Source organism: Balaenoptera borealis, assembly GCF_965194805.1.
Source record: "Balaenoptera borealis genome assembly, chromosome: 18".
Classification (NCBI taxonomy): domain Eukaryota; kingdom Metazoa; phylum Chordata; class Mammalia; order Artiodactyla; family Balaenopteridae; genus Balaenoptera; species Balaenoptera borealis.
Genome location: NC_138877.1, coordinates 51,867,242 through 51,939,330, shown reverse-complemented (window position 1 = coordinate 51,939,330; position 72,089 = coordinate 51,867,242). Strand labels below are relative to the sequence as shown.

Sequence of the window (72,089 nt, the reverse complement as noted above, 5' to 3'; positions counted from 1 at the left end):
TTCTTAGCTTTGACTTTCTATCCTCTTGAAGTAAGTAAATAAGTAAACAAATAAATAAATAAGACAAAAAGCAACCTTGTTGCCTCTGAAGTGTTTGGGTATGACAAAAATGTAGCAGGAATAGTCAATACTTTAAAGTCACTTGAGGTGTCCTTTAAGGAAATCTATCAGCACAAGTCACAGGCTCAGAATCAAACCTTTCCTTCTCACATAAATCATATTTTTCAAGGGATGCAAGGGACTCTGAGAAGACACTTGTCAAGGAATCTGCTTTCATTGAAAAGAAGAGAAACTCCTTCGAAATCCTTTCAGTGGATTGAATGCCAGTTGTGGCTGGACTTAAGATCTGTTGATAGTTCCCCAAAAACCCACACCTCACCTGATCCTTTACTCTCTCTCTCTATTCTTTGCCACAGTAACTATGCAATCATAATTAGATAGAAAGAGGACCGCCTGGACTAAAGTTGGGAACGATATTTGACATGGCCCTGCTCAAACAGCAGCCAAGGTGGGCCAGAAGACACTGCCCTCTCTCCTGGGCTTGAAAGAATCAAAGAGATGGGGGAAAGAGAAAGCAAAACCTTTATCAAAATTAAAAACTTTTGCAAAAAAAAAAAACTTTTGCTATTAAAAGATACTCTTAAGGAAATAAAAAGAGAAGCCAAAAACTGGGAAAAAATATTTGCAAAGCATGTATCTGACCACAGGTTTGTATCTAGAATATATAAAGAATTCTTACAACTAAAAAAGAAGACAAGCATCCAATTTCAAAAATAGGCCAAAGATTTGAGCAAAGAAGAAAAATGATGGCAAAAAAGCACATGAAAATATCCTTTAGGGAAATGTGAATTAATACCATAAGAGACACCACTGCACACCTATTAGAATGACTAAACTTATAAAAGCCTAACCATGCCAACTGTTGGAGAAGATGTGGAGCAACTGGAATTCCCATGGACTGCCGAGGGGAGTGTAAAATGATGAACGACCTTGGACAACATTTTGCCAATTTCTGAAACACAAACACACAATCTAAAGTCTGACAATTACAGGAGAGTTTCTATGTAGATTGCAATGGCGTATAAGACCTAAGAAACTCCAGATGGAGCCTCCTGATCTCCATCTGAAGCAAGGATAATCTGCTGGCATTTTTCCTCCCTGGGCAAGGGAAACACAGTAAGTCAACCAGCAGAAAGAGGCCTGCCTTCGAATGTGTGTCTCAGGTCTGGCCTGCGAGTTCTACTGCCCCAGTGCTTAGCCTTGCATATTTCATGTCACTTCTGGTACTGAGCACACCTGTCTCTAGCAGCAGCATGTCAGCGGGGGCTGTCAGTGGCAGCTGTTTCCCAGCTGTTTACAGCAGAGCTACATTGCTTCAGGCTGAGCTTCTGTGCTTTGTCCAGCCACCTGGTCTGATTTCTTCCACCTATCCTCTATAAATCTAATGATGATTGTTTAAGTTTTGATGCTATTGGATATAACATAAAGGTTGATATTCCCTTTAAGAGCTGAACTACAGTTTTGTGACCCCAAAGTGGTACTAAGCATTCCTCTTGGCCTAAACTTGTCATAAGATTAGGTCACGCAGCCCAGGAGGCATATCTGGCCCCTAACTCTGCATTTCTGGATCGATTTCAGAGCTTTCTGAACCCTTGGATTCACTCTGGGGGCACTCCTGTTTAGCATTCACTTTGCTGTTCAAAGAGCATATGGCTTTTTATTCCCCAAAGAACAGCGAGCGCCCGGATGACAGTGAATGCTATAATCTCACTCATTTTCATCCTCATCTACCAAGGGTTCCCTTAGCAAATTCGGCCATTCTTCTAAGTCCAGACCAAGTCATTCCTGCTCCAGGAACTCTTTCAATATTCTAGCCCATAGAGAGTCATCTCTCTCATTCCTGGCTGCATTCAGAACATATAATATTTTGCCTTTTTATTCCACAATCCAATCCATTTTATACACTGTTGATAGGTTGGATTTTCTGAAGCATATCTCTGATCACACACTCCCTTGCTCAGAAATTTCCATTGGCTCCCAAGAGCTTACAAAGCAAAGTCCAAAGTCCTGGGACCCTCGACCACTGGCCTCAACCCATCTGACTGGTCTCTCTACGGCTGCCCTTACCCAGTTTGTTTATGCTCCAGCTAAACCGAACTGTCGGCTATTCCTTAATGCTTTTCTATTTCCATAACTTAGTTTATGTTATCACTTCCACCTAGAACACCCTTTCCCCTACTCCATATGTCTATATATGACAAGCCCAAATGATGTTTTTCTAGGAAGTCTTCTTTTTAACCCACTTAAAATAATCTTTCCCACCACCCAATTCCTATTATTGCATAGTTGAATCTCTCTTAAGACTCTTGCCATTTTATTCATTTTTAAGAGTTATTTGTGTATAAGTATTCTCCCCCCACTGAACTACAAGTGCTTTAAGAATATGCAGGGTCCATATTCCATTTATCGTTGCTCATAGTGTCTTGAGTACAGTAAGAGGTTAATAAACAATTCTTTCCAAAACAAGCTCAGTCTTGTCCTCCAAAGACAGCTGGGCCAGATTTTGTGAGAAGAGAGGAATTTGAATGTTTGCCCCCATATTTGCTAGTTCTGTGTCCTAGGGTAAGGCACTTAGCCTCAGTTTCCACAAATGTAAAACTGAAGTGATAACATCTTTCCAATCTGCTCACTGGGCCATTATGATGAGCTAATCAGATGATGCATTCGAAAACCGCAAAATCCTGCACAAGGCTTACAGTCCCCAAAGTCAGCATCTGGCATATGCTTTCGGAACGCATACATTTTTATACACTGCATCAAAAAGTTTTAGACACACAGAACCATTAAAAATTACAGTAACTCAGTGACATCTCAACTAGTACCTGTAAGGCCCAAGAAGCTTGGGACTTTGCCCCTACATAGTGTCAGAGACATAGTATGAGTGTGTTTCGTGTTTGGTAACTGCAATCATTGTTGCTTTTGTTGTGGTCATCCATTTACAATGCTTGGTGTCAGTCTATTTATCTCTTGTAAAAATAAAATACTGTGTGTGTGTGTGTGTGTGTGTGTGTGTGTGTGTGTGTGTGAAATAAATAAATAAATAAATAAAAAGACAAAAAAAAAAATAGTGTCAGAGACACAACTCTGCGTCTTGTGCTATTTCCATTAAGCCATGTATAGCAGGCACTCAGAAATATTTGCTGAACCAAATAGATTCTATGACATTTTTATTTAAAGTTCAAAAGTCACCATAGATTGAGGTTCCCTGTGGAATGTACATGGCTGAGAAAACAATACTGAAGCAGTGGTTAAAGCTTCATTCACACGCTACATCCTACCCCACAGTTACTGTCTTACTTTGAGCAAGGTCTCCAAACCTCCCTGAGCCTCCGCCAGAGGGTAATCTCTAAGAGGGTGGGGACTTTGTGTCTATTTTATTCATTGCTGTGGACCTAAACCTAGATGAGTGCCTGGCACGTAGTATGAGTTCAATGTGCGTTTGTTAAATGAATGAATGCACCTCAGTTTTCTCAAAAGTGAAATAGTAACAATCTCATAGGGTTGTCCTGAGAATTAAATGAACGGAAGCACTTAAAGCTCTTGACAGTGACTGGAATCCAGTAAGTGGAATCCAGTAAGCTGGCCGTTATTACCATCCTGAAAACAAATCTCTCATCATCCCTACCATTTGGGGCTGGGGTTGAGGAGAGGGCTCCAAAAGGATGGGTGCTCTAACCTGAACACCCAATCTCTGTTACCATGGATTGCAAATCTAAAACAAATTAGGAAGCGCATTCTGGTAAATGTTAGTTGCCTAGAGAGGCCTGTATCAAACCAAGCATTATCACTGAAGGTCAGAACTTGTAACAACTACAGACAAAAAGAGCTAGAGAACAAAAACTTGAGAACTAAGCCCTAAACTAGAGAACAAAAAGGGTTTGCTGACGCCGAACAATAACATCATATGTCAACTTTTTCATAAACCAAAGAAACACCCTTTTCCAACCAAATGCCTCAAAAATTTAATGTAGAAGCAAAATAAGGCAGTAGTAGGGCATCTAGGTTATATTCTTTTTATATTAAAGGGATGTTTTATTAAATGCCACATTTGCAGCCACTGTTGAAGACTGGTTATGAAATTAAACATGTTAACACCCTTTTTCACAAATACACCTAAGCAAATTAAAGGGCAGTTAATTAACTATTTAGGTCAAATGAGAGCAACAGTATATAACACAGAAGGATAACCAATATTTAAATAATATAATAAAATATAATTAACAAGAATATTGACCTAGGCATAATTTAACATACCCTTGAGGATCCCAGAGGCATCTCAGTATTCTTCAGAGTCACAGAATCATCATTAAGAATTTCAATTATAACTGTGTAGTAGTGATACTGATTACCTGAGCTTTCTGTTTGTTTGAATTCAGTATGGGAGTTGTTAGTTATCTAGGTGTATGAAGGGGAGTGTGTATGGGGGTGGAGGTGTGTACATACATACAGCATACACACAATGTTAATAGAGAATGTGTATATTTCCTTCCTGCCTTGCTTTCCTCCATGTTCCCCTAAAAAGCACACAGTATTCTAATAAAACATTCTCACCAGTTTAAAAAAGGGCTTTAGGCAGTAATTTCAAATTTTTCCACTTAGCACGTGCTTTGACTCCTAAAGGCTTGTGCTTTTGTACTTTTAAAAGTTTATTTTTAAAACAATTATGTTTCATCCTTTGTGGATCTTCCAAATAATGGTTAAAATGCCACAAGAATGACAGATCCGTTCAAACATCAACGAATTTAAAATTTATTTTTAACTGTATCCTGTTATCATTCAACAAGACTGACTCTTCTGGTGATTACCTGTTCACTATCCACTGACTACATTGGTCTCTCGTATCTATGTGAATGTTCTGAAACAGACTTTTCTTAGTTCATTAATCTTTTACATACAGATTTTAAATCAAAAGAGTCCTTCATGGAGAGGTTTGCATATTGAAGTGCACCAAGATATATTCTGTTTTTCCAAAATAAATTCGTGCAACAACAATTTTTTAAAAACCTGATTTGAATTACGTCATCTTTTCCCACGACTAATTTATTTCTGACAAATATAAACCTAAGGGTTTGGAAAGTGTTCATTCTGCCAGGCAGAGAGTACCTATGCTAAGACCACAATGCTGAATCTTGAGCGAAATTACAAAATTCAGTAACTGCCCGTATTCCACTCCTTACCTTGTTGTCTAAGCTAGAAATCCTGGTATAACCCTTGTTACGGAAGACAAGTTCATGTGCCTGATGCACAGTGAGACCAAACAAACCGAAACGTTGGAGTTTGGAGCAGGGAAAGGTTTATCGCTGGGCCATGCAAGGAGAACGAGAATGGGGGCTCATGCTCAGAAAACCCTGAAACTCCTCCAAAGGTTTCAGCAAAGCATCTTTATAGGTCAGGTGAGGGAAGGGCGTCGCAGGGTAGGTGATCAGCTCGTGCCCAATTCTCTGATCGGTTGATGGTGAGGTAACAGGGCAGTCAACATTATACCAGTCTTTGGGTGCCAAAAGGTCGTGGGAGGGGGGGCAGAGGACAGGGGCGGCTACGTGCTCATGATCATCATGTAGTTAACTTCTTCCATTTGGTGGTGGTTTTTAGCATCTGAAAAACTCAGGAGATATGCATGAGATACTATTATCTGGGTACTTCAGAAAGGAGATTTAAAAAAAAAAAAAAGAATCGTTATTTAAAAAAAAAAGAGGAGCTACAGCAGAGGATATGGGGGCGGGGTCTGTCCCGGGATGTCCCCTGAGGGTCCTGCTCGGTTACACTCTGATGTCCCTTTCCCCACCCAACAGCCAAACTTTTGCACACATCCAGAAGGCTCTCTCTCGCCCAGCCAGTTCCGCTGTACTTAGGGTTCCCACTGTTCTGAGGGGCCTTGCTGTCCCCTCTGATTGCTAGGTATTCTAACCGTCCTTTCCTGGGGATGGAAAAACTTCCTTGATCTCTACGCTGAAAAGAGATCCCCTCAACGTCCCCACAGCACTGTGCAGACCTCACACCAGGCCCAGAATAAGTGCTCCATGAGTGGTGGTTATTATGGCTATATTATCCAACTATATTTGATCAAGTTTTTTTTTTAATTAATTAATTTATTTATATATTTTTGGTTGTGTTGGGTCTTTGTTGCTGCGCGCAGGCTTTCTCTAGTTGCGGCAAGCGGGGGCTACTCTTTGTTGTGGTGCGCAGGCTTCTCTTGTTGCGGAGCATGGGCTCTAGGGGCGAGAGCTTCAGTAGTTGTGGCTCGCGGGCTCAGTAGTTGTGGCTCTCGGGCTCTAGAGCGCAGGCTCAGTAGTTGTGGCACACGGGCTTAGTTGCTCTGCAGCATGTGGGATCTTCCCGGACCAGGGCTCCAACCTGTGTCCGCTGCACTGGCAGGCGGATTTCTAACCACTGCACCACCAGGGAAGTCTGATCAAGTCTTAAATGTATCTATAACCCCAGAGTGATTCAAGCTCCTTGAGGGCAGACACCGTGTCTCACCCAATTTAATACCTTCCAGGTATAATACATGTTTTCTGGAACACAGTGCATCCTTGACAAGTGATCATTAAATGAACAGCCACTGAAACACAAGACAGAAAATCTATTTACGGCATGAAGTAGCTATGTAGTTTTGCTACCTCTCTGAACCTCAATTTTCTAACTATAAAAAAGGAAGAAAGGTAGGCTGTCTATCAGGGTTGTTGTAAGGAACACATTGGACACATTCCAGAAATCTCTGCTGGGCTGCACCACTATTCTCATTGGGTTACCTTTTGCAGCTCTGCCAAAGTTATGTGATGGAGAAGGAAATTTTGGTGAAAGTCGGACCCTTTTCTTTTGCTACTCCTCATTTTTTGCAAAGCTAGAGCAATGCAACTGAAGCGATTTCTTATTTATTTAGAGATTATTTCTTGAAAACATATAGTGTTTAATGATACTTTAGTGGAGGGGTAAGAAGAGGACTGAATGGGAACAGGGAGGGAAAGTGTCCATCAAAGCCCCTTTGAGTTGCTAAATTACCTTCTTGCTTAGGGTGTGGCCGGGGGAGGATGACAAGGTTCATTTATCAGATGACTCACATTTTGACTTTTAACGTTATCTCAAAGAGAATCTAAAGACTTCATTGTAGACACACTGATGATATTAAAAGGAGGCATCCATCATTCAGCCTAAGCTTGTATATCAAGATAATAGTTCTCAAATTTTTAGTGTAAACCATAGTTAGAAATCTATTTTGTATCACAAGTCTGCACAGAATAATACCACTATCACATACAAAGCATTGTGTATTTGTGTTCTGTTCTCTTCTATTAAAAGTTTCTTAACGTGTTAGCTGCAACCAGGACAGATGATGAAGGTAAAGGTGATGGGATGGGAAAAGTGGAAAAAATCAGTATAAATTACTGAGGGCTTGCAGTCTAGAAGTGGAGCAAACACAAATCCCAGGTAAAAATTTTCAGCCAATTCATCCTGGTTTGGGGGGAGAGAGGGTGAAGGAGATTTTTACACCTTGGTTTCCCTGCTTTTCACTCACTAAATGATTTCATGACCCACTAATGGGGATGTGACCCATGGATTGAAAACAAAGACAAACCAAACTTTTACAAGCTAACACTGCCTTTAATGCCAAGAATTAAAATTCTAGGATAAATCCTATTTTGAGCAACGTGAAAGTAATTATATTTCATGGTATTTCGCCCTGAAATATTTTGTGTATTTTGTGCTAAAGGAATTAATCTGTTAAATATCAATATTCAAAATATAATACATTATTTGTGATAACTGTGTTGACACTTTTTCATTTTTTAACATACTGAGGAGTCTTAAAAATAAATAAAAGACAAAAAGTTAAGTGTCCCAGGCTCTTGACCTCCTAAAGGTATTTCTTATACCTGTAGGTGATAAAGTATTTCCCCCAATGACCTTAAACAAAGAAAGTCACCCTCTGAAAGTTAAACGTGCACATCTGACGTATCTACTTTCAGTAGGTAGACAGCATCTGAGGCCCACAGGAGCAGACGTTGGCTGCAGCTAATCAGTAGGAATGGCACATCAACAGAACAAATAAGTCACCAAAGGAGGACAGTGGGGAGACACCGAGGCACGGAGACCCATTGGCAGTATCTATGTGTCCAATCCTCTCCAGTAAAGAGAGGCTCTGATTCCAAAGATCAGAGAGAACTTTTCTGGGAGATTATCTCCCCAGGATTCCATAGGTGGGAACCTTGTCCCTCCAGACCCTCCACGTTCCTTTGTTCTGAAGCAACGATCACTAAATGAAAGATACAAGTCATCGGAAAGGGATTTGCCTCTTCGTAATGTCATGACTTTGCATTCTTCTTTATGTATCAGTGTCCATGAATTTGATTAAGGTGAGTCTGATAAGTACTGACTGACCAGATATATCCTAGTTTCTGGACTTTTCAAGGCTGAGACCAGAACCCTGAGGCAAGTTGAGTTTAGCAAGATCGTGCCACCTGTAAAGCCTCGTGACAGACTGATCACGGTGTTCCCCATCCATTCCACAGATCTCTCGGGTGTCCTACTGGCCCCTTGGCATTCCTCAGCCATTTAAGTCCTCCCTAGAACCATATAGAGGAATTTCTATAATTGATAGTTATTTTTATGTTATAATTATGTTAAAAAAGTAGATCCAATATTTCAGACTTTTTTAAAGACCTGAAAGATTCTTCAGAGGTTATTTAGCCCAACTGTTTTCGGATGCAGATGAGAGAACCAAGGCCCACAGAGGTGTGCGTCTTCCCCTGCGTCACACAGGCGGGTGAGGGCAGTGCCAGGGTTAGCATCCAACCCTTGATGCCAGGCGTCTCTGAATCATCTTGAGGGCAGTTGTCTCTGAATTACTGTGAATTAAATGTGTAGGCAATAATCTTCTGATAAAATGTGTTTAGGTTAGTCCCAAGGTGGGGGCGAGAAAGAGAATATATCAAGAGAGGTAGGATATTTCATTGAAAACAAGAAAAAGCCCCACATCTAACACAACCATATAGAACCTGGGACAGGGAGAGAGGGATGAACTTCAGGTTGAAAAAAGCCCCTCAGTTCTCTCTTAATCTCCCCCTTCTCTTTCTTTCCCCTCCTCTCCCCTCCCCTTCCCTCCCTCCCTCCTTCCTTCCTATTGCTGTTACTTAAATCCAGTGGTTTCTTCATAGAGTAATTAGGAGTTTGTTCACGAAGCCAGGAATAGATACACAGATAAGTAAACAGATGTGTCCATGTATGCATACAAGCATGCACACGCACACACACACCCCTCTCTTATTTTCTTTAAAGATAGACATATTGTCGCAGATTGGGTTTTCTGGGCAGAAGACACTAAGACAGAGTTGAATGTGCAGGAGTTTTGTCAGCAAGCGCCCCTATGATCAACACCCACGGAAGGAGGGGAAGGAAATAGGATTGGGCAAAGGAAGAAATGAGGCTGGGATGCAGGCCAATGGACACCTCAGCAGGTTGCACAGGGAGCTCCAGAGCTCAACTGGCTTGAAATGGTCAGGCTTTTATACCCCTACCTCCATCAGTTACCAGATGTGGGTGAGCCTAGGAAGGATACGACCCAGCCAAGGCAAACCCCAAAGGGGCTGAGGGCCGAAGGATATCTGCTGACAATACTCCCAACAGCTGGGGCCCCAAGCTCCCCTTGAAAGGGAGGACTGCATGGTTTAGCTCTGTGTCCAGCATGCATGTATTCCCAAGAAAGGGCCAGCCTGAGCTGTATGTACAGACACAGGTACCACATGGAGTCTCACACAGCGTGAGCACTTAGCGGGCAAGGCTGTTGTGTTAGCGAGGATAGGCTAGGATCTGCAGCTACGAAAAAAAAACCAGTCCGAAGTCTCAGTGGCTTATAACCACAAAGACTCATTTCTACCTCATGTTTCAAGTCTGTTGCATGTGGTCTGAGGCTGTGATCTACGTTGTCTTCACTGCAGTACCCAGGCTGAGAGAGCAGCTGCCACCTAAAGGTTCCCAGTCCCCACGGTAGAGGAAAGAGAGGCATGAGGAAGTGAGCGTGAGCCCTTTCAGCTGCAGATTGCAAGAGAGCTATGTTACTTCTGCTCATGTTTCATTGACCAATGAAAGCACCTGATCATACCCAACTTCAATGGGATTCTAATATAACACTCTTCCAGGAAGGGGAGGGCAAGCTGATGTTGGTGAACGGTAATACGACTTACCACAGTTACATTAATCTCAAGGAACACTCTAGCGAGACTAAGAACAATTTTACAAATCACCATTTAAGTTCAAGAAGTACAGAAATGGTGTGTGTGATCATTAAAAGTCTGTAACTGCAGAGAGGGAGGTAAGAGATTTGTGTGAGGCTCCTGAGAATGGCAGCCATGAGAGCTGGATCTGGACACAATAGGCTTTCAGTATATTTCTATGAAATTGAATTGAATTTAGGTTTTCATGTGGGCTTCTTTTGAATTTAGTTCATCCTCAAGATAACCTAGGTAGCACATCCACTAAAATACATGGCATAATGATGCACGCTTTGAAGAATTTTTTTAACGTTAAAACTTTCGTGGTTATAAAAGTAATATTTTTTACAATTAAAAAAAGCATAAATAAGAAAAAATCATAAATAAGAAAACAATCTAAATCAGTATAAGTAAGAAAAACATATAAATAAATACGAGTAAGAAAAAAAATGTGTCTTAGTTAAGGTTGCCATAACAAAATATTATAGACAGGGTCGCTTAAACAACAGAAATTTATTTTCTCAGAGTTCTGAGACTGGAAGTCCCAGATCAGGGTGCCACCCTAGTTGGGTTCTAGTGAGAGTTCTCTTCCTGGCTTGCAGACAGCCTCTGTTTTGCTGTGTCTCCACTTGGGGGCTGTGAGTGGTAAGAGAGAGTTGGTGGCAGGGGGTAGATCTTCCTATTCTTACAAGGCCACCGTCCTATTGGATTAAGGCCCTACCTTTATGACCTCATTTAACCTTAATTACCTCCGAAAGACCCCATCTCCAGGTACAGTCATATTAAGGGTTAGGGTTATAATATATGCATTTTGGGGAGATACAATTCAGTCCAGAGCAAAAATTATAAATAAAAATCATCTCCCAAGGTTATTATATCAGGAGAGACTAGGTTATGCTCTGGTAACACATCTTAGAGTCACTTATGATAATAAAGGTTCTCTTTCAGGCTATTTGCCTGAAATCTGACTCTATCAAGAGTCAGCCAGGGACTATTTTCTTTGCTTCACTCTGGAACTGAAACTAATGGAGCAGAAACCATTTTAAATGTTCCTGGTTACCGGGGTAGAAAGAAAGAGAGCTCTCAACAACCTCAAACAGGCAATGAAAGGCTCCAGTCAAGAAGTAACCACACTGGGCTTCCCTGGTGGCGCAGTGGTTGAGAGTCTGCCTGCCAATGCGGGGGACACGGGTTCGAGCCCTGGTCTGGGAGGATCCCACGTGCTGCGGAGCAACTAGGCCAACTAAGCCCGTGAGCTACAATTACTGAGCCTGCGCGTCTGGAGCCTGTGCTCCGCAACAAGAGAGGCCGCGATAGTGAGAGGCCCGCGCACCGCGATGAAGAGTGGCCCCCACTTGCCGCAACTAGAGAGAGCCCTCGCACAGAAACGAAGACCCAACACAGCCATAAATAAATAAATAAATAAAATTTAAAAAAAAAAAGAAAGAAGTAACCACACTAACTGTACTTGCATCCTACTCTCCAAACTGGACCAAGGGCTTCACCACAGACAGGAGGGCCAGGCAGGGCAGACCAACCACACCCTCAGGAGGCAGGGAATTGGACATCACTGTAAACAGTATTCATGGCTACTGTTATGGGTTGAATTGTGTCCCCTCAAAATTCATATGCTGAAGTCCCAACCCTATTACTTCAGAGTGTGACCTTCTTCAAAGACAAGGTCATCACAGGTATAATTTTTTTTTCAGATTATCTTTATTTGATATTGATTATATCTCTGGACCCCTGGTTTTCCCATTTAATCTGTGTGTTTACTACTTTTCATCTCATGGAATCCTGAGATTTTAGTTGATTTATTATTTTTTTAACATCTTTATTAGAGTATAATTGCTTTACAATGGTGTGTTAGTTTCTGCTTTATAACAAAGTGAATCAGTTATACATATACATATATCCCCATATCTCCTGCCTCTTGCATCTCTCTCCCACTCTCCCTATCCCACACCTCTAGGTGGACACAAAGCACTGAGATGATCTCCCTGTGCTATGCAGCTGCTTCCCACTAGCTATCTATTTTACATTTGGTAATGTATATATGTCCATGCCACTCTCTCACTTCGTCCCAGCTTACCCTTCCCCATCCCCATGTCCTCAAGTCCATTCTCTGTATCTGCGTCTTTATTTCTGTCCTGCCCCTAGGTTCTTCAGATCCATTTTTCTTTTAGATTCCATATATATGTGTGAGCATATGGTATTTGTTTTTCTCTTTCTGCCTTACTTACACTCTGTATGACAGACTCTAGGTCCATCCACCTCACTACAAATAACTCAATTTCGTTTCTTTTTATGGCTGAATAATATTCCATTGTATATATGTGCCACATCTTCTTTATCCATTCATCTGTCAATGGACACTTAGGTTGCTTCCACATCCAACACAGGTATAATTCATTAAAGTTAAGATGAGGTCATACTGAAATAAGAAGGCCCCTATTCCAACACGACTGTTGCCCTTATGGGGAAACTTGGACAGACATGCACTCAGGGAGAAAGTCATGGGAAGATGAAGGCAGACATCAAAGGGGTGTTTCTACAAGCCAAGGACCAACACAGATAGCCAGAAAACCACCAGAAGCAAGGGCAGAGCATGGAACAGATTCTTCCTCACAACCCTCAGAAAAAAACAACCCTGCCAACACCTTGGTCTCCGACTTCTGGCCTCCAAACTGTGAGACAATACATCTGTATTGTTAAGCTGCCCGTTTGTGGTACTTTGTTATGGCAGCCTTGGCAAACAAAGCCAGCTATCATAGTAACTCTTGTTCACGTCAAAAAAAAAAAAAAAATCCAGTTACATCGTTAATTTATGGTGAATGAGAGTGCCTATTTGTTCATACTCTTGTCCCCACTGGAGATTCTCTTCTTCGGTCACAGGAGCTAAATTCTAATCAAATAGCCATGCCTTCATTATTAAGCCATGCTGAGGACTGTGGATAAGAGATCACAGAGAACTGTGATTTAATCATTAAATTACGACAACTTCAAAACTGTTTTGTGAATGTGATAGTTCTAAAGGGATCATATAATTTCATGCCTTCTTTGAATGGCAATCAAATTTAGCTACTTGGAAGGAGTCCACTGTCCTTGTGGAGGCCACTTCAAGCTTCTGGAAGTAGGACAGCACTTTCTAAGGGAGGGTAATGAAGACAGTGGAAGCAGCTGGTGGGGTAAGAGTGAAAAAAAAAAAAAAAGGCGCTTTTATGCTATGATCCCCCAGCTGTTTCTGAGAAAATAGCATCCGTGACCTATTCTGTGATGTGGCTGCACCTTTTCCTCTAAGTTGAATTTACATGCTGTGTAGCAGAAGAGGCCGTTCCCCTAGCTTACCATGCAGGGATCCTGCCTGTGGACTTGCACTTCTGGACAGATACTACTATTTAATTTGTATGATAGGGACTTCCCTGGTGGCACAGTGGTTAAGAATCCGCCTGCCAATGCAGGGGACACAGGTTCGAGCCCTGGTCCAGGAAGATCCCACATGCCACAGAGCAACTAAGCCCGTGCACCACAACTACTGAGCCCACGCTCTAGAGCCCTCGAGCCACAACTACTGAGCCCGCGTGCCACAACTACTGAACCCTAGGCGCCTAGAGCTCGTGCTCTGCAACAAGAGAAGCCACCACAATGAGAAGCCCGTGCATTGCAATGAAGAGTAGCCCCCACTCGCCACAACTAGAGAAAGCCCGTGCACAACAATGAAGACCCAACGCAGCCAAAAATAAATAAATAAATAAATAAACAATAATAATTTGTATGATGGTTTGAAAACATCATGCTTGGGTAAAAGTACACACACACACACACACACACACACACACACACACACGTTCTTTCTAAACCTGAGAACAACAGCTCGAATAAACTAAGATACATTTTAAAATGGTGATATGCACGTAGAGATAGAGAGACATAGAGCTAAAACTGGGATAGACTGCCAATCAGTAAGCCATTATTTGCTGAGACCCACTGTGTTTTGTGCCACACATGGATAATGTAGGATTCCTCATGATCAGGGACCTCCAGTTTAGTTAGGGAGAGATTTTTCCAAAAATGTAGAGCCCAGCAGAGGCGTATATGCCACTGCACATGGTTCAGTTGGGTGCTCTCCCTCTCAACGTCAGCAGGAATTAACTCATTGTATAATTGATGGCTTATTAATATGTTTGCCTTCCTGCATTTAGAATGTAACTTTCACCAGGACAGGGCTGGTCTTGTCTTTCAACTTTTTAACTTTAGCACTGTAGATGTGAAATAAGAGCTCGGAGAATAAATGCATGAGGTACAAAAACTGGTGGATGTAGATCATAAGTGATCAAGAATTTGAAAGGCAAGGGGATTATGAGGAGGCTAGAGCAGACAGGAGAAGCATCATGAAAGAGATGAAACTTGAGACTTGGTCACAGTGAATGGAGTGAGGAGGAAAAGAAAGAAAAGTCATAGATCAAAGAGTCGAGGATGGTGAAACGATGGGGAAAGGAAGCCATATTTTAAATAACACTTGTAATAAATGATTCAATTGCTAAAACAATGACTGGGAGTGTTGAGCATGTAAAGGAGTGTTGATGCTTTACCTAAAAGAGGTAAAGCCACTTGGCAAGACTCCAGCCAGCTGCCGAGGACTCCACGGCCAAGTGCAGGATGTCTTTGTGAGAGAGGTACACAGAGGTGGAAATGCAATTAATTATAGGGCTTCAGTAAATAGGATGAACAGAGGCCTGGTTTTGAGTTCCCATGGGAGGGTCCCACCTTGGAAGGGCTGCTCACACCTAAACTAAGGGCAAGAAGAAAAGGATTGTGCTTTGTTGGGCATCTTTTTTTTTTTTTTAATATTTTTAAAAGTTTTTAAAAAGTATTTATTAATTTATTTTTCGGCCACACCACTTGGCATGTGGATCTTAGTTCCCCGACCAGGGACCAGGGATCAAACCAGTGAAGCCCCTGTCGGGCATCTTAAAGACAAAGCAGTCAGGATCTCAGAGCTGGGGTTCCTATTCTGCTGCTCTGGCAAATCCTAGCACCTCTCTGTCTTTGTGATTCCTGTTACGATATTCCTGGACGTAATATTTCCTACATTCATTCTCTAGCATTCAACAAACATTGGTGAAGTACCTCTTAGCTTTAGGTGGAACTAAAATATTCTTTAAAAAATTACCTAGTTTAAAACAATCACCCAATTTGCAACATTTTAAAATATTAAAAATTATAACTTGCTGTGTCATAATGCCAGGGGCTAACCAACAATCAGAACATCCATCCGGAAGAGAAATCACTGTCAAAATAGACATTTTATGGTGGAATAGAAGACTTGGGCTCAGTACTTCCATTTATAAAGTGACTCATAAACAGTACAGGGGCTGGCACATCACTGATAATCAATAAAATATTTTTTGAATGAATAAACACAGGCAGGGACATTATCTGATTTACAGCTGTCTACCCAGCTCTTAGACCAGTGACTGGCACATAAAAAAATTTAAAGATTGGTGGAATAATAAATAACTAATTACATTTATTTATTTATTCTGTAATCACTTATATTGTGATTACATAAAAATTTGGTGTGTAGATTCAGTATTAAAACCTCAACTGCTACTCAAGAGGCCAGGATTTGGTTCCAAGCCAATACAGCATAAGTGTAACTTTTCTACTAGAATGTAAGCTCCATGAAATGAACTGTCTGAGTTAGTTTTCCTTAATGTTTTTAATAAAAATACATTAAATGAATAAATGCTAACTTCCAATAGTCTATTCTAGAAAGAAAAACAACAAAAAGATAACAACAAAAAACCACTGTGCAAGAAAAACCCAAGTTCTTCCTTCTGCTGTAGTAAGAAGCATCTTTCATGATGACATCTTGAGACATTTTAGCTCAAAATTCCCAGCCTGTGAGAAGATGGTACCATCCATACAACTGGGCCAGCACCTCTGATTAATTTTTAATCCAACTTTTATGAGTTTTCTCAGTGTTAACCACAATCCAATTGGGGGTGTATAAATTTAAAACCAAAAAAAAGAAAAAAAAGACTGTCTTTCAGGAATGAAAAATAAATGTAATCTGAAATCAATATTTATGAAATTGTGATTAATTGACTGATGACCAAATGATTACAAAACGTCTGCCTGAAACATCTACTCAAATTTATTAGCTTTGACCAAAAAAATTAAAAAACAATCTGAACTGGGTCAATGAAAGAATAATGCATTCCTAATCAATTTTTAATAGCACTTAAGATTTTATATTTTTTTAAACTTGCTTTTAAATAATTTATCATAAAAATGAATCCGATTTAAACAAGGAGTAAAAGGTGTTCCATGGCTATTTGATGGTTTTCTTAGCAAAGAAATTCAATTGTAACTGACTTTTTATTACTGAACTACTTTATTAATAATAATACATCTTGCACTTACATGAAGGCATTTAGCCAACAATCTCAAAGAGTCTAAGTGAGATCTAGGATTTAGCTCCAATTCTACCATTATCTGGTGATTTACCTTATCTAGGCCTCAATTTCCTCATTTGCGAAAGGAAAGGCCTGCATAAAACCCCCTAAGATCCTTCCTAGTTCTAAAAGTTTATAATTCTAGGATTTAGGAGGCTTTAGCCCATCCCAGGTGCTGTATGTATCTGATCAAACTCCTCAGGTCACAGAACTCCTCATGGGGCTATGAAGAAGCTGAGAAAGAAATTTAGCAGAAAGTCAACGAGCCATGTAATCTTTGTTTTCCTATTAAAGTAATGGCAGCATTATTTAATGATTTGGGCCAAATAATGTCTGTTTAGAATATGATTTGTCAAGATGCCATGTCTTATTAAAATTAAAGCAAATGTGAATTAAAGCATTGCTTTGGTTATCTATTGCTGTGGGACAATTCACCCCAAAGCTTAGTGACTCAAAACAACAATAAATATTAATTATCTCTGATAGTTTTTGTAGGTAGGAATTCAGAAGTGACTAAGCTGGAAGATTCTAGCTTGGGTTCTTTCAGAAGGTTGCAGTCAAGATGTTCACTGGGGCTGTAGTCATCTGAAGGTGTGAATGGGGCCAGAGGATCCATTTCCAAGGTGGCTTAGTCACATGACTGGCAAGTTTGTGTTGGCTGTTGGCAAAAGGCTTCCGATCTTCCCCAAGTAGGCATTTCCACAATGCTGTCTGAGTGCTATTTGAGGCACTTCCACAGGGCAAGCAATCCAAGAGAGCAAAGCAGAAGCTACAGTGACTTTTATGACCTAGCCTTGGCAGTCATACATGTCACTTCTACCATACTCTATTGGTCATACAGGGACAGCTTCATGGGCATGTAGCTGTGTAGTCACACAGGGCCCTACATTCAGAAGAGTCCTGCACTTGGTTTAAAGCTTTGATGTTGCCATGGTGATATTCTTAATCATTTTATCTTTGGACTTTCGAAAGTGAAGTCAGTAGGAACCATGGAGTACACAGGTGAGCAGAGAAGACACTTGCAGTGTGTGTGTTCACTGCTATTCCTTGCCACCCCTTTGCATATAGTGTTAGCAATGCACAGAATTCTGGTGGGAATTCAGTGAAACTCAAAGCAAGGACAACGTCAGCGTATTTTGGAAGCCTCCAGCTTCCAGAGTGTTGGGAGAATGTGCATGTATTAAGAAGTGAAATAAAGAGTTAATTTTGTGCATCACCAAAAAAGAGAAATGCCCTTCATAGGGCAGAGGGAAGAGAGAGTTCCTGGCCTTAAAGCATTTGAATTATTTAAAGCAAAGCCTGGGAATTGGCCTGGAATCAATCTGGACCTAGAGAGAGTCCTAGTCAGTCTGTATTGCTAACGATATTACTCAGGGGTGTGTGTGTGTGTGTGTGTGTGTGTGTGTGTGTGTACTTATTCACAAAGCATTAGTGAGCAGAGCAGGTATGTTATGGTATGATCCTATTTGTGCTTATGCACACAATAATATATGAATGGAAATGTTTGTAAGGATATGCTCCAGAATGTTGATAGTGATTACCAGTCAGGATCGAGAGGTGAGGCATAAGCCTAGAGGAACTTTTGCTTATTATTTTATATATTTATAAATGGCTTAATTTTCAAGATGACTCTTACTATTGATATTTTTATAATTGGCAAAAGGCAATACAGTCTTCCATTTTGAAATGAAAAACAAGTAAACACAATGTGTAAAGCAGCCTGGGTCTGTAATAAAGGTAGTTTGTGGCTAAAGAAAATATTACGGTCTGTGGACTAGTCACTCAGTACCAGATACTAGATAAATCAAATACAATCCCGGGCCTCAAGAAACAGTCTGTTGTAGGGGCAAACATATAAACAGTCAACTATAATAGAATGTTATCAGCCTAGTGCAGAAAGAGCTATATGGACAGAGCGCTAGAACAGCACTGAGAAGCTGTGACAATGATAGCAAACGAGGGATGTTCGAAATAGTCTAGATTTAAACATTCTACTTAAAATGTTGGTTATGATTTTTTAAATATATTTTTGTGACTGAGTATTAACACCAATCATCAGGATGATTAACAAGAAATGAACTTTCCCTAGTAGCTTTGGAAGTCTTTTTTTAAAAAAACTGTCTTCAACATGTCTTCCTATTGCACTGTCTCCAGGGATTGGTGTGAGAGGCAGAACAGTTTCAGTCCTACATCCCCCTCAGAGGGTGGGAATGACAGGTCCTAAAATACCACATTAGGTATAAAAAAGGTGAGAACAAGGTGAGAACAGGGAAGAACACAGTAAGATGGGGAAAAGACAAACCTTGAACGACAGTGGGTAATGACTTGGAGCTTTCGCATTCTGAAGCCTGAGATCTACACCCAGGAAGATGAAAGATGCATTTAGCAAAACATGTGAAGCCGAGACCCCATTTAATATGACTCCAAACAGCCAGGAAATAGCCAAACCAGATGACTTTTAGGCCAGTCATTCAGAAAAAAAGTGGCCATTAAACAGACAATCAATATGACTATTTTGCCCAGATCTCCTATCCCAAGCACGTGATGGTCTCCAATTCCTAGGAAATTAAGTTACTGAGCTGTTTGGAAGAATTCTCACTATCACCTGTGAGCCGATTTTGAACTGGAATTGGGCTACTTCAAGCGAATTACTAGCTGTTCCAATCTCATAATTGTCTGTTCCTTTTGTAGACGTGATAGTAAACATACATTGACCTCATTCAATACACACACACACACACACACACACACACACACACACACACACACACACTTTACCAATGAGGAAGCTAAGAAGCAGAGAGGTTAAACAAATAGTCTGAAGCCAGTAGAGCCAGGAATTTGTTCAGGCAGGGATTTCTACCCTGCAGCCCAGGTCCAGACCCCTTTCTTTTAACCATGAGGCTGCTTCTTGTAATTATAATGCTCTCTCCCACAAAAAAGATTAGTAGAAGTAGTTGCACTGGTTTTGTTTCTAAATCTCCCTACTCACAGATTGTATTTGTTTGCATAAATTGATCACATTGGCTCTTCCTCACTTAAAGTAAATTACAGTTAAATTCCAAATCCGTTATACTCAAAGATTCATTTAGGAACTTTCAGAGTTTATCTTTTTTATTGGTAGGAAGTGCTAACTTATAACATCACACATTCTTCTTCAGAGTTCAGCAGCACAGTGGTACATTTCATATCCAACCAGGCGCCTGAAATGAAGGCTTTAAACGCCTGTGCGAGTGCTGTCGGGGAGTGTGGATGGTTCACGCTCTTTGCAGCTTTCTCACATGTGGGTGTAAATCAGAGTCAACGGCTCCGATCCTTAAGTCTCTTTCAGATAGAAATCACAGAAGGACCAACAGTGAAAGCGTGTCTTCACGGAAGGCTGCTATTAACGTACGCAAAACGTCTCTGAAACAAACAAGGAGACAATCACTGTCGTTTTTAAGTGACATTACATCATTTAAGAATGTAAAAAGACCTGAGCGCGGCAGAAAGTTGCTTGGAAAAGTTAAAATGTAGAGATAACGTCTTTCTTCTTCCCGTTTTGACTGCACCGTGTTTTCTGTGTCAGGTTTAATCTTTAGGCGGAAAACTCTTCCCTCCTCCCCACCCTCCAGGAAAGATCCTGGGATTTTTAAATCGCCTTTCTGCATCTTCCTCTCCTCTCTCCACCATTACTCTTTCATTTAAACTTTCAAGATCCTCGATGCCCGTAGTAAACCTCCTTCCTTCCCATTCTCAGGAATCCTGTATCTCCCGAACCGGGGAGAGTCTTTTTCAAATTGAAAAGCAAGGAAAGAAGGAAGGGAACAGCTCCGGCGGCCGCGCGTTGGGAAAGCGCATTTTCGTTGCCTCGACCGGCGCGGCGTGGCCCTGATGGGCCACCGTAGCCGGCCTCGCGCGGCCTCAGTCGCGGCGAGGAGCCGCGGTCGGCGGGACTTCCGTGTTGGCGGGATTCTGAACGCTGCCATGGCTCAGACCGTGCAGAACGTTACATTGTCGCTAACTCTGCCCATCACGTGCCACATCTGCTTGGGGAAGGTAAGGGGTGATTCCGGGCACGGCTACGAATCGGGGTCGGGTGTGCAGTGGCCCGCCAGAGCCGAGGCCGGTGTCTGTGTGTGGCGGGGACGCGGCGCGAGGCGCCGGGCTGGGTGAGGACGCCGACCCGCGTTCTCCTGAGCCTGGGGAGGCCACGTCCCGGGCGACGGAGGGAGCGCGCTGCGATTCGTGGGGTCATCTCTGTGCCTTTCGGAGGAAGATGACAGCGGTCTGGGGTGTGGAGGGAGGGCGGCCTCACCCGGGCGACTCCGGCGTCGAAGGAGGCCTGGTTAGAAACGAATCCCAGCAATTTACGCCCCTGTGCATCCCCATCAAAGCCTGAAAGCACGTTTCCTGGGAGCCTCGCTACGGTTCCTTCGTCCTCTGCACAAATTAGAGTGTTTTGTTCTTGGGCCTCCAGTGCTGGTTGGAGAGTCTTTTCCATTTCCAAGATCATTTCCTTTACTTAACCCGGCGTTGAGAGTGGCCTTTGCTCTGGGTTCAGACTTTGAAGAGTAAATAGTACGTGCCCCTGAATGACGTTTAGAATGAGAGATACGGTCTTTAATTCCAAGAACGGATCAGTCACGAGGTAGAATACCGTCTTTTTGTGATGCAAGAGGTGCCTAAGGTGTTTGTGAAACCAGGTGGAGAAAGTAGTTCAGAATCAGAAACGGAGTTTTGAAGGTTCTAATGCATTTGTCTCCTCTTTCATTTCCGTTTGTGCCTCCCGTTCGGTTTAAAAGAACATTTTGTTTTACTACGTAGGTTCAGAAGGGAGACTTTATTTTCTCACGCTGAATTGTTTTTACGTTTGTGGTGTGTTTGTGCGTGTGTGTGTGTTTACCCCCCCCCCCCCCCCCGCGAAACTGTAGCCACAGGCTTAGGATTGAGAAATGCAATTAAGAGCAAACATTTGAGTGCCAGCCAATATGGTCATCTGATCATCTGCTTTAAGTCTATGTGAATTTCCTGAGTTCAAGAAGTAGTAGGAAGTCAGGCTTGCAAGAAACTGATAACTCTTGATATCCATCAGAATGAAATGCCAAGGAAATAGCAGATGTGCTGTGAGAGGATATAGATGGCTTGATCCATTCTGACTGGCGAGATCACGGTTGGCCAGTGGAGGGTGGTTATTTGAGCTGGCACTTGCTACCTCTGTCTGCATACATAGCTGAGAGGAGGGGAAGGTGTTTCAATTTGCTACAGTCTACATTTGGCTCCTGACTTGAAGTTCCCACAAGTTAAGTTCTGACTGAATTTACTCCCAACAGTAGCCTGGTAAAGGGCTGATAAAATATCCTTCGGAAATAATTTTCACTTGGTTGTAGTTGTACACATTATATCTAGTTTCCATTAGTTCTTAGAAACTAATGTTGAAAATGTGTTTTGCCTGGTTGATTTTGCCTACCTATGCTTCCTGTGTTTAACAAAACTGATAGCTAATAGAATATAGTGCTTTGCAGATTACAGAATGCTTTTGTATACATTTAATTATTTCATTTACCGCTCTCACCAGTGCTGTGAGATAGATAGGGCTGGTTTCCCCATTTTTCAAATAAGAAAACTAAGGCTTAGAGTCTCCAGCGTTTGAACTTCTGTTACCATTTGTGTCTTCAGTTAAGTTACTTCCTAAAAACTCACTAGAACTCATGCATAACAGCAGACACTTTTGGTGTCTTTTTTCTGCCATGTACTAGTTAACTGTATTCTAGAATTAAATGTGATTAATTAATTAAAGGTTAATGATTTGTAAATAGGCATTTGTTTATGTCTACTACATAGAGGCAGAAAGGCGTAGTGGTTGAGGGCCCTGAGTACTGTGTTCAGACTAAGTTCTAATCCAGGTCTTCCACTTACTAGTTATACGACCTTATACACATTACTTAACCTCCCTCAGAGCAGTTTCCTTATCTGTACAATGGGAATGATAATGGTATTAACATTCATCCTTGCCTTTTGGGGAGGATTAAATGAAGTAATTCATATCCAGTGCTTAGCATGAAGTTTGGCACTTAATAAATGTTAACCTTTACTATGGGTACTGAGTCAGACCCTCAAAATGAGGAAGCCAGCCTTTCCCAGTAAATGTTCTTCCCAGTTGCTTCATGAGACCAGTACACTCACTCGATGAAGATTTACATTCCCAACAGAGTGGGACCTGTTTGTCCAGGAAATTGCCACAGTACGTCCAGAGGTTTTAGCTGGTTCCCTATCCCTGTTGCCTTTTGTATAGTTAAAGCAAATCTGATCTGCTTGTGCTACTCACCCTCCCGCACACAGCTGTACTTGTGGGGTACTGGAGATGGCATGGCCTGGAGTAGCAGCGCGTTCCTAATGTTACTTCCATCTCCCCGACACATAGCATGTCTGGCCACCTCTGAGATCTGCCTAAGGTCCTTCCCGACTAGCCCTCTTCTGTATAATCATCCTTTTGCTGCCCTCACCATTTGTACCATATAGAATTAGCAGTCTTCCTTTTTGATTTTTCCACAGAATTAGGGGCCATTATTCCTGGAGGTTTACTGTAAAAAAAAAAAAAATTTGCATATTACTTAAGATAGGGGTGGGAGAGACCTTAAATCTGAAGAGATAAGGTAGATGCTGATTGGAATGGGGGTGGAGGTGGGGAAGAATGCGGGGGGAGCAGTAGTGGGGATAGTCCAAGTATGTAAGTGGTTAATGCTCTGTCTTTTGAATACAAATGTGCTTAAAATTGAAAAGTTTAAACATTTTGCATTTCCTACCTCTGACTCTACCTCAGTCTTAAAGGTGGATTCTCTCTGCCCAATAATGTTTAGCAACCTTGCCAATATTGTAAGTAAGAGCTCTATGTGGCCTGAAGAAGTTGGGTACATCCTGTGGGACAATTTATATATAACATTTTCTTGCCTATTCCTCTTTAATTTTTTCCCATGCCTTGGGCTAATAGGCCAGCAGGCCAAAGTACAGAGATGATCTAGCCCAGGATATCTGTTCAGTGACATTTGGTACTGCCAGAATGCTACAGACCAGTTTATCTCTAGATAGTTCCAGGCTTTTATCTCTTCAGTTAGGATTCAAGCTATGAAACGAAACTGTTGCAGGTAATACTTTTATTGACCGAGTCAGCATCTTGCCATGAGTGACAGCCAAATGTGGCCCACAGTTAGTTTTATCAAAGGACAAAGGTGGTTCTCAAGAGAAGTGCCAAGCAGCTAGGCTTCTAATGCTGTTTAACATTAATATATCATATCCAATTATTCCTCACTTGAGTATGAATCCAGTTTGGGGCACCACACTTTAAGATAAATATAAATAAACTAGAGTATTTGAAATCATTTGGAAAGGAATTGAAATTGAGGTTGGAATATAGATGGAATGGAATAGTGCTGGAGTGAATGAACATGATAGTGAATCATTAAATAAAGTATTTTCATTTGGAAGGGAATCAAGCTTTGGGCAGCTCCACGATATTAAGATTTGTACTTAATATAATGCAAGCTTTCTGGCTGAAATAATCAGAAATGAAATTAGCTTTCTTAGGATGTGGAGTGTCCGTCTCTTGAAATGTCCAGTAATAGCATGGACTGTTTCCCACTAGGAACACTGTGGAAAAGAACCCTTCTTTCAGGGAGGACTTCTTGCTTTGCTTTCCACCCATATAGTTGAGTTAAAATGTTGCAAAGGTAGGGCTAGAGACAAAGCCTTAGCAACTTAGCATCCTAACTCTAGGTTGACTAAATTCATTAATCAGTGTTCTTTAGGGGCTGTTGATTGGCCAGCAAGCCATCCACCTCAGTACATTGAGCCCATGTTTGAGTCCTGATTGTCTCTGTTCCCAAGAGTGGATTTAAGAGCCAGCCTTGTACATAATTGTCACAAGTAATTTGCTTTGAAAAAAAAGTCATATGGAGTATATAAGTTTTGCATTTTCTCTTTTCTAGATTAAAATAAGCTTGAAGAATGCAGACACTTTCAGAAAAGTATAACAATGTTGTGTCTTAACATGGAGTATAATAAAAATTAACTCAAAAAAGTGTTGATATATCCTAATAATTTTCAAGGTTGGCATATAATAGCTGACATATTTACTTCACAAATAAGATTCCAGTTTATCCTTAAGGCGTTCTAGGTAGGGATAAAGGTGGGAGAGGGGAAATGTATTATCTCTCTTTTTATGTAGATAGAAGTGGGGACCCAGACCAATAGGCATTAATTATAATAACTTAGTTCTTGGGATCACACAGTTTTAAAGTTCTAGGTCGTAAATTCTGGCCCAGAGCCAAAGATTTCTTGAAACATAGCAAGAGCAATCCAGGAATTTTATTTTTAAAAGTTTCCAAATTTCTAAGGTTGAGTAGGTGGGCCCCTACTACCTCATCATTTCTACCTCAGCTTTGTTTTTCAGTCTTTCTAGGTCTCCACTAGTGAAACCCATAAAATTTTGACATAGGTGCCAGAAGGATATTCTTCGGAGAAGAAGGATTAGCTCTAGTCTCTTGTAAAGGCGACAAGAGCAGAGAAGTTGATTTTAAGTGAAATTGCCAGGCCAATTGGTAAAGTTTATCTACTGCCTTTTCCCTCCAGCCACCTCCATCAGTTCAGTACCTCTTTTCTGCAGTCCCTACTGATCCTGGTGTCTTGATCCTTTCAGGCATGTGTCCTCTATTTCTTACTCCCAGATTATTATTTACTAAACCTGCTCTAAGGAAGAAAGAACTATTTCTTAGTTGAGAGATCATTCAATTTGCACGTGTAATGGTGGTTGAATGCTGACTCTGCCACTTAGAACCTGTATCATTATTTCCTTGAGTCTCAGTTTCTACAGCTGAAAATGAATTTGATACTATCAACCCCATTAGGTTGTTAGGGAAATTCATGTGAGTATCCCAGCCCAGTGGTTCTCAGTGGGATGGGAGTACATTTTGTTCCACAGAGACATTTAGCAATGTCTATTTCTGATTGTCTTCGGGGGGTGCTACTCACATCTAGTGGATAGAGGCCGGGATGCTGCTAGCTAAACATCCTACAATATACAGGACAGCCTCCCACAACGAAAACTTCTTGTTCCAAAATGTCAGTAGTGTCAAAGTTGACAGACCCTGCCCTAAACCAATGTATAACTCCTATTAGCTAAGTCTAGAATGGATATTAATGGACGACACCTTTAGGCATGACTCCTCCCAGGTACGTTTGCTTTTTGTGAAGGGGGTTTTGGTGGTAAAGTCTCTTAAAACTGAAACATCTTCAGATAAAAGAAACTACATAGTAGAATTATATATTATAGGGTTAATGTTTTTTGTACCTAGGACTGCTTCCTCAGGCCCATTCCAGTGAGAAGAGCCCACCTTTCCTACCTTGCTTTTTCTTCTCTTCCTCCTCCTCACCAGCCTCATGGGGCATTACCCTAGGATATCACTTCAACATGCTTACTCCAGATGAGTTTGGAATTGTACATGCCACTTAGCTTTGCCATTGTCTTCTTGCATTTTTATTTTGTAAGATGCTTACTGTGACATTGCCACAGATCTCATTTGAGAGTAAATTGGATATAAAGTCTAATAACATAGGCAAATTATGACTATTTCTGTATCTTGAGAAGATCTTATTAAAGAAAATTATTTGTGTATGTGTTTTGGTGTTGTATATAGCAGGATCTGGGCGGAGGAGATGGGTGGACAGGAATTGAAGGAGGGCTAGATTCTTTGTATTTTGCTTCTCTGTAGGTTATGGTCAAATAAATAACAAGTAATTTGTTTTAGTAGTTCTTTCTCCTTTATAGGTTTCTGTTCTCCTAAGTAAATTTAAACCATTGTCTAGAAATCATCATCTGATAAGTAAGTGGTCTAAAGAAATGAATTAGTCAACCGTTTCAAAATCCAACACAATGACAGTGATAATGCCAGGTATTGAACAGTGAAAATGATTCTCCTTTGGGTGACATTGCCAATGGCTGTTAGCAGACAGAGCCAAGTAGTCTGCCTGTGGTTGTTCTTCTGTATCATTTTGGCAGATTAAATGGAAAGGTTAAACTTTCACTTTTTCAAAATTTGGCAGTGGCCATTGACCTTTTGCTTCTTGAGATGCTTTTAGCAGCATTATCTCAGCCTTTCGTTTTAATACATCAAAATTCACTTCTCTTAATCTTAGAGTATACATTGTATAAGTTGTTGTAGGTGGACATAAAGATGAACAAGACAGTGCCCCTGCCCCCAGGGAGCCTGAAATCTAATAGGGAAGGCAGGATGTAAACAATTTTCCAAGTCCAGTGAACATTAAGTCAATGCATAAGAAGTGCCCTTATAAGAATCAGACAAAGATCCAGTTAATTCTAAAAAGGATTAGTGAAGGCCTTACAGAAGAGGTAACCTTTGATTTCCATCTTAAAAGATGGGAAGGATTTTATTTTGATTGGGGAAGTTGGGAGGCCAGCAGAACATATTAAGCTAAAAAATGAGAGCCCAGTGAACAAGGAGACTCTATTCTTATTCTTTTTAATGAACATTAGGTATATCTGTGTGGTTGAAGTATAGGTTTTGTCAAGTATTGAAATAGCAGATCAAAGATATGGCTATTTAAGAACCAGATTACGTTGTTCTTTGGATGCTGTACTTAAAAGTATGAGCAGGGAAAAAAACGTTGTTTTGCAGGAGAGCAGTGAAAGCTGCTGCCCCATATTTTAGATGGCTAGCTCTGGCATCAGTGTGAAAGGTGGACGGTAGTGAACATGTGGAAGCAAGGAAGCTTGGGAGGAGGTCATTGCAACAGACTGGGTTAAGAGAATGAGAACCTGAACTCACTGAGGTGAAGATGGAAAAGAACATTTAGAGGTAGGTTTGCCACATTTTCACTATTTTGGGATATACTTTTTTTTCCATGTTATAACATCTCTGAAATCTGGTTCTATTTTACAAGCGGTAGCATCTTGCAGTTGTAATTGGCAGCATTTTTCATTCTTTCTTTTTTCTTAGTGGTACATAAAATATGGATATATCTTAAAATCTCTGGCTTCTTAGACTGATATATGATACCAGCATTTGATGATTGATTGGATGGTGAGGATAAGTAAAAAGGGTGAGTCAGAGACAGCTCTGAGTATTCTAGCCAGAGTGGTGAGGTGGTGGTGCCAGTAACCTAGACAAGAAGTGCAGGAGAGGGAGTGAACGTGTGGAGGCCAGGTTTGGCTTTGAACATATTATGGTTGGGGCAGCTTTAAGATGCCTACATGGAGTTGGCTCCTGGGCACGTGGATATAGTCCTTTTCTCCTTTCCCCTCCCCTCCCCAGGGTTTGCTATGTGGAAGTCTCTGTGCTTACATCTTTGTATTATTAAATCTTAAGCAACATCTGAATGAAAAGTTTACTAGGTTAAACCATAGTTTTCAGAAGAGGAAACAGATGCCACTGTAACTAAAGGGTTAACCCAAGGTCAAACAGTTCAATAAGTAGCAGAGCTGAAGTCGGCCCCAGGTTTGTCTCTAGAAGTCTAAGCTCTGCCACTTACTAAGGTCCAGTTACAGAGGATTCTCAGGAACTGTTACCATAGAAAAGATGTTAACACTATGTGATACATGAGATTGAGAGAGAAAATAGAACTTTGTCAGGTAAGGTGTCCCAGGACAAAACATTAGGGAAAGCAGCTGTACCACCTCCTGTACTTTGACTGTGAGCATCTGCTCCTCTTCTCATCACACCTACTCTTCCAATATTACTTCAGCCTTTTCAAGATCCATTGGTTGACTCTGTGACTCTATCAGTTGGTTGCCATTCACGTACTCAACAGTGTTTGGCAATCCAGCTCTGTACATAACCCTAGTAAATTTACTTTCTTACCTTTCAAAACAACTGCTTTATTCTCCTATTTTCTCAAGTCGATATTCCCCCCTTCTTCTCACTTGCAGCTGGTAACCTCACCTCATATTTAATCACAAAGAATAAGCAGTTGGAACATGAGTTCCCTCATCTTTCCATCAACAGATCTTCCATCCACTTTGTATTTGTTCTTGTACCCTCGGTTTTCCCTTTTGTTAAAATGGAAGACAGATCCTCACTCCATATAAGCCAAAATCTGCCCCCTTGTGCTTTGGATCTCATTCCCCTCTTGACTTCTTAGGGACTTTGCTATCTATGGCTCTAATCCCTCCCCCTCTTCCTCCATCATTAATTAATATCCCCTTTTTACTGTGTCATTCCTGTTATCATTTCTTATGATGGCCATATTTTTATGCTCTCTTCTTTACAGCAAAATGTGAAAGAATTGCCTATTCCCTCTGGCAAGTTCCCCAATAAATTGAATTTTAAGTACTGTCCTAATAGCAATTACTTCATTCAACAAGCCTTTATTGAGTACCTACTGTGTACTAGGCTGTCTTCTAGGTACCAGGGATTCAGAAATGAATGAAACAAAAGAAGTTCTTGCTCTTATGGAGTTTCCAGTCTAAAAGGGGAGATAAATATAAATTTACAATAAATATGTAAACAAATAAGTAGAAAACTAAAACAGCTTCTTTTCCATTTTCCCTCTGATAAAACAGCTACACACAGTCAGAACACCTACGTCGTTAACCCTGAGCAGGCCACCTAATATCCTCACACCTTGGTTTCCTTATTAGTAAAGTATATTTACTGTTTATCTCACAGGGTTATTGAGAGAGAGAGAATGCATGGAAAACCCATTGTAAAATATAAGACAATATAAATGTAAAGTATTGTTATTTGTATTTGATTACACTGAGTCAAAGATTTGTGTATTTGGTGTATTTCAGTATTTCTGTCAGCATTGTTTGCTATTTAGATTGTAAACCACATGAGTGTATGTCATGTCTTTTAGGATTGTTGTAGCTTTCATGCCTCTGGTTTTGGGGACTTTCTAGTAAGAATCAGTGCTAAATTGTTGATTGCTATTGCTCTGTAATATAGTGGAATGACTTGAGGGAAGGATTTCAAGTATTGAATGTCATATGGGTGGTTGGACTAAATAATCTTTAAAGAACCTTCTAATTCTGACATTTTGTGATCCGAAAATAGAATAGTTGAAGGAAAATTGCCCCAGCCTTAGTGGAACAAAGTGCATTTTCTTTTTGGCAATAAGTGTGGTTTGGAACAAAATAAAACCATTTCATGATGTGTTCAAAGTTTCAGTCTCTATGACCAGATATCTAAGCTAGTATCTGTATTATACATGTGTAAGAAACAATGTGGTAGCACAAGCAGCGTTTTTACGAATCCTAGATATTCTACTTCCTCTTAAAGCACCTACTGCTGTACTCTAGAGAAGAGATTTGCTCTAAGCTAAAACTATTGAGATTCTCGTTATGACTGTTGCCCTGTACTAAAAGTAATGTTTCTTTTTTCAAAGGTACGCCAGCCTGTCATATGCATCAACAACCATGTATTTTGTTCAGTTTGTATCGATTTGTGGTTGAAGAATAATAGCCAATGTCCAGCCTGCAGAGTCCCCATCACTCCTGAAAATCCTTGCAAAGAGATTATTGGTAAGGGTCTATTTTATAAACACATAGAAATAGATTTGAAACCATCTTAAATAGTGTCTATTTGGAGGAAGACTGAAATAGACAATTTTCAGTGATGTTAGTTTGCCAACATCCTACTGGATGGATTGGTCATTTGGCATAATCTGTAAGTGGAGCAACTGAGGAGCACAGAGCAATATGAGAAGTCTCAGAGCCTCCTGGAACTTTCATTCTGGTAGATGCTGTGCATGTGGACCAAAATATTAATGGTTTAAAGCAGCAGATGCTAACAGCCAAAAACAAACGAACAGAAAGGTCCACAGAGTTTAAACAAGGAAGTTCAGCTAGGAACCTTGAGAAGGGATCCATGACGCAGGTGGCCTTTAAGATGGAGATTTAAGGATGGATAAGTTTTCAATTGGTAAAGGTTAGGGAGGGCCTTTCATGCAGAGGGAATAGCATGCACTACAGTTTAGAAGTAGGAAAGTAAGGCATGTTTTTGGAAATGATCAGTAGTCTAGTTTGGGTCTGACTATTGAAATAAGACTGAAAATGTAAATTGAGACTTTTATTTTTTTTAACATCTTTATTGGCGTATAATTGCTTTACAATGGTGTGTCAATTTCTGCTTTATAACAAAGTGAATCAGTTATACATATACATATGTCCCCATATCTCTTCCCTCTTGCATCTCCCTTCCTCCCACCCTCCCTATCCCACCCCTCTAGATGGTCACAAAGCACCGAGCTGATCTCCTTGTGCTTTGCGGCTGCTTCCCACTAGCTATCTGTTTTACGTTTGGTAGTGTATCAGTGCAGAGCAGCTTGAGTGACAGACTAAATCGGGGAACTGCTGTGTGGGTGAGAAGGGCGAGGTGGGCATGATGGTCTGAGCAAGGAGATGGCACAATCCAAAATGTGTGTAAGGAGTATCACTCAGGGGATGGTATGCAGGTTGGGCTCTAGGGGAGAAACGGGACGTGAGTACGTCAGGTTGGACGCTCTTGCCCAGGTGAAGGAGAATGTGAGTCTGGATTAAGGGATTAAAAAAGAACATTCAGTGCTACAGTAGTGTAGGTAAGAGGGGGGATAAAACTTGAACTAGAAGATTCTTGAAAAATAAAACATTTAAAGAGCTTTTTTAGTGTTATTTCTCTTGGATTGTTAAAATTAAATGATTTTTATTTGGTTTTGCTTTAGGAAAAATTGAAAGTGAATTCATGATAGCATGAATCATAGAAAAAAACCTTTCAGAAAACTTAAGAAGTCATCGTAATAGTCCCAAGTTAGGCAAAATGGACTTAACTAAAATTTTTATAATGGAAAGGAAGGTATATATGCTAGAACAACAACCAGTGGAACTTTGGAATTAAGCGATCTGAAAGGGGAATCAGAGGTGGCTCCAAGGTTTCCTTCTTGAGTACCTGGATGAAGTCTGCTAGAGGAATATTTCTCTGCTGTGCTGGAAACTGTAGTGTTAACCTTAGCCTCTACTTTTTTACCTGCACTGACCTTTACCAGGAGTCAGGTCTTTCCTTGCGGAATATGAGTTTTGTTGATTAAAATAATTTGAATGTTTTTTCCCCAGCTTCTTTTCACATCCCTTCTCCCTCCTTTATTCATTCACATCTAAGTGATATTTCATAAATTTTCTCAAGTAAAATGGGTCATCCATCCTGCCATTTGGATAGAACATCCTGAAAAAGAATATCTGTAAATGCCTTTGCTATCATGATGCTAAGAAGTACAAAGAAGGTAACCACAGCATAAGTGGAGAGCTCTCAGGAAGAAAACATTTTGAATGTGTTTGTGTGAGTTATTATGGGCAGACAATTAGTGCTGTGATTTATAATCCATCGTAACTGGGTTGTTAGAATCAGTGAAAAGACACATTAATATTTTCAGTTGTGTAACCACATATGTTTGAATGAATACATTGGTTATAATAATATATATCATAATATATGTATCATATATGTGATATATACAGATAATATGTATTTGATAATTATATCATGTACAGATAATATTGATAATATATTATTTATACAACTTACTGGTTAGCTGTAAATATAATCATTGATTTTATCATTAACAGTTGTCTGCTACTCAAAATTTGCAGTCGTCCAAATGTGATCATTAATAAAATATAGCCTTTGCCTTCATTGAGTTTAATATAATAAGATACATAGGTAAGTAAACACAACATGATATTTTTTGAAGGTGTTTCTTATGGTGTTATTTATCTTTTCTCAGGATTAAAGTACAGAAGAGGCCTAGATGGCAGCCCACGTGGTTATAAGGAAAAGGGTAGAAATTAAGCTAGAGAACTATATAGAACAATAAGAAAAGAGTTCATTTTAATTGTCATTCTACCCAAATCAGAATGAAAAGTTAGCGCTTTTTTTCCCTATAGGAGGAACAAGTGAAAGTGAACCTATACTAAGCCATACAGTCAGGAAGCACCTTCGGAAAACTAGACTTGAATTACTCCACAAAGAATATGAGGTAAATAATAATTAAAATGTTAAATGATGACAGCACTGAATTCAAGGTAAAACTGAGCTATCAGTCCCTGGACTTCTTAGAGTAAGCATCTAATGAAATCTTAGTTTAAATGCCAGTTTAAAAATATCTTATTTGATAAATTCTTTTTCTTTTTCCCTTTCCTATTTCAAACAGAGGAAAGGAACAGACAGAAACATTTCCTTTTTTTCTTTCTTTTAATTTTAAATTTGTCCTCAACAGAAACATTGTTTTGTAAGTTACTCCCTCAAGGGGTGGGAGATAAAGGAAACTCCCTTGTAAAAGTCAGTCTTCCAGCCGCCATGAGGCACTGTGAATGGTCTGGCAAACAGGAACTAGAACCATCATTCTGTTTTTGTTTCTACCTATAAATTCACTGCTAATTATAAGTCTGATCAGTTCTGGTGAAGAAAATATACTTATGTCAGCTGCCAGCAAAGAGATTTTTGGTGTGAGATATGCTATTTCCTAATTCTTTTTTTTTTTTCCCCATGTAAAACAGTGGTTTTTTTTTTTTTAATAAAAATTGTGTATATTTAAGGCATATAACATGTTTTGATATACATATACCTGGTGAAGTGATTACATCAATCAAGCTAATTAACATAGCTGTCTCCTCACATAGTTACTTTGTGTGTGGGGTGAGAGTACCTGAAATCTACTCTCTTTGCAGATTTCCAGTATACAGTACAGTATTATTAACTGTAGTCATCATGTTATACAGTAAATCTCTAGACTATTTCTATCCTGTATAACTGCAACTTAGCACCCCTTGAACCAGCTCCCTATTTCCCCACCTCTCCATTTCCTCCACCTTGCACGCTTGGTAACCACTGTTTAACTCTGCTTCTATGTGTTTGACTCTTTTAGATTCCACATATATGTGAGATCATGCAGTGGTTTTCTTCCTGTGAAGGTGATTTGACATGGTGATGGAATTTTTTCTAAATTAGCTTCATGTTAATGGAATACATATACTTTTGAATAAACATTAAGCCCAGTTGTCATTTTATATCGACTAAATGAGGGATATTATTGCGCTCTTCCTTCGACACAAAATATCTTTAAGTTATACTATGTAAATGGAAACTACTTCAGCTGCTTCAAAAATTTTTTGAAATAAAGTGGGACATAAATAAATGACTGAATAAATGTTCATTCATATATGTTTTCCTGTTTATATTTGTTTATTCATTAACATATTAATTCAAACAAGTAAAGCGATTTTCTTATTTTATAATGCCATTTAACTTGAAATGTATTGTAATGTAAAATAGTAAATAGCACTATCTGTGTTAGCTCTGAAACGTATTCTTATTTACTTAATATTTATCACACTTAGATACTAATCAAATTAATCCTTTAGAAGATCACGGCATATTGAAGTTTATTTTCTAACAACAGAATTTCTGACAATCTTAGTTTAAGATGAAATATCCATTATAGATGAATAAATTGTATCACAGAAAAGAGTTCTAGCCCCAAATGTTTAGTTACTGGATTTAAGGTAGCAAGCAGTTCCACATGGGGAAAACTAATACTTGAAATAGTCTTAGCAGTAATTAAAGATCCAGAATGTAGAAGAGTTAAAAATTAACTACAGGTACTATTCTGAAGTGGAAAGTGAAAGGACATGGTATATGGTTTTACTCCTACTTCAAATATAGAAGCAAAAATATAGACATCAAACAAAACTATAAATCTTGATCAAAACTGTATTTTTAAATTCCCCTCAGTAAAGCAATTAAACATGCCTCAGAATTTTCTTCTGAGGAATCTACTTCCTTGTTGAATTCATGTGCCTTTTCGTGTTTTCTGGATATCTAAAATAGAATCAAAGATTCGACGTTTAAATTTTTTTAAATCACAAACTATCATTGAATTAAAATAAAAGCAATGGAAATGCCTATTTTTATCAGAGTCAAAGTACATTTTGAGAATTTCAACTATATGTGACTTTCTGTCTGCAAAGCTATTCTGACTCATAAAGAATCTATGTATCTACAGAATTTTGAGTATAAAATTTAAAAGCACATTGGCCTCACTGTAGCATATGTATGTGTTTAGTGTCTCTGTCTACCTGATGGCTATGCAATGGTTTTTCAGGATGAAATAGATTGTCTACAGAAAGAGGTAGAAGAGCTTAAGAGTAAAAATCTCAGCTTGGAGTCACAGATCAAGACTATTCTGGATCCTTTAACCTTGATGCAGGGCAACCAAAATGAAGACAAACATCCAGTTGCAGATAATCCAAGTAAAATTGACCCAGAAACTGTAGCAGAGTGGAAGAAAAAACTTAGAACAGCTAATGAAATCTATGAAAAAGTGAAAGATGATGTGGAAAAGTTGAAGGAGGTAAGTTGTGGTTGTTTTTAAAATTCTGCAGTATTTTAAGTACCTTCAAAAGTATAAGTCACCATATTATTTTGAGTCATCATTAGATGATTTGGGGGGAAAGGACAGAAATCCCTGGATGAGCATTTATAAGGAATTGGAAAACTTTTTCTCCTTAAATGTTATTAGCTGCCAAGAAATATCAGGTGGTTCCATTTGTGACTATAATTAGAGACTCTGTAGTGCCTCTATATGAGTTTGCATCTTCTTGTGGAAGAGTGACATCAATTTAAAGGATGTATTTCTATTCCTCTCGTTGTGGTTTGGCTGAATTTTGGTTTTTAAGCTTATGTTAGTGACTGCCCTGTACGCGTAAAGACAAACACCTGTCCATTTCCCTACCTATAGAATGACAGGTTTAGACCATATCTTTTCTAGCACTACCATTCTCTGATTTTTTAAATATTGTAAATAGTTAAAGATTTAATGACTAATTCCAAGAGAGCTGAGAGTAGCTGCTTTAGACTACTCCATGCAAAAGAATATTTGCCTTATGAGGCAGGTTCATTTTTTCCAATTATTCTTCCATCCATACAACAAGATAAAGAAAGCATAGGTGAAAAGGGCAAACCTCTAGGATTTTCCAGTCTAGGAAAGGAGATGAGATCCATACTGTCAGCACTAGAGGTAATAAGTGCTGTAGAGCTTTGCTGGCCAAAGGGACTAGCCTTTAGCTTGGCTTCAAGTTTATCCACAGTGGAGTCTTGTGCTGAATAGAGATGGTTTTGTGGTATCCAGGTCCACAACCACCCATTCAGCCCATCTGCGTTCTCTTAAAATACTGTTACTGTGCTGAATTACTAAATCCTGCCTCCTGAAATCATTAATGCTCCATATGATATTTTAAAGATGTGCTACCACATACTGATCTTCAGTGAGGTTAAGTAGCAGAGAAGTATCTGCAACTTAGTGTGAATACTAAGTCAAATTGCATACCCACGTGTAAAATAAATGCCATTTAGGCTCAGAAAAGGCCAAGATGAGACAAAGAAGGGAACTTAGTGCTTTTAGAGAATAAAGAAACTGCAGACATAATTACACCGAGTTTGTTACAAGTTTAGGGGAAGTGTGTAATTTCTTTGGTTTTCGGTAGCCAACATTAGCATTTTGTTTAAGAAGAGAAGAGGACATGAAAAGGAAATACAGCTGGGAAGTCACAGTATTTATCAATCAGCCATGTCCCCTTTAACTTTTCTTCTTCCTGAATGATCACTAAGTTCTATAGGGTCTCTTTGATAGTTATTGAATTGCATTTAAATTTTTGGCAATAAATGTTTCTTAGAGCATGAAGATGTGTATGAAAACTTTACTCTGGGCTTATAAGAGTGGTATAGTGAAAAAAAAAAGAGTGGTATAAGAGATGTATGTAAAAGAGAACTACATAAAATACAGTTTTTCTTTGTTCTTTTAAAGGTCACATGTTAAATTCAATACCCAGAGCTACCCTGAGACCTCACAATTATCTGGGATAGTTAATAAGCCCATTTTGGTTGCCCAGTGAAGGTATTAGGTAGAATTAGGCAATAAGCTGGGACATAAATAAATTTAAAAATATGGACTGCAGAGGCAAAACCTGAATGTAAAATACAAAATAATAACATAGTGTAAATCAAATATAGGAGTACTAAACATTCAGAATAAAGGACTACCTAGAACGAGTGAAATGGACTTTTTTTTTTTTTTGAATTTTTGAATTTTATCTTATTAATTTTTTTATACAGCAGGTTCTTATTAGTCATCCATTTTATACACATCAGTGTATACATGTCAATCCCAATCACCCAATTCATCACACCCCCACCACCCCCCCCCGCCACTTTCCCCCCTTGGTGTCCATACATTTGTTCTCTACATCTGTGTCTCAATTTCTGCCCTGCAAACCGGTTCATCTGTACTATTTTTCTAGGTTCCACATATATGTGTTAATATACGATATTTGTTTCTCTCTTTCTGACTTACTTCACTCTGTATGACAGTCTCTAGATCCCTCCACGTCTCTACAAATGACCCAATTTCGTTCCTTTTTATGGCTGAGTAATACTCCATTGTATATATATACCACATCTTCTTTATCCATTCGTCTGTCGATGGGCATATAGGTTGCTTCCGTGACCTGGCTATTGTAAATAATGCTGCATTGAACATTGAGGTGCATGTGTCCTTTTGAATTATGGTTTTCTCTGGGTTTATGCCCAGTAGTGGGATTGCTGGATCATATGGTAATTCTATTTTTAGATTTTTAAGGAACCTCTATACTGTTCTTCATAGTGGCTGTATCAATTTACATTCCCCCCAACAGCGCAAGAGGGTTTCCTTTTCTCCACACCCTCTCCAGCATTTGTTGTTTGTAGATTTCTGATGATGCCCATTCTAACTGGTGTGAGGTGATACCTCATTGTAGTTTTGATTTGCATTTCTCGAATAATTAGTGACGTTGAGCAGCTTTTCATGTGCTTCTTGGCCATCTGTATGTCTTCTTTGGAGAAATGTCTATTTAGGTCTTTGGTCCATTTTTGGATTGGGTTGTTTGTTTCTTTAATATTGAGCTGCATGAGCTGTTTATATATTTTGGAGATTAATCCTTTGTCCGTTGATTCGTGTGCAAATATTTTCTCCCATTTTAAGGGTTGTCTTTTTGTCCTGTTTATGGTTTCCTTTGCTGTGCAAAAGCTTTTAAGTTTCATTAGGTCCCATTTGTTTACTGTTGTTTTTATTTCCATTACTCTAGGAGGTGGATCAAAAAAGATCTTGCTGTGATTTATGTCATAGAGTGTTCTTCCTATGTTTTCCTCTAAGAGTTTTATAGTGTCCGGTCTTACATTTAGGTCTGAATCCATTTTGAGTTTATTAATGTGTATGGTGTTAGGGAGTGTTCTAATTTCATTCTTTTACATGTAGCTGTCCAGTTTTCCCAGCACCACTTATTGAAGAGACTGCCTTTTCTCCATTGTACATCCTTGCCTCCTTTGTCATAGATTAGTTGACCATAGGTGCCTGGGTTTATCTCTGGCCTTTCTATCTTGTTCCATTGATCTGTATTTCTGTTTTTGTGCCAGTACCGTATTGTCTTGATTACTGTAGCGTTGTAGTATAGTCTGAAGTCAAGGAGTCTGATTCCTCCAGCTCCGTTTTTTTCCCTCGAGACTGCTTTGGCTATTCGGGGTCTTTTGTGTCTCCATACAAATTTTAAGATCTTTTGTTCTAGTTCCATAAAAAATGCCATTGGTAATTTGATAGGGATTGCATTGAATCTGTAGATTGCTTTGGATAGTATAGTCATTTTCACAGTATTGATTCTTCCAATGCAAAAACATGGTATATCTCTCCATCTGTGGGTATCATCTTTAATTTCTTTCATCAGTGTCTTATAGTTTTCTGCATACAGGTCTTTTGTCTCCCTAGGTAGGTTTATTCCTAGGTATTTTATTCTTTTTGTTGCAATGGTAAATGAGAGTGTTTCCTTAATTTCTCTTTCAGATTTTTCATCATTAGTGTATAGGAATGCAAGAGATTTCTGTGCATTAACTTTGTGTCCTGCTACTTTACCAAATTCATTGATTAGTTCTAGTAGTTTTCTGGTGACATCTTTAGGGTTCTCTATGTATAGTATTACGTCACCTGCAAACAGTGACAGTTTTACTTCTTTTCCAATTTGTATTCCTTTTATTTCTTTTTCTTCTCTGATTGCCGTGGCTAGGACTTCCAAAGCTATGTGGAATAATAGTGGTGAGAGTGGACATCCTTGTCTTGTTCCTGATCTTAGAGGAAATGCTTTCAGTTTTTCACCATTGAGAATGGTGTTTGCTGTGGTTTTGTCGTGTGTGGCCTTTATTATGTTGAGGTAGGTTCCCTCTATGGCCACTTTCTGGAGGGTTTTTATCATAAATGGGTGTGGAATTTTGTCAAAAGCTTTTTCTGCATCTATTGAGATGATCATATGGTTTTTATTCCTTAATTTGTTAATGTGGTGTATCACATTGATTGATTTGCGTATATTGAAGAATCCTTGCTTCCCTGGGATAAATCCCACTTGATCATGGTGTATGATCCTTTTAGTGTCCTGTTGGATTCTGTTTGCTAGTATTTTGTTCAGGATTTTTGCATCTATATTCATCAGTGATATTGGTTTGTAATTTTCTCTTTTTGTAGTATCTTTGTCTGGTTTTGGTATCAGGGTGATGGTGGCCTCATAGAATGAGTTTGGGAGTGTTCCTTCCTCTGTAATTTTTTGGAAGAGTTTGAGAAGGATGAGTGTTAGCTCTTCTCTAAATGTTTGATAGAATTCACCTGTGAAGGCGTCTGGTCCTGGACTTTTGTTTGTTGGAAGATTTTTTTTTTTTTTTTTTTTTGGTTGGAAGATTTTTAATCACAGTTTCAATGACATTCCTTGTGATTGGTCTGTTCATATTTTCTATTTCTTCCTGGTTAAGGCTTGGAAGGTTATACCTTTCTAAGGATTTGTCCATTTCTTCCAGGTTGTCCATTTTATTGGCATAGAGTTGCTTGTAGTAGTCTCTTAGGATGCTTTGTATTTCTGCGGTATCTGTTGTAACTTCTCCTTTTTCATTTCTAATTTTATTGATTTGAGTCCTCTCCCTCTTTTTCTTGATGAGTCTGGCTAATGGTTTATCAATTTTGTTTATCTTCTCAAAGAACCAGCTTTTAACTGTATTGATCCTTGCTATTGTTTTCTTTGTTTCTATTTCATTTATTTCTGCTCTGATCTTTATGATTTCTTTCCTTCTGCTAACTTTGGGTTTTGTTTGTTCTTTCTCTAGTTCCTTTAATTGTAAGGTTAGATTGATTATTTGAGATTTTTCTTGTTTCTTGAGGTAGGCTTGTATAGCTATAAACTTCTCTCTTAGAACTGCTTTTGCCACATCCCATAGGTTTTGGATTGTCATGTTTTCATTGTCATTTGTCTCTAGGTATTTTTTGATTTCCTCTTTGATTTCTTCAGTGATCTCTTGGTTATTTAGTAACATATTGTTTAGCCTCCATGTGTTTGTGTTTTTTACATTTTTTTCCCTGTAATTCATTTCTAATCTCATAGCATTGTGGTCAGAAAAGATGCTTGATATGATTTCAATTTTCTTAAATTTACTGAGGTTTGATTTGTGACCCAAGATGTGATCTATCCTGGAGAATGTTCCACATGCACTTGAGAAGAGAGTGTAATCTGCTGTTTTGGGATGGAATGTCCTCTAAATATCAATTAAATCTATCTGGTCTGTTGTGTCATTTAAAGCTTGTGTATCCTTATTAATTTTCTGTTTGGATGATCTGTCCATTGGTGTAAGTGAGGTGTTTAAGTCCCCCACTATTATTGTGTTACTGTCGATTTCCTCTTTTATAGCTGTTACATTTGCCTTATGTATTGAGGTGCTCCTATGTTGGGTGCATATATATTTATAATTGTTATAACTTCTTCTTGGATTCATCCCTTGGTCATTATGTAGTGTCCTTCCTTGTCTCTTGTAACATTCTTTATTTTAAAGTCTATTTTATCTGATATGAGTATTGCTACTCCAGCTTTCTTTTGATTTCCATTTGCTTGGCATATCTTTTTCCATCCCCTCCCTTTCAGTCTGTATGTGTCCCTAGGTCTGAAGTGGGTCTCTTGTAGACAGCATATATATGGGTCTTGTTTTGGTATCCATTCAGCAAGCCTGTGTCTTTTGGTTGGGGCATTTAATCCATTCACGTTGAAGGTAATTATCGATATGTATGTTCCTATTACCATTTTCTTAATTGTTTTGGGTTTGTTTTTGTAGGTCCTTTTCTTCTCTTGTGTTTCCCACTTAGAGAAGTTCCGTTCGCATTTGTTGTAGAGCTGGTTTGGTGATTCTGAATTCTCTTAGCTTTTGCTTGTCTGTAAAGCTTTTGATTTCTCCATCGAATCTGAATGAGATCCTTGCTGGGTAGAGTAATCTTGGTTGTAGTTTCTTCCCTTTCATCACTTTAAGTATATCATGCCACTCTCTTCTGGGTTGTAGAGTTTCTGCTGAGAAATCAGCTGTTAACCTTCTGGGAGTTCCCTTGTATGTTATTTGTCATTTTTCCCTTGCTGCTTTCAATAATTTTTCTTTGTCTTTAGTTTTTGCCAATTTGATTACTATATGTCTCAGCTTGTTTCTCCTTGGGTTTATCCTGTATGGGACTCTGCGCTTCCTGGACTTGGGTGGCTATTTCGTTTCCCATGTTAGGGAAGTTTTCGACTATAATCTCTTCAGATATTTTCTCGGGTCCTTTCTCTCTCTCTTCTCCTTCTGGGACCCCTATAATGGGAATGTTGTTGCGTTTAATGTTGTCCCAGAGGTCTCTTAGGCTGTCTTCATTTCTTTCCGTTCTTTTTTCTTTATTCTGTTCCACAGCAGTGAATTCCACCATTCTGTCTTCCAGGTCACTTATCCGTTCTTCTGCCTTAGTTATTCTGCTATTGATTCCTTCTAGTGTATTTTTCATTTCAGTTATTGTATTGTTCATCTCTGTTTGTTTGTTCTTTAATTCTTCTAGATCTTTGTTGAACATTTCTTGCATCTTCTCGATCTTTGCCTCCATTCTTTCTCCGAGGTCCTGGATCATCTTCACTATCATTATTCTGAATTCTTTTTCTGGAAGGTTGCCTATCTCCACTTCATTTAGTTGTTTTTCTGGGGTTTTATCTTGTTCCTTCATCTGGTACATAGCCCTCTGCCTTTTCTTCTTGTCTGTCTTTCTGTGAATGTGCTTTTTGTTCATAGGCTGCAGGATTGTAGTTCTTCTTGCTTCTGCTGTCTGCCCTCTGGTGGATGAGTCTATCTAAGAGGCTTGTGCATGTTTCCTGATGGGAAGGACTGGTGGTGGGTAGAGCTGGCTGTTGCTCTGGTGGGCAGAGCTCATAAAACTTTAATCCGCTTGTCTGCTGATGGGTGGGGCTGAGTCCCCTCCCTGTTGGTTGTTTTGCCTGAGGCGACCCAGCACTGGAGCCTACCTGGGCTGTTTGGTAGGGCTAATGGCGGACTCTGGGAGGGCTCATGCCAAGGAGTACTTCCTGGAACTTCTGCTGCCAGTGTCCTTGTCCTCACGGTGAGCCCCAGCTACCCCCCGCCTCTGCAGGAGACCCTCCAACACTAGCAGGTAGGTCTGGTTCAGTCTTCTATGGGGTCACTGCTCCTTCCCCTGGGTCCCGATGCACACACTACTTTGTGTGTGCCCTCCAAGAGTGGAGTCTCTGCTTCCCCCAGTCCTGTCGAAGTCCTGCAGTCAAATCCCACTAGCCTTCAAAGTGTGATTCTCCAGGAATTCCTCTTCCTGTTGCCAGACCCCCGGGTTCAGAAGCCTGACGTGGGGCTCAGAACCTTCACTCCAGTCGGTGGACTTCTGTGGTATAAGTGTTCTCCAGTTTGTGAGTCACCCACCTAGCAGTTATGGGATTTGATTTTACTGGGATTGCGCCCCTCCTACCATCTCATTGTGGCTTCTCCTTTGTCTTTGGATGTGGGGTATCTTTTTTGGTGAGTTCCAGTGTCTTCCTGTCAATAATTGTTAAGCAGTTAGTTGTAATTCCAGTGTTCTCGCAAAAGGGAGTGAGAGCATGTCCTTCTACTCCGCCATCTTGAACCAGTCCTGGACTTTTTTTCTAATGTTTCCAGGGCTAAGTCAGTTTTGAACAATTATGAAGCCAGTGTTGAGAATGCAAAATATAATAGTTAGCTGAAGTCTTCATTACTCTTTTAGGTGCAACAAATAGGCAGAACTCTCCTCTTTGTAACTTTACCCACCTGATTCTCCTGAACTTGAAACTGTCTCTAATAGTTGAGGAACTAGCCAGCCCATAAAGAGAATCTTAGAGAGCAACAGGACTGGTGAGAGACCTTGACAGAGGGGATGGGGAAAAGAAATCAAATGAGGTTCTAATTTAAGCCTGTCATTCATCATCAAAAAGCATTCACTAAGTGCCTCCTCTTATGAGGGCCTAATTCATTGTTTGTGTGTATGAGGAAGTAAATTACTTTTCCTGTGTCTTCAGAGGGGCAGTAATGGTATTTATCAATCACTTAAAGAATTAACCCTCCACAATCCTGGTTGGTTTGCACCCACGAAGATAAGCAGGTGCTCGAGCTCAAAAGGAACCTAGATGAGTCTAAGTGAGAGAGTTAGGCTTGTTGCCCAGAAGAGTGTCCTCTGTCCTGCTTCTCTTGTCATCCTCTTAGGGCATTTGTGTGTTGTTGGGCAAATAATATAGTCAAAAGTTCTAGAAATTATTGGTCAGATTTTTAAAATCTGTTTTCAAGTTTTCTTGGTTTAAACCTGTTTGTTGACAAATGTTCTTGTGACCCCTTCACTTTGAATGTTAGTGTTCTAGTCAGACAATGAATTTCTCTTGCCAGGTTGGTAAGATCAGTTCCTAGTCTAGGAAGTCTTATTTTTTGTTGGAATTGAAAAACACAATGACTAGGGGGTTTAAATGAAGTAGCTTTTAAGAAGACTACAGTAGACACACTACTTTTTGGGCTGTCAAGATTCAATATTGAGCTTCTAGATTTTCTAGCAATTAATGTTTTGTCAGGCAGTTTTTAGGTATCATAGAACTCAAAAAAGAAAATCATACTTGGGATTTTTTTTTTTAAATCAAAAGAGAATCCATAGAATTTATTAGAAAACATTGATTCAATTCTAAGAGTCCCAGAAGTTGTGAGCCAGAGCATTTGAGAAAGCCATTTTGAAGAAAGCAAGCTATGTTATCACTAAAAACTATTTTTAAATAGCAACCAAAAATCAATCTCATAGCTCAAGATTCTTAGCATTAGTTTTGTGAATAATTGCATGCGGTATAATGTTATCATGCTTAGAGTATTTAGTTATGTGAAAAAGGAAAAGAAAAAAACATATTTGCCATTAGTTTAGTCCCTTAATGACTCTAAGCTGACTAACATAGTTCCGTTTATTTCCCTGGATAGGGGATTTGCAGAGTGCTTGGGGAATATGGATTAAAAATGCTTGGTTGCATTCACAGTTTCACAAGTCATTCTCAACGGTGATTTTAAGTTTCTGAAGACATGTTCTAGTATTCAGTTTTCTGATATTGTTGCTCTAAAAAATACAGATGGCTCATGTCATTATTTTTACAAGGCACTTTTGTTTTAACTTGTGCTTAATTATTTTCAACACTTTTTTTTTTTTCTAAGGCAAATAAAAAATTGAAATTGGAAAATGGTGGCCTGGTGAGGGAGAATTTACGACTGAAAGCTGAAGTTGATAACAGATCACCCCAGAAGTATGTATTTTGCTAACAGAGCAATGTTTCAGGTTATGTCAATGTTTTAGAATAAGCTGCTGTTATAGTTTGTGTTTGTCATTTAACTCTTTTCATTGAAGCATGTAAGTTTAAATAGAATGTCTTACCTCTAAACATCAAGTGTATACTTAAGTTACTGGTAAAATCTTAGTCTCAGTTAAGGCTAGTGTTGAAGAAAAGATTTCCCTCTTATCCTTTTTCCTTATCTGATTAGCAAGAGGATTGTTTTATGTGACCTAAGATAGGTGAGCCTTCACTTGGTTTTACATGTAACTGTTTAGTGGTCCTAACAAAGAGTAGGGAGAGTAACATAATGCCCTTTAGACGTTTTCTGAAATAATCATAGTTAAAATTCATATAGTGCTTTCTCTTTGCCAGGTACAACAACCTGTGATGTAGAACTATTATTATTCTCCATTTACAGATGATGAAATGGAGGCATAGAGATCAAATTAATTTTTCTAAATCTGCACTGCTAGTAAGTGGTGGAAATAGGATTTGAACCAATGTAGTCCAGCCCCAGAATCTGTGTTCTATTACATTACATTGAAAACTATTACACTACCCATTACACTAAAAAGCCTATCTGAAATAGAATTTTAAGGCATCATTTGTTGAATTTTGGACTGATTTGAACTATACAATTAAATGAATTTATTCTTTTATGATGGGATAGTTTTCACTCCATTCCAAAAGGTAAGCAGTTGGAACTATTGACCCACTTAACAGTTAGTTTAAAATGATAAGAAACCATTGAGAGTTAAGACTTGAAGATTGAGAAAAGATGGGAGACAGTGCTTAAGGTTGTTATTCTTCTAGGAAAAAAAATGACAAGTGAAAAGAGAATTTGGCCCCCATCCCTCTGAGGAGTGGCATATCAGAACTCCACACTTTCTTCCCATCCAACCATTAGACTTCATTTTTTCCTAATGGAAAAAGACAAAGACAGACATAAACAAACAGTGGAAATTTATCCTACCAGAGGTAGTTCTCTGCTTGTCATTTGAAAAGGAGAAAATATTGCCTTCAGTAAAACAAGTGTAGTATCAGGAAATGGTAGAAATAAACCATAATTACTCAAAGCAGAGATAACTAACCAATAGAGAAAGAAGCATAGCTTTTACTTTTAAATAGTTCCTTCCCCTGTGCTCTCCAACCTCATTTTTCTTTCACTTCAGATAATGTCCTACTTTGATGAATTAGTGAAATAAACTTAAGAAGTGTTGCCATTATTATATGGCGGTTTGAATCTCTGCTCTTCTCATTTATTGGCAGCTCGCCTTGCCGGTCATAGTAATGCTTGTCCGTTAGCCATTTCCCATGGCAGGCTGAATGGAACGAAAGCCATTTTGTTTGTAGCTTTTATTTCTTGAAAAGTTGCCCACCAGATTTCAGATTTAATACTAGCCACCAGGATGTGTGTTTTTAAATAGCCATGACTCCTACCTGATAAACAATTGAAGAATCTTATCTAAAGAAACCTCACCGCTATCTATTCTAACAAGCAACCACACTTCTGAATCCCATATAACTTTGGGATTTGCTATCTTTAACTTCCGTTCCTTCCCTTCAGGGGAAGGGAACAGTTTCACTTAAAAAACGATTTGAACTGACCCTTATTCCTGATCAATTTGCAGTGCATTGAGGTATTAAAAGCATGGCTTTTGATTTATAGCCTTGTTTACTCTGCATCACCAAACCCTAGTGGGATTCAGAGAGAAGCTGACCACAGCTGAAAATACCCAGATCTGGTTCACCTGAAGAGAGCTCCTATTCGTATTGAAAAGAATGTGAAATTTCAAGAGTTTAAAAGTAAATGCAAGCAAATAAAAACCATCTATTCCATTTCATTCCCTTGATTAGGAAGTGCCTTGACAAATTATTTTTCTCTTGTCTACTTGGTTAGGTGTCAAGATACACTTTTTATACACATGACCTTAGTTTCTGATGTATCTTTCAGGTTGTGCAGACATATTCTACAAATCATGCAGAAGAGAGAGCTTTAAAATTTAGATACTAGAGAGGAAAAAAATTAGGAAGGTATATTTGTTAGCTTGGACTGCCATAACAAAATACTATAGACAGGGTGGCTTAAACATTGGGTATTTATTTTCTTGCAGTTCTGGAGGCTAGAAATCCCAGATCAAGGTTCAGCAATTTCGGTTTCTGGCAAGGGCTCTCTTTTTGGCTTGCAGACAGCTGCCTTCTCACTATGTCTTCACATGTCAGAGAGAGAGAGAGCGCGCACGCTCTGGTCTCTCTTCTTCTTCTTATGAGGATGCCAGTCCTGTTGGATTAGGGCCTCATCTTTATGGTCTCATTTAACCTGAATTACCTCCTGAAGACCCTGTCTCTGAATATAGTCACATTGGTGTTTAGGGCTTCAACAAATGAATTTGGTGGGGAAGTTGGGAACACAATTCAGTCCATAGCAGAAGGTATTTCTTTTTGGGACACTCAAGCAAATATCATGCTATTGCCCCAAAACTAGACTAACATCTGGTGTCAACAAGGGGGACTTAGACATTTACCTTGGTCTCAAGTAGATAGTATTGTATAAAAGTAATATATTTTATAATTTTTAAAAACAGTGCTATAATCTTTAAAATGAAATCTGGATTATCATTTATCTCCTCTGCTATTGTTTTTCTAGTCTATATTTTACCCTCCATTATATCCAGTCTTAAAGTGTACCTGGATATTTTTCCTTTCTCAACTTTAACTTAAAAGCCCTCTTGAGCAGTGTGGCAGATATCCTACTTATCATACTCTTCTAGGTTTCAATAATATCCATTCTATTCCTTGTCAAAAATTCATTGTCTCGATATCTAAACTGGTGGTCCAGAAAAATGCGATCTTTTTCTTTGACTTGATGTAGCCAAAGACTTCCTGAATTTGTCTGTCTTTTAATTTGTTTCACCTGGAGAAAGCCGTCTGTTTGCCATTTCAGTTTTCTCTAACATGGACTCCTAAGAGAATCAGATTTGATATTCAGAACTCGAGGTGGTGGTAATGTCCTTTAGTTTACAAGACTGTTATGCAAAGAAAACTTACTCTCCCAACCAAACCAGAAATACTAAAAGTTTATTTACTTGACAGTATCCTAGGTGCTTTGAACTATACAAAATAAATACTCTTTCTGACCCCTAAAGTAGGTTAGGTTCCCTTGCTGTAATTTCTCTTACTACCTTGTACTTTCCCTTTTTAGCACATATCCCAATTACTAATAATTAATGTTTTGTGTAATTATTTGTTTCATGTTCTTCTGTTTGAGTGAGGACTATAGTTTTATTCGCTGTTGTAGCCCTGCATTTTATAGCGTTTGGGCTAATATTCTGCTCCTAGATATATTTGTTGAGTAAATGAATAAAAACGTAGCTCGCAAGACTATGAGAAAACAGACAGACAAATCCAGAATATGGTATAGTCAATTGGAAAAATGACCAGATTTCTTCATTAAATCATTGGCAAAATGGGAGGGGAAGCCTGATTTACAATAAAAGAGGACTAAGAGATATAATAACCAAACGCAGTACATGGATTTTGTTTGGATATTGATTAATAACAAATGTCAGAAGAGATTTTTGAGGCAATTGGATATATTTGAATACGAACTAGATATTAGATGATACCAAGGAATTACTGTTAATTTTGTTTAGGTCTTATGGTTTCTTATCAGAATGTCCATGTTTTCTTTAGAAATGCATACTAAAATATGAACTATAGTATATTTTAACAAAAAAGGGATATATATACATATATGTGTGAAATGAGGTAAAATCTTGATAATTCTTGAATGTGGGTGATGAGTATATGGAGTTATTACTGTTCTCTGATTAAAACCAACAAAACAGAATCCTTGCCTCCAGGAAGTTCATAATCTAATGAAGACAAGAGAAAAAATACATGAAACAATTAAATACTAAGTAGTTACTAAGTCAAATAGCAGAGACAGCAATATGAGTTCAGAGAATGGCCAGTTGGTTGCAGTGACGAGAGCCTTTATCTAAGGGGCAGGACTTGAGCCCAGCTTTGAAAGATGGAGATTTCAGTGAAGAGGAGGGCATTCTGAGCAAGAGGAAACAGCTTGAGCGGTTAGGAGTATTAAGAGGTCCCTTCAGCTCTAGTTCCTTGTCTCCAGAGCAGCCACAAGTCATGCTCAAGAAACACGGTGGCTTCCTTCTCAAACTCAGCGGAGCAGAGGTCCTCTGTGTAATTTGCACATCTCTCCATTGTGACCGTCATCATCTCACTTAAACAGCTGGTTAGCACAATTCCACTACATCTAGTACTCCACTACATTCTGCTCTAAGCAGAAAGGCCTGTTCTCAGTCTCCTGTTTAATCGGGAATGCCAAGTGTCACACCTCCACATGATAAGAAACAAGAATAAGAAGCTGAAGGGAGGACTTTAGAATTGCATTTCTCTTTTCCTAAACTGTGCCAGGAAGTGTGATATATTTGTCCATGATAGAGAGAGGAGTTCCTTAGTGATTTTTTCGCTCGAAGGGGTATGAAGAATTGATTTGTAAAGCATTTGAGAGTCCCATGCCCTCTCTCTGAGATCTCTCTGTTCAGTTGTGACATTTTTTTGCTCTAGTCATGCTAGGCAGAGTTTGTGCCACGTTGCCGCCTATTATGAGGCTTTAGCAGAGCAGATGTCCATGCCCTTAGCTTCTAACTTACCTTAAAGCATAGGGTGTAAAGCTCCATATACAAAATTCCATAGGTCATTTAAATCAAACCTGGTTATAATTGGATTAATGGCTTTCCTTTCTATAAATATGTGTTTGGGAATGTCATTGTACCTTTAGTGAGATCTGTGGGTTTGATAGTATGGTAGCGTTAAGCATCATTTTTACTGCCCAGCAGCCCCAAGGCTTATCATTATGGACCAGTCTTCACCCATGCCTCAGCTCCTTCTGGGGGAAGATAAAGGCTCCAGATACTCTCTAGATGGTGAGCATTATTTCCTGTTATTAGTACATGAAAAAAGTGCTCTGAGGAGGAAAGAACAGACTTCATAAGTCATAACCTGCACGTTCTTCCCTTCTTGTTGTATTTGTGTTCCTTGAGCCTTCTTATCAACTCCCATGGCTTTAATAATCATCTACTTATATGTCAGAGATTACAAAATAAAATCTAAATCTTTGGCCTTGCCTTTTCTCCTAAACTGTAGATTAGTGTTTCCATCTATCTATTTTATACTTTCACTCAAGATCCTATACCTTAAATTCACCACAAAGCACAGTAGTTAAATAAATGCTTAGTTCTGGAGACAACAGTACCTGGATTCAAGTTTCCCTGCTTCCACTCTGTCTCTCTTTTCCCTACCCAGTTCATTTTCACCATGCTAAAAATTGCTTTTTATAAAGTGTAAATCACACTCTTAAATCTCCTATCTGAAACTATCCAGTGTTTTCCTAAAATAAAATCCAGACTCTTCACCAACTAGTCTATGCTTGCTTATTCCACTTCATCTCATTCTTATTCCCCCAGCTAATCCTGCTCTAGCCATACTGGTCTTCTTCTGTTTCTAAAACATGCTGAACTTTTTCCCTCTGCTTAGAATGTTTTGCTTCCGCATCGTTATGTGGCCGTCTCCTTTTGTCATCAGAGTCAGAGAGGCTTTTCCTGACCATTCAATCTAAAGCAGCCCTCTGAGGTTGTCCTTGTGACCTTACTCTTGTGGAGTTTAGAATGGAGAAGACAGAACAAGAGGTCAAGCAACTAAACAAACATGGTAATTTCAGTGATAAAGGCTAAGACAGTAATACTGTAACATTGGTTGTGCATTAACTATGGGCTCTGTTATAAGTACGTCTCAAGTTTTAACTCATTTAAACCTCACCGGAACCTATAAGATTGGTACTACTACTGACCACATTTCACAAAAGATAAAAACTGAGATACAAAAAGTTTAAATATCTTCCCCCAAATCACAGTGCTAGTAAGTAGACAAAGCCAGAGTTCAGTTCTAGAGAGTCTGGCTCTGGAGCCTGTGCTCATAATCACATGCTATATTGCTTTGCCATGCCATGATTTTATCACTACAGTTAGGAAAACATAGGCAGAACGCTCTATGACGTAAATCACAGCAAGATCCTTTTTGACCCACCTCCTAGAGAAATGGAAATAAAAACAAAAATAAACAAATGGGACCTAATGAAACTTAAAAGCTTTTGCACAGCAAAGGAAACCATAAGCAAGACGAAAAGACAACCCTCAGAATGGGAGAAAATATTTGCAGATAAAGCAACTGACAAAGGATTAATCTACAAAATATACAGGCAGCTCATGCAGCTCAATATCAAAAAAGCAAACAACCCAATCCAAAAATGGGCAGAAGACCTAAATAGACATTTCTCCAAAGAAGATAAACAGATTGCCAACAAACACATGAAAGGATGCTCAACATCACTGATCATTAGAGAAATGCAAATCAAAACTACAATGAGGTATCACCTCACACCGGTCAGAATGGCCATCATCAAACAATCTGCAAACAATAAATGCTGGAGAGGGTGTGGAGAAAAGGGAACCCTCTTGCCCTATTGGTGGGAATGTAAATTGATACAGCCACTATGGAGAACAGTATGGAGGTTCCTTAAAAAACTAAAAATAGAACTACCCAGCAATCCCACTACTGGGCATATACCCTGAGAAAACCATAATTCAAAAAGAGTCATGTACCACAATGTTCATTGCAGCTCTATTTACAATAGCCAGGACATGGAAGCAACCAAAGTGTCCATCATCGGATGAATGGATAAAGAAGATGTGGCACATATATACAATGGATTATTACTCGGCCATAAAAAGAAACGAAATTGAGTTATTTATAGTGAGGTGGATGGGCCTAGAGACTGTCATACAAAGTGAAGTAAGTCAGAAAGAGAAAAACAAATACTGTATGCTAACACATATATATGGAATCTAAAAAAAAGAAAAAAATGGTTCTGAAGAACCTAGGGGCAGGACAGGAATAAAGACACAGACGTAGAGAATGGACTTGAGGACACAGGGAGGGGGAAGGGTAAGCTGGGATGAAGTGAGAGAGTGGCATGGACATATATACACTACCAAATGTAAAATAGATAGCTAGTGGGAAGCAGCCGCATAGCACAGCGAGATCAGCTCGGTGCTTTGTGTCCACCTAGAGGGGTGGGATAGGGAGGGTGGGAGGGAGACGCAAGAGGGAGGGGATATGGGGATATATGTATACGTATAGCTGATTCACTTTGTTATACAGCAGAAACTAACACACCATTGTAAAGCAATTATACTCCAATAAAGATGTTAAAAAAAAAAAAGAGTAAGGAAGTAGAAGGTGCAGAAGCAAAGGGCTGCTTCCTCCCTCCCTCCCTTCTCTTTCTTCAGTGTTTAACAGTGGCTTTATGAGGTGAATGCTTGAAAGTATTCAACATTAAATTCAATGTACTTCACATTAATGTTTGCAAATACATTGTTAGCAGTTCTTAAGTATTTCAAATCAACTAACTTGAAGTGCAGAAGGCTTGTTCTCAAATAACTCTTCTGAGGTGACATGAAAACTGAAAGCAGACGATGACTTGAGTCCAGCCTTGCTGCCTATGTCCTTCACTTGCAAAACCCCAGCACCTGAGAGGCACCTGATAAATACTTGCTGAATAATTAAATAAGTAGATAAATAACATTCGATAAATTACTTGACCTGTTGGGGCCATTGCTTTCTTTGTGTAAAATGTGGATAATGTACTGCTTTGAGGATTAAAGGAAATAATTGTATGTCCTTGGCACAGCATGTAGCACAAAGAACCGGTAGAGGTTTCTGTGTAAATAACTGTATCCCACACAAAAGATTGTTTATCCTCTTGCTTTGTTCCTATCCTCCTTCATGGCTTTACTACTCGTCCGGTTGCCTGAGATAAAAACTTCAGTCTTCCTGTGTTTCTCCACCCCTTGTCCTCAGCCCACACCTAACTGTTCAGTATATTCTACCCTACCTATTAAATGCCTCGGTAACGCATCTTCTTCTTGTTCCCACTAGTTTAGATCCACATGATTTCGTGCTTAGCCGACTTTAACAACCTTCCGACTGATTGCTCTTCTTTTCCTCTCTCAGCCCTGGAGCATCGGCTTTACTGTTGCCCGAATTCTAAAATATAACTTTGATCATCTCACTGCCTTGCTTAATAACCTTTGGTGATTTCCCATTGCTCACAAATTGAAGCCCGAATTTCTTAGTATAGTATGGGAGCCTCTTTACTCATATGACTTCAGCTTAGCCTTCTTAGCACCTCTCCAACCTTCTTCTTATACCCTGCTGTGGCCATGCTGAATTTCTCCCTGGGCCGAGATTTGCCATGTTATGACATGTACCTTTGCTGATGTCTTTTCCTTTGCCTTCCCTGGTCCTCTCCATTAGCCTCTCTGTTTTTATTCTACCTGGTTAATCCCTACCCATCCTTTGAGATCGAGCCCAGTTGTCAGTTTATCTATGAGACTCTCCGAGATTTCCAAGATGGTTCTTTTATCATACTGTTTTAAGGATTACATCGTATTCTGACCGGCTCTGACTGTCATGCTCAGTTAATCTACCAGCTCCTTGGAACGAATACATTTTTTTTTTTTTTTTTGGCTGTACCACACGGCTTGCGGGATCTTATTTCCCCAACCAGGGATCAAACCCATGCCCCCTGTGATGGAAGCGCAGAGTTCTAACCACTGAACTGCCAGGGAATGCCCAAGACATGTTTTTTTTTTTAATGAACTCAGTGTGTATCTGTATAAAGTGTGAGTGTTGTGTGTGTGTGTGTGTATTTTTCCTCTGGGACATGGCAGAAGGAAGGAGTCCTTACACTCTAATACTTTGTACTGCTGCTTGGAGGGAACTGACCAGGGAATTAAGATCTTGAGCTTTCTTGAAGCTTAAGGTATATAGGGTTTAAGAGGGCAGAAAGTCAGAGATTCCTGGCATTCTCCAAATGAGGAGAGCAGGGGGATTTCCTGAAGTTTTCCAAAATTGTACTAGAGATTGAGAGATAGGAAGAGGAAAAGAGGAGGCAGTGTCAGGGCTTGCCTGGCTCCAGGACGATGTTTCTGGTCTGAGTCGCCTTACCTGAACCAAGTTTCCTGCCCTTCCCTGTCTCCATGCTGACAGTGAGCTGTGCCCCTTGCTGGTTCACAGGTCTGTGTCTCAAGATGTGCCAGTACTACACCTGGCTTTCAGCTTCCTCAGCCGCATCTCTGCTCTTGCTAGCCTTGGCTGTTCTCTCTTCTTGACCTTTTCTGGCCTTTTTTGTTTCTCACGGTTCTGCTCTGACAAATGCCATGATTCCTGGTATTTGACCCCAGCCTGATCCGTTGACTGATTCTGCTGTGCCCTTCGGTTTTCCCGGAAGGGGAACTTGTAGACTGTCAGGGGAGCCTGATGATACCCTGGGGCCAGACTGTGACAGCTGGGTGTGCTCAGGCCCCTCAGCTGCCTGAGGGGCCCTTCTCTGGGTATTCAGCTAATTGGGGGTGGACAGTTACTGCAGTTTTCTGTCAACTTGCCTTTATTGTATTGATAAGATATTTTAGGAGCCTGTAGTGCATGCTAATGACTAAGCGGTAAGGTTGTCAGAAAGATTATGAACTGCGTGAGAACAAGGATAATGTCTTCTACTTTTGTTTTCCTTCCTCATCACCTCTCAGCATACATTAGTCCTCAATAACTATCATCTGAGCAATAATTACAGAGTGGCTGGATCACAGTTTTTTGTTTTATTTTGTTTCGTGTTGTTCTTCATGCTGGGAGTGATTGATTTAACTATAGTGAAAAATGTATAGATACTATTAGTTCAGAGATTTTTAAGTATGCTTTTTTTCACCCAACAACAGTTGCATTCTTTTATACTATTGAGATTTTATTGTTGTTGTTAAGGTTAGTATATTTGGGGAAAAGGTATAAATCCTTTATTCCTCTGAGAACTGTAAAAAGATACGAAATAGCATGTCTAGCATGTCTCAAGGTTCTCTCCTTCCATGAAAGATTAGGATCGCCATTTATGTCTTGTCAACTTTGAGGCTGATCTTTTAGGGTAGAAAATTAGGGCATTTCTGCATGGAATTGAAATGAGATATATTTATCAAATAGAATGGAATTTATTCCACAGTAAAAAGAGTAGTCCATCTTCAGGCAGTGAATATAAATGTGGGTTAGCCCTTTTTAGAGACTTATCACAAAAAAGAACCTGTTCCTCTTCAATTTACATATGCTGCCCAGCAATTGGGTGTTTTCTATTAAGAATTTCTAGGTATCACAGCAAGAATTTTCACCACAATTTTTAAATACAAATGCATGGTTAGTTCAATAAAATAAACACACACAAAAAACCTTTCTTTAAAATTGTGTTAATAATACGAGCTTTTTTTTTTTTTGGCTGCGTTGAGTCTTCGTTGCTGCGTGCGGGCTTTCTCTAGTTGTGAGCGGGAGCTACTCTTCGTTGCGGTGCACAGGCTTCTCATTGCTGTAGCTTCTCTTGTTGTGGAGCACGGGCTCTAGGCGTGCAGGCTTCAGTAGCAGCAGCATGCGGGCTCAGTAGTTGTGGCACGCGGGCCCTAGAGTGCACGGGCTTCAGTAGTTGTGGCGTGTGGGCTCAGTAGTTGTGGTGAACGGGCTTAGTTGCTCCGTGATATGTGGGATCTTCCCGGACCAGGAATCAAACCCGTTTCCCCTGCATTGGCAGGCGGATTCTTAACCAATGTGCCACCAAGGAAGTCCCTGAGCTATTACTTTTAAACTCTGTTCTCCGTTTGAAAGCTTGCCAATCAGACTCTACCTTAACTTTTAAACAGGACTTTTGGGAGGTGGAGGAAGAAGGAATGGCTGCAAGGGCCTAAATTCTTTGTCTAGTTCCACTGTCCATGTGACCTTTGTCTTTAGGGGGAAATTGTGGCTTTTTTTTTGTTGTTCCAAATATTGGAGCACTTTCTGTTTTGTGATAAATATAACAATATAAGATGCAATATAACATAGCTTGTGATTTTTGTTCCTATTAGAACCCTAGATAAGTAAGTACCTATGTGATATTTAGGTCCTAAAATTATACATTTAAAATTTTGCTCATTTCACATTGGTAGCTTTGTTTCCTTATAGTTGAAGATGCCTGCTGATTGTGCATGAGGTAGACAAGAAGATCATGTATGCTTTTTATGCATAGCACAATTAAAGATGGAGCTTCCAGTTTATGGTTCTGGTTCAGATTTATTATTCATATCTCTGGTTAAAATAGTCAACCCTTTTTGGGTTGGCATTTGCCAGGTTGATCTGTCTGTGCTATAGTTTCCTACAAGGCCATTTTAATAAATGATCTTTGGAAGTTTGAAAACACTCTTGAACTTATGTCTAGAACATAATAGGTGTTTGATAAATATTTATTGGCTTTGTGCATACATATCTGAATGTATTCCTACATCTTGTTATTTCCTCTCCATATTTCTAATAGCAAATGTATGTATTAATAAATACTACAACAATTCTAGTCCCTTGACCATATATACAGACTTGGCACTCAGTAGACATGCTTGCATTTTGTACTATGTCATAGTATAAATAGGTGCTGACATTACTTAAGAAGGGATCTCATGTTCAAGCATCTCATATGGCTTCATACATGGTGTTTGGACTCAGACAGACTTGGCTTCTTGCTGCTTCCTTTCTGCATAACCTGGAAGAAGAGACAACCTTCTTAAGCGTCTCATTTTTCATCTTTAAAATAAGAATAATAGATCTGGCTTCATAAAGTTAACATGACAATTAAGTTAGGTAAGTTAATATATATCAAGCATATAGCAATGTCCTTGACACAAGTAAACTTTCAGTGAGTTGTGGCTGCTGCTGTTATTGTCACCAGCGTTGTCGTTAGTAGTCACTTACAGCATTGTGGGAGATTTATCTGTTACATTTACTTTTGGTAATTTCCATCCGCAGAGTTCACTTGCCTTTATTTATTTATTTATTCGGATGTTGGGCCAGGGAATAGAAACATTGTCTTGAGTCTCTAGGAGGGAAGAGGTTTTCCTGTTCTCTTTTGGTTCGCCTCATGTTGTTTCATATATTTTTGTGGACTCAACTAGTGTGACAGGGATTGGCTGTAGACAGTACTTTTATGATTAACAAATTCTCTAGGAATGTAACATTTTCATAACTGTTTCATTTAAACAGAGAAAACTCTCTTGAAGAAACACTGGCAAGTCATCAGGTTCAGCAGTGGATGAAAATGTATAGGGCACTTTCCAAAGCTTCTCTAGTAGTTTAAGGACAGAACACTCTCCCCCATCCTCCTGATACTCACACAGGGATGAGAATAGATATGAGTAACGCACAGACAGCTCACTGGGAGCAGGTGAGAGAAAGGCCCCCACCACCAAATACAGTTCTGAGCTGCGGGCAGTGCTGTCCTCCCTGTATTCTTTCCCTGGAATACGCCTCCTCCCCATCCTGTACACACATGCGTACAGCAGAGCACAGCGCTGGACCTCCCGCTTTCCTTCCCAGTCCCACCCAAACTCAGCTCCTAAAGAGCTCGTATTACAAACTACTCACTTAAGTTCTGTGTCATCAAAAACTTAAGGAATCTTTAACCCACACATTATGCTGTAGGAGAAAATACTTAGGAAAGGGAAAGGAACGATAGAAAAATTTTTCCCCTAAAACTTTTATCTCTCTTCCATGTTTTAAGTAAAGAAGATACTTTCCTAGTATCTCCATAAGTCAGGGAATGAGAAGATATGCAACTGCAGCTATATAGCCAGGCAACTCTGCAATAAAATTTACTGTATGCCTGGGTCATTCTTTTCTTAGATAAATGTAACAGTTCTTTTAAAAACAATTGTTGAGACTCACTTAAGTTTACTTGGTTTTCCCACATACCAAGCATTACTTTAGTACAGGTAATCCTCACTTTGCATGGTTGTATAGAATCATAAAAATGACCATTCAACCTAAAACCATGCAAAGCACTCTCAATAATCAGTGAGAAAAATCAAATTGTTCTATAAACTTTAATAATTTTTATCAAAACATTAAATCTCTTACTGTCAGTTAGAAATGTATATGAAGATGAAAAAATAGTAAAACTGATACTTATTTAGTACATTAATATTTTTATAGTACAATTTAAAACATTAGAAACATTGAGAATTGAAATGTTTTATTTCTTTATAAAAAACTTACAGAGAATAATTTGAATAGTGCTTGCCTTCTTAGCGTATAGCTTATGATATGAAGGCAGCAACTTTTCTAACGCTTCAACAACTATTCCTAAGTTTGCATCAGCTTTACATTTAATCCTTTTGTGCTTTCAATATTGTGAAATAGCTCCATGTTGCTTTAATGTGAAGGTTTTTGCCAGCCTGTCACTTCCTCTAGACATCTTTATCCTTTTCCTCACAGCCACTTCTTTCATTTATGTCAACAAGTTCGCCTTTCCCAAGTTCCTCTGGCTTACCTAGGGTCTCTCAAATAGTGACAGTTTCAACATTCCCACAGTCAGCTATTCTTCTCTACATTTACATTTGATTCTAACTTTACTACTGGCATTAATCACTTTTCCATTTCTTTGCTGTACCTCATCTTTGTTGGCTAGTTGTCTTTTGATTATCCATTTTTGTAAAATGTCATGTGGCAGCACAACTATATGTTTTATTGTCTGTGTGTAAAGTGAAGAACAGGTGCACAGTCACTTTCAGACTTTGAGAGAAGTGACCTGATTGGTCATGGTTCATGATGCACGGTCTGTTGTTTATATAGTGTTTTGTGAACTGAAAAGCTGGCAGTGAAGTTTTACTTTATGCAGCTACTCACAGTTAATATAATGTGGTAAATTTGAACCATGTTGTTCAGTGACTGGTGGTATTTAACTAAACTGCGGTAACTGAAATTTGTGCATATCGAAACCATCAAGGACCTCGATACTGAAGACCTATCAGATAGGCTGGATCACAAAAGCTGGTCCAGATCCAAAGATTGCTTTCACTTTGTTTCACTCTTACCTCAGGTAGTAAGTTAGGAAAAGATATAAAATCAAAGGTACATGGAAGGCAGAGGGGCTCACTTCCCCAGAGCCCCTCTTGTTCCTCAAGAAGATGTTTCTGAAGTTTGGTGGTCTCAGCAACCCACTGGGCTTTGCTGCATTAATCCCTTTTGTTGGGGCTGCCATTGAGAACTCGAGGGGCAAAGTAAATTACTCAGGTTTCACAGCTAGTTAATGGCTGCATAGCACTAGAGGTTAATTCTTTTGATACTTGGCTCTGGCATTTATTCTTTTACCACATTTGCTTTCTTCTGACACCCTTCAAACACGTCCTGTTCCTCCTATGTGATGAGCTATGAGAAAATGTGGTCTTGGGAACTTTTCATTATTAGAGATGCCCTTACTCTAGTTATAATACCTCAGAGGTCAAACCAATAGGACTTTTCATTTCTCTTACTTCTAGTAGGGACAGGACCAATCTTGTACCTATGTAGCTTTTTGAACAGGGGAGCTCTCAGCCAGAATGTGTACATCAGTTAACGTTGCAAGATGAAAAATCCTTTAAGCTTCTCCTTAGATTTTAGCAAAACACACTTCTGATATCAGATGCAGCCCCCAAACTGCTTTATGTTTTCTCTGACATAATGAAGCCCTTGGCCATCACTGCTGCTTTGAAAATCAAAGCCTTCTGGTCTCTAATGGAATGTTTATAAAAATACTCCATTTTGAAATTTGCACAGGAAAAGGAAGTATGGTAAATGATATCAGAAATCCCTCTGGCTTGCCTTGGCATTGATTCATTTAATGTTATGTAGTCTGGAAATATCTGGAATTAGTGTGAATAAGAGGGAATTAATACCCAAAGTTAAATAAACTCTTATCCTCATTGTTTTCATCCGTGGAAGTATAGCATCAGGTGTGCATCTCTAATTGTTATTTCTATATGATCAAGTAAATTGTCTCTAATATTGGTATCTAGGGTAAGCTAAAAATATGTCAGAAGTCTCATCTGTTTGCATTCTCTTGCTAAGGTGAAAGTGGAAAGTTTTTTTGGATGGAGTAGAGTGTAGAACAGCAAGCCTGTACAATAAAAAGAACTATACTGTGTATGTATGTCATTCTCTGTTGCTTTCCTTGGTGTCAGTGAAAAAAAGAAAATAAGCAGTCAAACGTATGAAATGTTTAGTTTAGTAATATAGTGACTTATAATACTTACATGTGAAAGAGGCCCAAGGACCTTTGGATTATCCTGTGGTGTTGGCTCTGTCTTGATGTAAGGCATTGATGTATCTTAAAGTAAGAAAATAACATCTATTCAAAAAATATTTAATGAGAAACTACTGTGTACTGAGAATTGTTCTAGGGAGCTAACCATAATTCCTGCTTTCCTGGAGCTTATACTCTAATGGGGGTAGAGAGAGACAGAAAACAGATAAGCTACCTGGACTGATCAATTAATTGATCAGTTCATTGGGTTTCACTATATATTTCTTTTAGTTTGCCCACCAGCACAGTTCCCTTATTAGAATGGTAAAAAGGTCTGACTATTCGAAGTGTTATAGACTTGCAGAGTATTGAAATAGAACTTAGGGGAATTGAGGGCTTTGACCTTTTAGAAAACAGCCGGCTCCATCAGTGACTCCTCCTTGCTTGTCCCTCTCACATGGGCTTAGTTGCCGGCCTCTGTTGTTAGTTCTCATGGCACTTCAGCTTTCTCTCTGAAGTAATACAAAAAATATACTTAGGCTATCATTTTTGACTTCAGCTCAGAACATTTGTTAACTAACTTCTTTTAAAAACATAATAATAAACAAATTAGGGGCAAATATAGCATCATAAAATGACATTATGTCTGAAATTCCAGACTAAAATCTAGAATAAGAAGCTGCTAATATTTTGGGAAACATTCCTTATTTGTCACTACTTCTTATGTAGGCCTTTGAGTTCCCAAGGACATCCTTTGGTAACAGCTGACTTACTGTCTAGTAACATTATTTGATTTTAAACCATTTGATTTTATTTTTCGTCTGAGGATAGTTTTATTATAAAAATTGCACTTAAGACAAAGCAAATTTTGTCTTGGCAAGCAAATTTAAGGCTGTCACTTTTGCTGTTTGCATTAAATAAACATGCTACATAGTTTTTCCATTTAAAAATATGGGGTTATTTGATTATGCCAGAGTAGTTACAGTCAAGAACCCACAAATATTTATTTTTCACTTTTTTTTACTTTTTGGCCACACTGCATGGTATGTGGGGTCTTAGTTCCCTGACCAGGGACTGAACCCGAACCCCCTGCATTGGAAGTGGGTGAGTCTTAACCACTGGACCGCCAGGGAAGTCCCAAGAATTCACAGATATTTTTGCTGAATGAACTTAAAGATCTTTGTCCACCTTTTAAAATTCTCTTGCAGAAACTACCACTCTGTCAAATACTACATTTACAAAACAAAACATTTTTCTTTGGTGAAAGAGGAAAAACTCCCATCATTCATCTAACCAAATACTCATAGCAGTAAACTTTGTCTTTAAAACAAGGAGGCTTGTTACTGAAGTTGCTTTTGTTTTTGTTATACCTCTGGTGTTTGCTTTGATTTTTAGAGGTTGAAGGGAGTGTGCTCTTCCTGGGAGATCAGTTAATTGCAGTGAGTAGGTCAGTATTTGGCAACACATCTTTTAAGGCCCTTTCTAACCCTGAGATTTTATGAATCTACATTTACCTTTGTCCCTGCTTTTATCCCTTAGTGACAAGAGCAGGGATCATGTAGGGGAGAGCTGGAGAGTGAACTGGGCTACAGTTTAGGAGGAGGTGATGGGCGTCGAGAGAGAGTCATACAACATATAGTTGTTGACGCAAAGAGGTACAGTTACTGTTGGCTCCTTCTCCGTTTTAATTTTTTAATACTTAGTACATTTTCTTAATTGTAATTATTCTTTTGTAATTAGGGAAAAAAGAAAGAAAAAGATAAACCCATAGATTAAAACAATTTTTAGAAGTCACCTTCTCAAGTACCTTGCTCAAAACAGACAATCCCTGAATTCTTCAAGATGGGCCTATATTTAAGTCATCAAAAAGATGATTAAGAAAAAGCTTTTTAAGAGAACTTTTGTGGAGAGAAGTTATTTTTCATGGGGTTAGAATGTAAGACTTATGTTTATTGACTCATAAGAAGCAGTTTCCTGAAAGATGCAATTTCCTTTGGTAGTTAGATCAGATAGAATTTAAGATAGATACTTTATGTCCCTTGGAGCTGGGACAGTCTTATTGATCCTTTTATCGTCAGCTCCAAACATACCACGAGCCATACTAGGTGCTCAAAAATTGTTTTCTTAGCTGAACACCAGTACCCATTCTTAAGGGAATAGTGGAAACAAGATAATCCCAAGTGAGAGGAGTGAATTTTTGTTGTGTTCTTTTTCATTTATTCTTCAAAATGTTCCTTTTCAGAAAATGTGAAAATGTTTTTATGTGTAATATATTGGAAGCACAAGCATTGACTTTGTATCTCAAAGTTGGAAGAAATGAAATTGATGTCCCACACAGTTGTGAAATGCCAAAAATAAATAGAGCTGAAATGAATTAAAGCCCAGTATTCAGAAAGGCCAAGTAAAAACTTCAGATCAAGGGTAGCTATAATTGAAAGGGTCCAAATAAGTGTTTAAACCCACTCCTGCTGGAACTGCTAAGATTTCTGAATTTCAAATTGGCATTTTATGTTTGACAAGGTGACATTGTGTAAGGAATGTATTGTAAAACAGTGCTGTACGATAGGAAAATGATTGAATGTAAATATTTCAAGATGTGGACCACTGTTCAAATGTTATCATAAATCTTTGCCATTGTTTTAGGGTATAACTCTTCATGCATATATGAGCTGAACTGATAGCGCCAGCTCTTAGGAGGGAAATTATCAGCGAGTTTCTGCCTCGCTGCTACTACTAGTATGATTTGACCACAGAAGTATCCTATTAGGTCTTTGTCATTATTATCATATGCTCATTAGTACATAAATGGGGAAACCCTCTTTTGAAGGTACTACATCTGTCATTGCTCTTATCCTGTTCATTGAGTGGTCTGAAATGTCACTGTTATGTGAAATTAGAATGGGCGGAGACAATTTGCACTCTTAAACTTCGAAAAGGAAAGAAAAAATCTTGAACTATAAGGGTAACGATCCTTCCATTCTTTGCAGGTTCGGAAGGTTTACAGTAGCTGCTCTTCAGTCCAAAGTAGAACAGTATGAACGTGAAACCAATCGCCTCAAGAAAGCCCTGGAACGAAGTGACAAATATATAGAGGAACTAGAATCTCAAATTACACAGCTAAAAAATTCAAGTGATGAGAAGGAAGCTATGAATTCCATTAGCCAGAGAGCACTTTCTACAGATGGCAAGGGGAGCAAAGGCACCGAGGAGGATATGGCATCCAAGAATCAAGGTGATGGTGCCAGAAAGCAGCTTGGCTCATCAACCTTGAATTCACACCTGGCAAAACCTTCTAGCAGTTCTGTCAGACAGGAAAGCACCAGCAAAACAGAACCAAATTGTTCTAAGAACAAAGACTTATATCACAAACGGGTGGAAATAATGTTAGATGTGACAGATACAAGTATGGATACTTATTTGGAAAGAGAATGGGGTAATAAGCCAAGTGATTGTGTATCCTACAAAGATGAAGAACTCTATGATCTTCCAGCTCCCTGTACTCCTTTGTCCCTTAGTTGCCTTCAGCTCAATACGCCAGAAAATCGAGAGAGCTCTGTGGTCAAAGCAGGAGGTTCCAGAAAGCACTCAAACCATCTCAGAAAATTGGTGTTTGATGATTTTTGTGATTCTCCGAATGTTTGTAATAAAGATTCTTCAGAAGATGATAGAAGTGAAAGTGAAAAGAAATCAGAATGTTTTACTTCCCCAAAGACAGGGTTTTGGGATTGTTGTTCCACGAGCTATGCCCCCAGCTTGGATTTTGAAAGCTCAGAAGAGAACACGATAGCAAATTGTGTTGGAGAAATTTCTTCAAAATTGAGTGAGAAATCAGGCTCATGTTTATCCAAGAGGTTGAATTCTCTCCGCTCCTTTGAAATGAATCGGACAAGAACATCCAGCGAAGCATCAATGGACGCAGCTTACCTTGACAAAATCTCGGAGTTGGATTCAATGATGTCAGAGTCAGACAACAGCAAGAGCCCTTGTAATAACGGTTTTAAGTCATTGGATTTGGATGGCTTAGCAAAGTCATCTCAATGCAGTGAATTCCTTGAGGAACCAGATAAGCTGGAGGAAAGAACTAAACCAAACCTTTCTAAAGGTTCTCTAACTACTGATCAGTTAGAAAATGGAAATGAATGGAAACCCAATTCTTTTTTTCTCCTCTCTCCATCTGACCAGGAAATGAATGAAGATTTTTCACTCCATCCCAGTTCTAACCCAGGAACCAATGAAATCAAACCCCCAAGCTGTTTGTTTCAGACTGAGTTTTCCCAGGGTGTTTTGTTAAGCAGTTCACACAGGCTATTTGAAGATCAAAGGTTTGGGTCATCTTTGTTTAAGATGTCCTCAGAGATGCATGGTCTTCACAACCACCTTCAGTCTCCTTGGTCTGCTTCCTTTGTGCCCGAAAAGAGGAATAAAAATGTGAATCAATCAACAAAAAGAAAAATCCAGAGCAGCCTTTCCAATGCCAGCCCATCAAAAGCAACTAAAAGTTGACTCATTAGAAAGGTGTCATTTATGTTTTTGTCCTGAGAGGAATCTAAGATTTTAAAGTTACTTTTTCCCCTCATAAAAGCTCTATACCATTTTGAATTGATAATCTTTCGTCAGGTGTCAAGTCAGAATGGTGGATTAGCCTGTACCCAGGATACTTTTGTTCACTTTGAAGAGTTTAGTCTTCTTCATTTTCATTGGGGATCTTTTTGACCAGAAAAGGTAGGGTGAGAGTTTCCTTTTAATGAATATTATACGTATCTGGTTTGGGTATATTTTGTTTTCTTGAATCTTGATTTAACTCTTCAGGTACAATGGTCTATTAGTAAGCATCAGTTATCTTCAGAACTTGGATTTTTTAAATAAAACTTTTGGTGTTGTCCACATACTGCTCATAAGACACTTGAGTTTCTTTAAAGCTTTTCCTAGGGTGGAAATTATTTTGCCTGTCCCTTTTTATTTATGTTTAGTGATAGCCTAACTTTTATTCAAGGCCATGATGGGGAAATAGCACTCGAACCTTAGTCCAATACTCATCTACTTTTTTTTTTTAGGTTTTATGTATATGTTTGCATTTTTAACATTGTGTTCTGTCCAGTTTTTGTGAAAATGTGTTGCTAGTATGAAAGAATACATTTTCTGTATGAAAATACTTGTTTTATGTCAGGTAGCTTTCATTCGCTCATCTTTTTGTGTGTGTTGAAAATCAGAAATTGAGCCTACTTTAGCAAGAAGTCATGGAACAGTTGTGTTTGGAGGAACCTAAACATGGTAGCTTCATCGTTTCAGATATACAGGTGCAGAAGCACTCATTGCCAAGTTCTTGATCCACTTATGTCCCAGGGGAACTTTCTTTGGAGTGGTAAAGTTCTTGTTTGCATGTTACTGTTCTTCATGGAAACTGTATGCATGGTAGCATTCTTGCTTGCACTGTTTTCCTTACTTAAGAAAAAGAAGTTTCAGTTGGCTAAAAGATTATCTTTTATGTAGGCCCCAAAAAACTTTTTCATGAAGAGTGTAAAGGGGGTGAGAATAGGTGAGCTAAGCACAATTTTTAATTTAGACTCTGAAAAGGTATATTATTCTGAACATGTTTGGTATGCCCATATAGGCCTCTAAAAATGGTTTGTATGTTAATGACTTGTTTATCTAATGTGCACTGAACATTTTACATTAATACTGTACTGTTTTACAGTAATACTGCATGCTTTTCTATGTGAATTGAATAAAGGATGTCATAAGCACTGTAATCCTTGATGTTGTCTCATGTTGAATTAGCCTATAAAGACCAGTAAAACTTACCATTTTTTATTGATCTTTTAATATAGGGGTTGGTGGACTATGGCCTGTGGTCCAAATTCTGGCCTGTACCTGTTTTTGTGAAAGGCCTGTAAACCAAAAATGGTTTATAGATTTTTAATGGCTTTTAAAAATCCAAAGAATATTTCACAACACAGGAAAATGATATGAAATTCAAATTTCAGTGCTTTTAAATAAAGTCTTATTAGAACACGGCTGCACTTACTTGTTTACATTTTATCTAGGACTGCTTTTGCACTGAAACAGCAGAGTTGAATAGTCTTAACAGAGACCATATGGCCCACAAAGCCTAAAGTATTTACTGTTTGGCCTTTTACAGAAAAATTTGCTGACCTCTGTTATAATAGACTCAGGATTCAACAAAACCATAAAAGTATAAAAAGTCACTTTTATGATTTGGAGAATCATGACCTCTACTTTTAGAAGTAATAAGAGCCTCCTCCCCCCAAAAAGGCTTAATATAAAGCGTAATTTTTGTTCTATCATATTTTTTCCAATAAGTATTTATGCATTACTTTGTCTTTCTGATAATGTTTAAGCTAATGGATACTTTCAGAGATATTGCAGTTTAAATATCTTTGACAATGTGGATATGCATTTGAAATTCTATTAAATGTAGAAATATAACATTTTTCTGAATAGAGTAAATTTGGGGGTAAACCTCACTCTAATTCTGTCTGTAACTCTTTTTTTTTTTTTTACCATGAGTGTGTTAGTTTTTAATACAAACTGACACTGTGCCATGGAAGTGCAGAGTGTGTAACCTGATTTACTAGTGCCTAACCGGGTGAGGGTGTCTCTATTGGGCCAGAGTATTTCCTAGCTGCTTCAGAAACACTGCTCCATTCTCTCCAAAACAATATTTCATATATTAAATTTTAAAAAAACTGTGACATTCCTCAGTTGAAGGAAATAATCTGTGCAGGATCTGATTTTAATGACACGTTCTCATTTGTACTCCTAATCTCTTTACCATAATCTGAAATGTCATGACAAATATGGTGGTCTCATTTAAAAATATATCTATTATATATACACACCCTAAAGCAAGACAAATACTTTTTATTGAAACCAAGTACTTTGCTAACCTCTATCTCATGTAATCTTCTTTTCAAACTCTGTGAGCCAAGAATTAATTTTCCCCAGTTTACAAGTAAGTGAATTGAGAATTAGTTGTCACACAGCTAGAATGGGTTTAGAACCCTGTCTTGGAGCTGGGCCTCTGCCTCCAGACCTTGTACTCTTCCTCCCTCATGCATGGGATGCGTGGGAGTTCACATTTATAGGCCAAAGGATGAATGGGTTTGAAGTTCCAAGGATTCTTTTCAAAGTAGTATTTTGGAAGTATTAGCATGCTTCTTTTCAAGTAGCATTTAATTCCTGACTGTGTCCTCGATCTAAGTCTACCACTAAGTGCAAGCTCAGTGGTGGGAGTTGTGTGTGTGCCACTTTTAAGTTTATAAAGATTCACATTAACTCTGACATTTAGATGAATTTCAAAATAGCACTAAGGCTATGTTAGAAAAAGATGCGCTAGTGATAAAGGGAAAAGACACATCAGTTCATGTCTTTATAAAAACAGTATCTTCTGACTGCTCATCTTTTTAAAATGCTGTGGCTAAGAGAATGTGACATGATGTTAGATATTATTTTGACATGACCTTTAGTGTTTATCTTTTAATTTTTAAAATCTTCATCCCATCCAAAATGACAAGTCTTTTTCCTGTTCTAATGGATCAACTGAGACTTAAACTGAAAATGTCAGACTTGAAGATATATAGTCCCTTAATTTCAAATCTGCTCTGTTTTCTTATAAGTTCGTTTGTATTTACGCTGGTTTGAAACCTCTAAAGGTACCCCTGAACAAGGGAAGAACTTCAGTCTTGATTCTTAAGATGTTTCAGGAACCTGTTTCTATATACTTGAATGGTTTTCAATTCAAAGTGTAATACATGCACTAGACTTTTTCCCCCCTCACTTTTGTACCTGTGAATGATATTTGTAGAGAACAGTTTAGTTTCATGGAGTGTGGCCTATTGAGAAGGATTTCCCAAGGCCTCATAAGAAGGTCTTTCATTCCTATTCTCGGGAGTCCTACAACAGTCTTTGCCTATCATGATGTAACCCGATCCTTTTAATAATACTTGGCAGAGAGAAAACCTTTTAAGCAGTGATCTCAGTGCATAGCGAACATTTATTGCCTAATTCTCGGAACCCCACTCTGAGGGAGGAAGCTGCAGCTTTCTTTTAAGAACCCATCTGAAGCTTAGGCTTGGATGATCTTCAGTTTGACATGACAGAGGCAGCCTAGAATAAGTTCGATTGAAGCTCCATTTCTTGAAACAAGGTAGATTTCTAGGTCTGCTGTGTCTTAACAGGGAGCAGACCCCCTCTAATAAATGTTAGTTGCATTAACCAAGTGTGTAGAAGTGTGCGCCTAGTGTGACACATAATTTGGGGATGTGAACATCCAGTACCCTAGGGCAAAGATTTGACTTAGGCATTTACTGAGACTTTCTGTGAGGAAGGAGGACCTAGTTCTGGACCATTTTAATTCTTATAACACTGGTGAGTAGAAACGTGTCTGTATTAGGGATAGCGTGGAGCAGAAAGGAAACCAGGCTGCTTCACGGAAGTGCTGTTTGTATTGGGTCTTTAAGGATGAATAAGAGTTTGATGCGGAAGAGGACATCTCTTCTGCGCCTATGTCCGCTCTCCTGCAAGGGGGTGCCTATTCATCAGATGTCTCAGAAGAGGTGCTGAAGGAACCATTCCCTAACATCAGGGCTCCTGATGAAAAGGTTTCCCGACTGCCCCAGCCTGAGCTGGCAAGTTTGGCTTTGGTCCGCCTCCTCTCTCTGAGCATCCCCTGAGACTCTAGGCTCAGCCGCGCCGCCAGGACCGGCGGCCTGCTGGCGAGACTGTGATTCCCAGAAGGCTAGAAGGCTCAGGAGGTGGCAGGGCTGGCCCATCATCTGTCCATTAAGCCGAGGCTTGGCGCTCCGAGGACCGGAAGGCGCGACCTCGCTTCACTCACTGGGTCATCTTTGTGCTGGCGGTGGGGAGGTGAGGTCTGGCCCGCCCGCCTCGGCTACGGTCCCGCTTTCCTTCCTCTGATTCCGGCGAACCCCTCCTTCCTGGATTCTCGAAGCCAGTGCCGCTGCCCCTTCTCCCGGGAGGACAGATCTGCCGGTGCCCCTCTGGTCGGAGTTTCCCGCGCTCTTGAGGGCGCTCTGAGCTGCTCCCGCCAGGGCCCCGCCCAAAGAAAGGACCAGCTCTGCGGTTTCCTTTCCTTTTATTACTACTCGCGAAACCTGGCGATTAAGACGCGAAACCAACAAAGAGTTTTCTTTCCACCTTAACCTTGCACACAATCCTTTAACAAATTAATTAATCCTAATGAATTAACACTTCATTTATTTAAACGCGCTACAGTCCATGAATTAAATTTTCATGCAGTGATTAAAGGCTGTTAAAATATGCATGATTTCGTTAAAATTTTATAATAAATCAGGGCAATGTGTTACATGACAAGGCAACTATTTCCCAGTCCCTCGCAAGGGGCTTTGATTTGTGCAGGCGGCGGGGAGGAGGGGCGGCTGGCGGCGGCGCCTGCGAGCTTCGGAGCCGGGCGACAGGACCCAGCTCTGCACCTCGGCGTGTGGACTCGAGGCTTCGCGCTGTCCTCGGGGTGTCTGGGCCCTCCTGGGGATCCCGCTCCTGCAGGCCGAGCCGAGCCAGCGGAGGGCGACGGGCGCTCGCCTCCCGGTTCCCGGAACTGCGCTCGCGGGGGCCTGGGGGTCCTCTGCGGTCCTTTTGCGCCAGCGGAGCTGCCTCCCTCCAACGCGCGCGTGTGGCCGAGTGGGAGCGGCGGGCCCGCGGCTCTCCGGGGAGAGGAAGGCGACACAACTTCCATCTCGTCGCGTGGGGCCAGGGGCGGGCGTGTCTGTTGCAGAGTTGGTTTGTTCGTTGTTGTTCTTAACCAGGAGACCTCGAAGCCCCTTCTCTGACCAGCGCGTTCTCCCTTTTTGGAAAGGGCCTGGGCGGGGCGGGAGCAGCTCTGCTTCCCTTGGGACCTAAACCACAGGGGCCCGTGGCCAAGCGTTAGCGGTCCAGCATTGTCACTTGGACAGTGAAACTTGTTCTGGCAACTAGCGGGCGAGGGAGGCCGTGCCCCTGTTAGGACGGAGACGTAGTCCTACATCATCCCTAGGGCTTTCACAAGGTAGGTGGGTTTAAGTCCACCGAGGGGTTAGGGTGGAGATTATATATAGAGAGAGAGACATAATGACCGGCAGTGAACTTTACTGCCGCATCATTCGGATCCCAAGTGTGTGTATCAGGGACATCTCGGAGTGGGGTGCTCGACATCCAGGAAAACGTTCCCAACGGAAGTGGCATTTGAATTAAACGGCTAGAAGAACGAAAACACTGGGTTTTCCAGCGGCTTACTCGAGAACCTCCTCCGCAGGTCCCAGCTGGGAGCCTCACAGGAGCTGATCACCACCGGCCTCAATAACTCACCCACCCCGGCCTTTGGGACCGAGGGAGACAAGCGGCCGCGGGTGCGGGCAGAGCGGGGTAGAAAGGAAGGACAGTGGCCTGTGGGAAATCTCCCAGCTCTCGCCAACGAGAGCGTGGCTGTGAACTCGTGCCTTGGGCTGAGCGGTGGCACAGGGCAGGGCGACCTCCCAGGACGGCCTTGCGGGCTGGGCGGGCGAGGAGCCCAGTGCCCACACCGCGGGAGGGACGGGGCCGGAATGCGCAAGGGTCAGTGCTTAGAGAGACCCAGGATCAAAGCTGCCCAGGTTTGACGCTGGCAAGGCCGCCAGGAGGGGAAGCGAAAGCACGGCACTAGTCCCTCCTCTGTCCCACCCTTCGGACAGAGGGTGTCTGAGCGGAAGGGAGCTGGACCTCCCAAGTGCCGCCCCTCTTCCGAGAACCGACACCCCCCCCGCCCCCTCCCAATTCTAGGCCTCCTAGTCCTCTGCTGGCCAGTTCATTCCCACCGCTTAAAACAACCCAAGCGGCCTCGGAAGCCGGCCGACTCTACGCTCTGGCGACTTCCCCCGCGCAGGGCGCTGGCTGCGCGGTGAACGGGCCGAGTTTCTGGGCGGCAGCCGGGAGGAAACGTGGCGCCCCGCATCTGCGACGAGCAGAGCTCCGTCTTGGGCCGCCCGGGTTTGCAGGTTGTTCCAGATCCCCGCGTTTGGGCAAGAACGTGAGGCCCGATCCCCTTCTCTTGTACTCGCACAATCTCCACTCACTTCAGTGCACATTCCTCAGGACCACCGCTCCCCCCCCCTCCCCCGCCCCCCGGCGTCCCCGAATGCGGATAAATAAATCAGGTTCAAGCCCAGAGGTGGGGCTGGGGAGAGGGAGGCGTGCAGGTAGGGGCTGCTGAGTCCAGAGCTAACTTTCCCCGCGCCGCTTCGGAAGAAGAAAGGCTGCCCAGCCAGTGGCAGCTGTGGAGGGGGCGGGGTGCTTAAAGGCGAGCAGCATTCACCCCCAGCCGGTCCCGCCCTTGCGCTGCGCCTCTCCCGCGGGTCTTCACTGCAGCCTACCAACGTCTCCTCCCTAAGCCCGGGGAAGAGGCGCTGCGAAAGGAAATGTGAAGCGGGGCCTGCCAACGAAGGAGGAGAAAATTAATTAATGAGGGAAAGAAATGTGTTTCTGATCCAGATGATAGACTCCCTATCCCTGGGGGCGGAAATTCCTTGGAAATCAATAGCTGTGCATTCATTATCTCCCTCTTGATAAAATGCAAAGCTATGAGATCGGGTGGGGAGGGAATCTGTGTTGGTCATTAAACAGGAAGGAAAAGAAAAAAAGAAAAAAACAAACCCCAACCTGCCCAGGATTCTATGCCAAGGCTTAGACCCCACGTGGGCATCACTAGCTCTGGCAGGGGCCATCTAGTTACTGCACTTGCCAAACCCAGAAAACAAAGCAGTGACATTGATGGACTGAGCCCCAGTCCACCACCCTTCCCTTTCACTGCCCTGGGGAGAGTAGGGAAACGCTTGATAAGGTCCAAGGAACTACCGGCAGATCTACCACCGTGTCCCACTTTCTAGCCTGGGGCTGAGGCCCAGCAGGGATGTGACAGGATAATTCTCCAAGCAGCATCCCCTACCCCACCCGGTATTTCTATACAATTCCCTCTCACCGCACCTGTCACACCTGTACCACAAAAACACCCCCTTCACCTGTAGCTACCCCACTCTCATAGACTGCCACCGCCCAAAGGCAGATGCCTGTATTTTATACCTCATTTTATCTCCAGTGTCTTGCCCTGGCCCAGACTGGTGCTCAGCAAGCATTTGAGGAAGGAACGTAGGGTAGAAAGTAAATGAGGGAAGGATGAGATAAATGACTTTGGAAAAATTGCTGGCTGGAATCAAGATAGACAGCTCCGCGTGGGGACAGCACACCCTTCTGTTCCAATCTGCATCTCCTTTTCAGGGAGAGAGGAGACCCCTTCGGTGATCTTCCTGCTTTCCCCCCACTCCCCATTGGTCCTGGCTTGCTAAACTCTCTTTGTTTTTCTCCCGGCCCTCGCCGTCTGCCTTCTCTTCCTTCCTACACACGTGTATTGTTCTATGGGGTATTTTCACTCTGTGACAAGCACCCTTCCTAAGTGC

The 72,089-nt window shown here is 40.0% G+C and overlaps 1 protein-coding gene across 5 annotated transcripts; it reads left to right on the top strand.

The window, feature by feature from the left end:
• Positions 1-19,539: 19,539 nt before the first annotated feature.
• OBI1 (ORC ubiquitin ligase 1) lies at positions 19,540-68,406 on the top strand. Of its 5 annotated transcripts, XM_082365959.1 has the most exons (7): positions 20,651-20,767; positions 30,153-30,242; positions 32,637-32,728; positions 33,617-33,662; positions 34,853-35,101; positions 44,311-44,399; positions 62,613-68,406. In XM_082365959.1, the coding sequence occupies exons 3-7, from the start codon at positions 32,724-32,726 to the stop codon at positions 64,126-64,128; spliced, it is 1,905 nt and encodes a 634-aa protein (XP_082222085.1). In that variant the 5' UTR covers positions 20,651-20,767; positions 30,153-30,242; positions 32,637-32,723; the 3' UTR covers positions 64,129-68,406. The 5 variants fall into 5 exon arrangements, with proteins under 5 accessions (XP_082222083.1, XP_082222086.1, XP_082222087.1 ...); XM_082365957.1 differs by lacking the exon at positions 33,617-33,662 and having other exon boundaries at positions 19,540-20,767; positions 30,107-30,242; positions 62,613-68,405; XM_082365960.1 differs by lacking the exon at positions 30,153-30,242 and having other exon boundaries at positions 20,650-20,767.
• The last annotated feature ends 3,683 nt before the right edge of the window (positions 68,407-72,089 follow it).

Coding starts and splice junctions, on each gene's coding strand:
- OBI1 (XM_082365957.1), top strand. CDS start 20,603: ATGGGCCACCGTAGCCGGCCTCGCGCGGCCTCAGTCGCGGCGAGGAGC. Junction 30,243..32,636: donor TCCTTGCAAAGAGATTATTG/GTAAGGGTCTAT, acceptor TTTTCCCTATAG/GAGGAACAAGTGAAAGTGAA. Junction 44,400..62,612: donor GATAACAGATCACCCCAGAA/GTATGTATTTTG, acceptor CATTCTTTGCAG/GTTCGGAAGGTTTACAGTAG.